Source organism: Populus alba, chromosome 19 (assembly GCF_005239225.2).
Source record: "Populus alba chromosome 19, ASM523922v2, whole genome shotgun sequence".
Lineage (NCBI taxonomy): Eukaryota > Viridiplantae > Streptophyta > Magnoliopsida > Malpighiales > Salicaceae > Populus > Populus alba.
In genome coordinates, this window is record NC_133302.1 from 1,911,290 (window position 1) to 1,967,862 (window position 56,573).

A 56,573-nucleotide genomic window follows, 5' to 3' on the forward strand; every position below is an offset into this window, starting at 1 on the left:
GGATGTGGCTTCGAGTGCACACTGTCTTAATCACTCCTTTAATATTTCAATGGAAGAAATTAAAGACAAAAGTAGTCTATGGGGGAAGAATCTCTAATACATAGTCTGTTTATATCATCATATCTCTATTTAATCCTTGTTGGTGGGAGAAACCACTGGTGGTGGCTTTGAAACACTCAGAGGGGATAAAACAAAAAGTTTTATTACAAGAACAAGAAGCTTACAAATACAACAAAAGCTTACAATACACACACCCTCTCTCTCTCTAGTGTTTCTCTCTATTCTCTCCACACAAATTAACATAAGCTGGGCACTCTATTTATACACGAATTCAAAACAAGAATTTTCAACCTTCAAGTGTGAAGGCGGCTGGCGGCCAATGGTGTGAAGGCGGCTGGCGGCTGCGGCTGGTGGTGGGTGGTTGCCTTCCTTGACCTTCTAGATTGAGTTTAGGTTCAACAAATCTCCCATTTAAACTTAATCGAGGATGTCATGCCAAGCATGAACTTTAATCGGATAAATACTTCTCTCTTCAATGGCTTTTCTCTGTTTGTAGCCTTTAGCCACTAATCTTGCTTTGTATCTTTGCACTTCTCCTTTTGGATTCTTCTTCGTCTTGTAGACCTTTTGACACCTATTGCTTTCTTATTTTCTGGTAGATAAGTCAGCTTCCTGGTATCATTCTTCTCAATGGCATGTATTTCTTCATCCATTGCTTTTATCCATTTCTCTTCTGTGACAGCTTCATTGAAGCTTAATGGGTCATTATCTACAAAGAAACAAAACAAAGTTGTATCTTCCATGACTTGAGTGGCATCATACAGCTCTTCAAGATTTCTCATCCTTCTTGGTCCTTCTGATGAGGATGCTGATGGTGGTGTTGACGTGCTTCTAGTGTGTTCCTCTTGTTGAATACAGGGAATCTCTGTATCGGACTTTGTGGTTCAGCTGCTGGCACAATCGGTTCTTCGACAAGTACTGTTGGTACTTCTTCACCTTCAAGGATCAAATCAGTGTTGATCCATTTGACTGCTTCTTGATCATCATTTCATTCCCAAGATTTATCTTCTTCAAAGATAACATCTCTACTCATAATTACTTTCTTCGTGATGGATTATACAGCTTGTATCCCATCCTTCTTTCACCATATCCGACAAAGATGCATTTCTCGCTTTTATCATCGAGCTTTGTACTTCTTGCATCTAGGATCTTTGCATATGCCACACAACCAAAGACTCGTAGATGAGTAACACTTGGTTTGTGACCACTCCATACTTCTTCTGGAATGACACCTTGCAAACTTCTGGTTGGGCAGCGATTCAGTAGATACACTGCACATGATACAGCTTCAGCCCAGTATTGCTTGGGCAACTTCTTTGCTTTGAGCAGACTTCTTGCCATGTCAAGAATCGTGCGATTCTTCCTTTCTGCTACACCATTCAGCTGTGGTGTATAAGTTGGTGTTGTCTGATGTCTGATGCCTTGTTGTGTACAAAAGGCTTCAAAGTCATTTACTGTATATTCTCCACCTTGATCAGATCTTACGGTTCTGATCATGTAGCCACTTTGCTTCTCCACAATTGCTTTAAAATCTTTAAAACAATTGAATACTTCTGACTTCCTCTTCAGAAAGTATATCCACGTCTTTCTACTAAAATCATCAATAAAAGTGAGGAAGTACCTATTTTGTCCAGTCGATATAGGCGTTATTGGGCCACACACATCTGTGTGCACTAACTCTAGTGGGCTCTTTGCTTTCCAGTTGACTTCTTTGAAAAAACTGGATCTGTGATGTTTGTTGAGGACACAACTCTCACAGACTTCATCTGGATGATCAATGTGAGGCAAACCTTTGACCATCTTCTTGCTTGCTAGCATCTTCAGACTTGTGAAATTCAGATGTCCAAGCCTCAGGTGCCAAAGCCATTCTTCACTGTTGGTGATGGCACTCAAACACCTTGTTGCATCATACTAGATGTTCAAAGGAAACATCCTATTCTTGGACATTTTCATATAGGCAATTAATCTCCAATTGTTGTCTCTAATTGTCAGATGACAATTCTTCGAGTAAAAAGTATAACCTCTCTCCATAAGTTGACCTAAGCTGATCAGGTTCTGCTTTATGGCTGGGACATAATAAACATCGGCGATGTAGCTGTGATCGTCGTTCTTCAACTTGATTGGAATTTTTCATTTACCTTTGAATGGAACCTTTGAGGTATCTTCAAAAGTAACTAGACCGTGTTTGGTCTCATCTAGATCACTAAATAACTCTCGGTAGCCGCACATGTGATTGCTGGCTCCAGTATCTATATACCATATATTCTCTTGTTTCTCACCAAGTCCTTGTTGGACAAGTAATGCAGCTGCTTCTCTGTTATCCTTCTCTACATAGTTGGCTTGCTCACGTATCTCTAACGGAGCTTTCCTTCGGCATTCAGTGCTATAGTGGTTCTCTGTCATCCCTCTCTTGTTATTTTAAGTTTAAATTTTGAGTCTTAATTATAAAAAAAATATTCTTTTAAATTTTGGTACTCAGGGTCTCTCATCCAGGGACCCGCAGAGACAAATCCAGTGCTGATGATGAATAGGAAACAAGGCTGGCTTGAAGTCCTAGTTTCTCAATTCATCAAACATTCAAGTGGTTATGGAGGTATAGTAACCCAGACACTAGACTTTGGAAGGATGTGGCTTCGAGTGCACACTGTCTTAATCACTCTTTTAATATTTCAATGGAAGAAATTAAAGACAAAAGTAGTCCATGGGGGAAGAATCTCTAATACATAGTCTGTTTATATCATCATATCTCTATTTAATCCTTGTTGGTGGGAGAAACCACTGGTGGTGGCTTTGAAACACTCAGAGGGGATAAAACACAAAGTTTTATTACAAGAACAAGAAGCTTACAAATACAACAAAAGCTTACAATACACACCCTCTCTCTCTCTCTAGTGTTTCTCTCTATTCTCTCCACACAAATTAACATAAACTGGGCACTCTATTTATACACGAATTCAAAACAAGAATTTTCAACCTTCAAGTGTGAAGGCGGCTGGCGGCCGATGGTGTGAAGGCGGCTGGCGGTTGGGCTGGTGGTGGGTGGTTGCCTTCCTTGACCTTCTAGTTTGAGTTTAGGTTCAACAATCCTCACTCTATTTAATAGTGTTAGATTCTCACTCGAATTGTTAAAACTTTTGATTTTAATAAACTCAGTTGCTTTACGTGGCTATGTTATATAGTATTAAAATTTTAATAACTAAAAAGCTAGAATTTAAAATTAAGTATGCAGTAATGTAGATTTATGTAAATTTAAAGTTAAAAAAAACTTTCACTCGAGAATATATATATATATATATATATATATATATATTAAAAAAATAAAATTATTTTTGAAAGTTTAAATTTTAAATTAAAATATTTCTTTGATATTCTATATATTTCATAAGCAAAATGGCCATAAAAAACCTGTGTTGTAAAAAATATAAAGAACTTTGAGATCCCATATTCACTTTCTTTGCTACTTAATTAATAATTCTTACATGATAGTCAAAATATATGAAAGAGTAAAGTTTAGATTCATATTCACCTCAACATCATTTGTGAATATATAAGCTTATAGTTCAACGTAAACCGTGTTAAAATAATTTCGAGTTCAAACCTCGTATTCGATCGCAATGGTAACCATTTGTAGAAAGTTTATTATATGCAGAGACCAAATGATTCTTTTTTCTAAATTTCACTTGATTCCAAAACTTAAAAGTCAGAACACATGCCTGCAATCGTGAATTAAGAAAATCTTGGCTATATGAAGCTCCTAGCTTGACAACAATGTTAATGAAAACAACTAAAACACATACAGAGAGTCTCTCCAGAAAAAGCTTGACATGTCCAGTAGCTTTACCATTCATAAGGGAACTTCACTTCAATGTATTGAGTAACAAACGTAGAGTCGAGGATTACAAATTCAAACTTTGAATAGATAAGGCGGGTTTCTTAGGATAACCTTCTTATTAAGCAAATTGCTAACATCTTGGACAACAGCACTTTCAAGAAAACAAGGTGGGGGGCTACATGTATATGACAAACACAAGCAGCAACGACAACGGGGAAGGGACCGGAAGTAAATGCATATTATAAACACTTATGACAACTGGGCAGCAAACTTATTAAGGACCTTTGCTGATCAATACCAAGTTTTACCAATGATCATGGAGTCATTTTTTAATCCTTCTTTGGCACCCAAACCAGAGTATCGCTATCCAGAAAGTGACAAACAGCAGGTCCTGGCTTAATTTTGAGAACTTGAAACGCCATATGGTCTGGACTCCAAGCTGATGTGTTGAGGTGGCAAACCGTTACAGCTTTCACTTTTGTGCCATCAGCACCCACTAAGGGAACCTCATAAACTTCTGTGTCTGCGATTACATGGCAATAGTGCACTGCATAGGGATATCTCATCTTGTGACACACTGCTGCTTTATGATTTCCAATCATTGTCTCTTTGGCCGAAACAGTATACTCTTGCTTCTTGCCCGCGTCAGTGGAGAGTACGCGAACATTTTGGCCAAGCCTTTCAACATTAAAATCAATTAATGACTCCAGAGATGTAGCACAGAATTTTTCTTCTCCTTCCATGTTTGGCTCCTGATCACATCCTCCAATTTCATCTCTGATAACCTGAGCCTCTTTTGAGTTGACTTGTAGTGCAAAGTAGCTCAAAATCTCTTGTATTTTGTCACTCGAAAATGGTATAGACTCCGCAACCTGACGAGGCAGGAAACTAACCTCGGTCCCACTATTAGTAAAATGAATTCTCATCATTTTACCTGGATGGAGATCGTTGTACAGGTAGAATATCGTTGAGTCGGGGAGGGCAGACTTCATGGCTGTTTTATGCTTGACAGATCGATATCCTTGTTTATAGGTTCTTTGAGAAGCTGCAGCACTTACGTTTTCATTAGCGAATTCTGTGGAGATTGAAGGATAATGACCAGGTTGTAAGATATCCTAGGGCTTTTGGCAATGGAGTGTTGGGCAACCTTGAGTAGCAATACTTCTCAGTAGGTGGAGAAATATCGCTAGGGAGGAAGGTGGCAACATCCTTTTGTAAAGGGACAGTGTCAGCGGCCGCAGCCGCAGCCACAGCCACTGTCCTGCGGCTTACACCAATATTGGTATTGTCAGCGGTGGAAAAGTTAATGTGGAGGGAGAGAGTAAGAAAGAAGAGGAGGAGCAGTGCACAAGAATTGGCTGGAGACATTGTTTGAAACAAGTGGATTGAGAGATATTGGAGGGAGCAAGTGAGACATTATAAATAGAGGGGGTGAGGGAGTGGCCTTCCATCAAATTAATCGCACTACAAAAAAGTACAAAGAAGTAGAAGTTAATTATAATTAGTTCTAAGTAGTTTACAGAAAAAATAATTTTATCAGTATTTGTGGTTTCACTATATATTAAATTTGTATATTTCTAAGTTTATTTATAATTTATTGATTTTTTCATTTCATTTTTCATTTAATTTTATGTTCTACCTTTACATTTCATTTTTCTACTTAAAGATAATTATACAATGGAATATCTTTCACTTGTATCCTTCGTGATGCTCCCATAATGGTCACAATACACGTAATTTATAATAAATATTATAAACAGAGCTAATTACATCACAAAAGAATTCGTCGAGAAATATTTTTTTTTTCATGAATGCACTAATTTGGAAGTGGATGTCGTAGAAAAAAAAAACTCTATTTATAATTTCAAAAGATAAAAAATAATTATTTTTTTAATTAGTGAACCATGCATGATGTAGGGCACAAAATGGAACAATACCTAAAATGGTACTTGATTAACTAAATACCAAGGACTCGTAATTAAGTTGCCAACTTGCAAGTTGCTTTATCTTGTATATTTTATGTAACCAATACTTATCTTATACTTTAATGCTTGGATATATATCCTATAGTTTCTTTGGAGGTTCGAATTTCACTTTATTTGAATATTATTATGTATAGGATAGAATTACTTTCTATAACAATTCCCATAAATTAAAATTTATAGAAAGAGTTATTATTGATAGAACTACGAATTAAAAATTATAAGAACTAGAAGGAAATTAAAAGTTTCTAGATTGGCATGCCTCTAAGGACTAGATAGAAATTAATAGGTCAATTTGATTTAATCATGGGCTAAATTAAAATTTAATTATGTTTAAGAATTAATTTGAATTCAATTGAAATATTTAATTAATTGCAATGACTTAATTATAATTTAAATGAGTCAAATTAATTTTATTAAGGGTTTAATTGGTGAAAAATTATGTTTGGGAGCACAATTTGTGCTTAATTGAGAAAATTAAAATTTTAGGAGATCCAATTTAATTTTTGTCAAGTCAATTGATTGAAATCAAGTGCAAAATCACCAAATAAAAGGTCGAGTTTTATGGTCATTTAGGGATTAAATTGAAAAATAAAATTAGAGTCAAGGATCAATTTGAAAAATTAGCAGAACTATAGGGACCCACTTGATTGAAATCAGGGGTGCAATTGAAAAAAATTGAAAGCTTAATGGTCAATTGAGGGTCAAATTACTTGTATTCGAAACCAAAGACTTTAATGAAAAAGGTGCATATATGAGGCTTATATTAAAGTTTTTCAAGGAAGAAATTGCATAAAATTTAGAATTTAAAGTTAATTAGAGGTGTAAAAGAGATAAATCAGAAATCAAAGGATCAAATTGAACTTTACCAAAACAGAGCCGTTTTGTTTACTGTTCATTTTTCTTTTCATTTTTCTTCTGAAAAAACTACCGAGAGGGTTACTTTATTGATGCATTTAATACATGTACTTTCTACCGAATTTGACAAAATTTGCACTAAAATAATCACCTGATATTTTAATACACCCCAGTATAGTCTGTTTTGATCGATTGATACCATAACAGTCATGGCACCGACCTACAAAGGCCAACACAAGCAGCCTTTAACTGCCAAATTTGATCGTTTATGGTATCTACTTTAAATCAACGATTGAGATCATTTTTAGCCAAACCAAGGGTCAAGATTTGACACCATTAAAGATAAAAGATCCATCTTCCACCCCTATATATAAACAGAGATGGATTTAAGCCTGAGATATGCAGCTTAACTGGTCATACCCTATGTTTGCTCCCTAGAGGCCACCAATTCGAGTGCCACAAACCTCAAGGCCAATGAAGCCTTACATGATCATTAATTTCAGGGCCTTAAAGGTTTAGTCGAATTGCGCATAAGCTGGCCCGAACACCCATAGTTATAAAAAAAAATAAAGGTGGATTTCGTGGCCTAAGCAGGGAGAAAATCAGGTCCAAAGTCGGCCCAAAATTAGTTTTCCCTAGTTATCCTTCTCAGCTAACACTCCTCTCTCTTATTTCTCTCTTTTTGCCGCCTCTCTAGCCACTTCCACCTCAGCACAACTATGAACAAGAGTGGCTCGACCTTATCCACCAACCCATCTCCTCACCGACCATAGAATAGCCACCGTGAGCTCCTCTTTCTCTCTCCTCTTCAAGTTTCTTCTCCCTTCTTCCACAACTAACACTAGCCACCATTTCTTTCTGCAATGCCTCCTGATCCACTAATTAAATATCTTGATCCACTAATTAAATCTCTTGATCACAACTGAAACTCTTTTACCAAATGAGCTTCTCCTCCTTCCATCCCTCTCTCTTCTCCCTACAACCTACAGCCATTTTGGTTGCATGCAAAACGTGAATTGTTCACGTTCTTCAATATAATTAATTAGTGGTGGTGGGATGGACTTGATTCGGCCCACCCATTTGAGCTGGGTCAGGTTCAACCCATTTGGAAAAAAAAAAGACCAAATTCATTGGGCCAATATTAGTAAAACCCTTTTGGGCCGATAGTTGGCCCAAACAGGCTGGGTTGCCTTAGCCCAATATAATAATAATTATAATATTATATTATAAAAAATTATTTTCTCGTATGTTTTTCTACTGATTTTGTATACTATTGAGTTGTATATTTACATTATAAGATTCAGATCTAGTATTATAATACCTAGTTTTCTTTAAAATGTTTCTAAAAAATTATAAAAAATCCAAAATATTTTCATTTTTTTAAATTAATTTCTTCTTTCAAAAAAAAAATATTTTGTTTATACGACCAAATCCTAAAAGTTTTCCAAGATAAAAAAATTACATCTTTCTCATGTTTTAAAAATCTGAAAAACAATGGATATCATAACAAATTTATGATTATTTGTTAGGATTCGACCAAAACATCAAAAAACCTTCACAATCATTTTGTTCATTTTATATTAGGGTTTAGGTGTAGACTTTAATATTTGAGGGTGTAAAACTACACAATAAAATATACTCTAAGGTATTAAAGATACAAAGTGAAAAATAAATGCAATATTAATTTTGAAGCTTAGAACAATTAGGATTTTAGCCCAATAAGATACCAATAAGATATAGATTTTCTCATGAAAAAAGATCTATCTTGAACCTTAGAAAAAGACCAACGAGTAGAAACTTGACTTAGAAAAACAATCAAACAACAATGTAGTTTACCTCAGGTAAGGTGCACTATGGGTGATGCGTCTTCCCCTTACACAATTAGTCCTTTACTTAAACTCTTGCAGATCATAGGTTTCTTAGTAACCTTAATATTAGGTGGCAACTTCTGAACCCTAATCTTAATTTTATTATTAAACTCAAAAACCTTTTTCCTTTTCCCAACAACTATCCTTCTCAGGGAGGCACCACATTTTAGAGTGCGTCGTTCGACATTGCCTTGTGATGGGATGGCTACTCCACTGGGGAACACCTTGTCTTGTTGGACTAAGCTTTGCTTGTTTGATTATTTGCCTATTTGTCATGATCTGTTTAATTTTAGCTCATATTTTTACTACTTATTTATGAATAAGTACATCGGATATGGGTTAATGCCCTCATGATTTTGATTTCACAAGTAGACCAAATTCTATGTTAGGTGGGAGTAGTGACTTGTCTCATGACATTCAATCGAGGTTCAAATTCATGAAACATCCAACTATGTATTGAATATTTATTTGGTAATGGCAGTCACATTGTGCCCCAACTATTTCTTTGTAAACTCCTATATTGCCTTCATGTAAGGTAGTCACTGGGCAGTTCATAGATCTTTTAAGAATAGATAGAAAGTTTAGTCATTGGGTAGTTCATAGATCTATTAAGACCAGGTAAAAAGTTTACCCTCATATAATGACCCTAAAACCTTCCCTTAGAGCATGAACTCCCTAAATATTCATTCTGCATGGGCTTTTTCCATCCATACCCAATGTGTATGTACATACTTATGCATCAGGTTAAAATATAGGTCTCAAATAGTCTACAACACCTAACTTTGACTAAGAAATATGAAACATGAAGAGCGTGCACACCGTTATGTTTATTTCTAAGAAGAGTTGGAGTATTTAAAGCAAGTGTGGCTCACCTTGCTAACTTACTTGAGCAAATACTTGGAAATGTCTTTGGTGAAGGCGATTTATTTTAAGTTAAAATTCTTTTTAGTTTTGATTCTTAACAATTTAAAAATGTGTTAAATTTTAAAATTATATTTAGATAATTGATGTTATGTTTGTACTGTATAATTTAAAGTTAATTTTTATTTTAATTTAAATTGAAATCATTTATGTTGAATTAATGTTTTGAAATTTATATATAAAATGTAAAAGTGCAAGACCTTGGAATGAAATGCCAAAATACTCCAAAACTAAAATTTATTATAACAATAAGAAAAACAAAATGCCAAACAAAACATAATTGATAACCTTGATTAGAAATCCCTATCATAGCATATATGAATATCTCTTCTTCTTTATTAACCGCTAAAGGCTCCTTTAAATCAATTAAGTCTCTGACCGCTGCAAAACCTACATCTTCTTGTTCTTATACATCTTTAATTACGAATAATTGTGGCTCATACTCCACTTTCCATTGCATTCAAAACATAGGCCTTTCCCATGTTAATTTTTGAACTGATAGACTACATTTTAGATCAACTCTAGATTGTTCTAAGAAGTGGGTTTCCTTTAAATCTTATCGGTATTAGGCTTCCAACTTCAATAAACCACCATTAGGTTTTCCTCCTACATTCAAGCTAGCCTATAGGTCATAACAAGATTATGAGGATTTATAATCCTAACCCCAATTTTGATTTTCTTTTTCAGTATTTCAAAGAAAAATAAATAAATACTAAGAATCAAATAATCCTCGAACTTTGTTTGAAATGAGTTGGAATTGGGATTTATAGTTTTCTATTGTAGTTATCTACTTTTGGTTGATAAGTGCTTCCATAGGGTCATCATAAGCAGATGTCATAAATTGAATCTGCAAAGACTTCACAAAAGATTCCCAATTGGTAATGGCTTCAATTTCTTCTATTTCTGGAAACCAAACAATGTTTTTCCTATTACAGAGTAATATAAAACTGTTTTTGAGATCTTACCTAATAGCTTAAGTTTTGGGTTGAGATGGTGATGCAATAAAAAGCTAATAAGACAACAACAACATAAAAACCACTACAATGTTAATGAAGCAAAAAGAATTGCAGGTGTGAACTCTAAATTCATAATTTGATTCTCTAAAAATTAAATATATGGTTGCTACCTTTTTAAGAGGTTTACAAAACCTTTAAATAGGCTAGGAAAACCTATCTCTACTAGGAAATAACCTAAAGTCCAAAAACATCAAGGAAATTAAAATAGAATCCAAAAATTCCTAGGAAAATAACAAAACTAGCCCTAAAGAGCAACTTTTAGGCCTTATTTTGAGAGATCCAATGATTTAATAAGCAATAAAGAAGCTTAATAAAAGAGAAATGCCTATAGAATTTTCTGGAAAATTTTGAGTCATATATAATAGTTGGATATTATATTATCTCGATTTTGAGGTGTTAACTTAGTTTGGCATGACCAAACCTCTTCCTCTTGGGTAAAGACCTGTCTATGCTAGATCATCCACAAAGTCTACTTGGATCAGATTCTCACATGGTAATATCAGATCCCCACTCGAATACTTAGAACCTTTGGTTTCAATAAGCTCGGTTGCATCATATGATTCTTTGATATGGTATTAAAGCTTTGATAATCAAATAGTCATGAGTTTAAATCTCATCACTCCCATTATAAATAATAAAATTAAACATAAGGTGGTATAAGTTTATACAAGTTTAAAGTTTAAAAAGTTTTCACTTGAAAATATATCTTAGAGAGATATAAAACTATTCTTAAAACCTTACTTGATACCTTTAATTTTAGATTGAAACAGTTCTTTAATATTTTATTTCATATCATAAACAACCTAGTTGTAAAAAATATAAAAGAAGTTTGAGATCCCATGTTCACTTTCTTTGCTACTTAAATAATTCTTACATGATTGTAAAAAATATATGAAAGAGTAAAGTTTAGATTCAAAATCTCCCCAGCATCATTTGTCAATAAGCTTATAGTTCAACGTAAATAGTGGTTAAAATAATTTCGAGTTCAAACTCATATTCGCAATGGTAAGTAATTGTAGACAGTTTATTATAATGCAAAGACCAAATGATTCTTTTTTCTAAATTTCACTTGATTGCAAAACTTAAAAACTTGAACACATGCCTGAAATGCGATCCAAATTGATTTTTAAACCACACAATAAGCTCCTCCATATTAGAAGCTTGAGTTGTTCTGCAACAATATAAATTCACCGGACAGTAGGTACTCAGGGTCTCTCTTCCAGGGAACCGCAGACACAAACCTAGTCCCGATGAACGTGAACCAAGGCCAGCTTTATGTCCTGTTTTCTCGTCTCAAATCATACAAAAGTTAAATTACATACAAGAAGAGCACACATCGACCAGATGCCCCTTCTCTTGGCCTTTTGGTTTACTTTACAGCAAATAAAGCTAACAGGCACCGATGTGTGATAATGCAGCATCGGGCAAAACGGCCAAAACATCCCACAATGATGACATCCAACTTTTCTAAAAAATTGTAATAACTAATTATACAAGTTTGGCCGGCACAGATGAGGATAAACATGAGCTGCCAGTAGATTAACATAAACATAAAGGAGAGCAATAGTCATTAATCAATTACAATCCCATATCCTAAACAAAATAAACTTCTATAACCAAGTAGCCGGTAAAAAGGAATCCACTCCAAGGTGTCCAACTTCATCTATATCCCAAGAACAGTTAAGCGGGATCCCTACAATTAGCATCTCATATATAAGATATGTTTCATGTAAGCTGGTTCATTTGGTGGTCAAAAGGTCAGATGCCGGTCCTATTGCTTTGGATGATTTGGAATCAGCAAGAGCTCTTGTTTTAGCTTGTAAAGCCTGTACAGTATCTAAATATCTAATCCTGCTACTCTATGGGTAACTGGGTTTCTTCAAAATAGAACAAAAGATCACTAACATCCTATCTTTTCTATCTTCATGTCAAGGCTTCAGGAGAGGTATTACTTTGATGCCTGTAAAGTATTGACAGCATTGGAAATCTCAAGCATCTGTTGCTCCATCTTCTTTCTCCATTTTCCGAAGTCCTTGAACATTTCCTGCAAAGACAGTATATGAACCGTGTGTTTAATTGAGCTCATACACCATGATAGGAGATAGCACGCAATTTATTTTGCACTGGCTATTATCAAACGTCACCTGAAAAAATAAATTGTCAAGTTCTGTCTTGGAATTGGCTGTGGCAGATGAATCTGAGGTCATATTAGCTTTATCTTCCTCCATCCTATTGGGTACCACCCCCTGCATATCTCTGTTTATACCACAGAAGGGCACAACAAACCTCAGATCATTAATAAAGATCCTTTTTCCTTTGTGGAGGGAGGGGTGTTTTGATAGATTAGTTCAAACACAAAGCCTTCTGTACCTTTTCTCAAAATTATGCATTGAAATTTTATGTTCTCTACTTACAAAAATAAATAAATAAAGAAGAAGACAAAAATTATCACCTTTTCATTTTGGCCATTTCTTCCTTGAGAAGCTCCAGCTCTGTTGCACAAACAGGCTCCTGAGAGGGGCTATCACAGGGTTTCAACCACAGTTGAGAGGCATTGTAGGGTTCTTTCAATGAGGCATTATACCCAACATTAACCAAATCCATGTTCTCTAGCCATGGTGCAAAGTCTTCCCCTTGAATATTATCCAAGTTGGTGCTCTCCAACCAGTCCTCCCATCTTTCAGAAACTGGACTCAGGGTATTGCATTGCTTTGATGATTGCAAGCTACTTAGTGAATTTGAGATTTCCTTGACTTGTTGTTCAATCTTCGACTTCCATGCCATCATCTCCTTATACTTTCCCTGTCCAAAGGAAAATTCAAGGGCAATTGATTGAGGTACACTGACAGGTGCAAATAGTACATCAGAAGTTGAAGAAAGAATAAACAGAAGATAAGGTATTCCTGTGGTACCTGCAAACCACCCAAAGAACTTGAAATCTCCATCAGGCGCTGGTCTGTCTTACCTCTCCATTCCACAAATTCCTTGTAAATATCCTGTTGAAAGGACAAAGACTTCAAATGGAGCCCTATAAAGCAATCCTAATAATTATGTTCATTTACTCCAGATTGTAACTCAATATTTACCCCAACATGGTTAGCTTGATGTTGCTCTTGATTCTTGGATACCAGCTCCTCCATATCCCTATAAGAGGAAGACTTGATTATTCAAGGAAGATAGCACACCTAAGCTTAAATGATTAAGATTTTTATTCTAGTACTGTCTTTATTTACCTCGTCATTTTTGCCACTTCCTTTCTAAGCAGAGTCAATTCTTCAGCAGAAACAGAATCCAGTGGCGCAACACTACCAGGCCTCAACCAGGATGGAGGAACATAGTTTGGATCTGGCACTCCAGCCTCCTGCTTAATTTTAACCAGGTCAGCACTCTCCAGCCAATACTCCATTTTCCCTTGAGTGTTATAACACCGACAGAACCGCTCAGTGCCACCTGGTGCCACCTTACCATCAATGTGCTTCAGTAGATGGTCTAAGAGTCCAGTGTCACCAATGTGTTTACGAGCTACCATTCGCAGTGCTGACCGGGAAATGGGTTTCTCAAACACTGCCCCCTCAGCCTTCATGACCTCCAACATACTTTTCTCTGCCTGATTATACCTTCAAAACAGAAACACCATTCACTTCAAAAGGCACCATATGAAGTGTCAACCCAACTGATAGGAAGAAAAAGAATAATAGTTTACCATGTACCTGTCTACTGACCATCTATCCATGACATTCTCCTTTTTTACTGATATGGGATTCTCACGCTTTATTTGCTTACATTTATAAACAAGGCTAGTTTCCTTTGCTTTAGAAGATCTCACAGCTCGTGCTTCTCTGGGTTCCCGAAGGGCATGATGCTTCCTCTTCTTAGCTTCTGGCAACACAAGAGACTCAGTTGTCCTAGCTTCATCATCTTTTACTTCTTCTTTGACAATGGCAGATGGAAATTGAGGGTTATTCCCATGCCCGGTGATGGCAGATGGAATTTGAGGGTTCTTCTGTCCATGCTTGATAATGGGAGGTGGAAGTTGAGGGTTATTTTCCCCTGGAGGTGGATTGTTGTCAATGAACTCAATATGCCTGCTGATTCCCCATTGTACCATTCCAGTGCGTTTTATCTCCAACGAACACGTCCCTTTCCTTGTACTTTCTTCTCCACTGCCACAACTTTCAGGCGATTCTGAAGCACCTGCAGAAAATGAAGCACAATGAAAACCTCAAAAACACAACTGACTCCATGCACATGATCCCGATGTCCAACAGAAAAGGGTTTTTAATTTCCACTACCTTTGTATGACTGCGACATCAAAAAGCACATGATCCCATAGTCCAGAAGCACACGTTATAGTTAAAGCTTCCCTTCAAACTACCTACAAAACACAAGAAAAAAATACAGTATAAGCACTTTTACCCCTCCCAATGAATGAAAAACACAGCCATGAAAATCTTTGTTAGATTAAAAATCAACTACTCTTCATATAGATGCACAAGCACGCACACAATGCCCCCCATCAAAAACTTTGAAAACAAACATGATTACGCTGTTTCCTACAATAAATAATGCAGCATACACCATGCATCAATAATGAAATCTTGCGAGTTTTCACCATGCAGAAGCCATCAGGTTCAATCATATGTCATAGAAATGGTAAACATACCTCAAACAAAAAGAGAAAAGCAGCAATCAAAACATTAAAATATGTTGCACTTCGTAAGTATGCATTGAGCAAGGGAACCCAAAGGAAAGAAAAACGAACAATAAACACATTAGTAATTGCGTTCAAAACTTTTCAGTGTCGACATTCTTCGACAAAACAGTTTCTTCCAAACTTATATACAGATATACACACGAGTGTACATATATACTGATAAAAAAAGACAATTAAATGCATCACAAAACAACACACAGAACACGAAATCCAAAACAAAAAGCAAATGCTTTTAAGTCCAACGATAACATCACTTAACAAATCGAACTAAGATTCATTCAAGTTCCCAACCAGTGCAAACTAATAAAACAGCTTTCCAAAACACCTTGCCATCAGCATTTTTAAAATCATTCACATACTTCCATAAGCATCATGATCCCACCCTCCAACAAACTCTCCTTCAAAAAACTATAAAAACAAGAACCACCGTCTATTTTTCTTTACCTTTTTATTTCTTAGAAAAAAAAATCATGATCTCCACACCCATTCCCCTGTACTTTCCTCTTTTCCTCACAACCAAGCCACCAGAAACCCCATGCCCTTATCCCCATCACGCCGTCTCAGAAACCAAAGCACGAAGCAGCCACAAACAAAATCAGGGTTTAGGGTTTTACCTCAAAATTAAATGGTTTCTTCCTTAAACATTCATCAAGACATTGTTATAAGAAATCCTAAAAAGAACACGAAAAGGAGGGAGGAAAAATCGCAGAAAAAAAAAACGAAAAAAAAAAAGATCATAGAAAGAAACGGTTAGGGTTTGCTTACCTTAGTGTGTTGTTGAGAATTTGGTGTCTGTTCGATGGGTTCATGGAGATTTCGAAGAGAGTCTGGAAGGTGTTTGTTTGTTTGTGTTAGGGCCGACACTGTAGCCTTAACGAAAAATGTTTTTTCAAGAAAAATAAATATAGAAATATCGAAATAATAAAATAATACTAAAACCCTAGCCAAACCAACCGCCAATTTCTCCTCCTCTAACCCCCCCCCCAACCCGTAAAACAAATCTGAGTTTATTATTTTGGCCTTTTAAAATAATAAATTAATTTTTTATGTGCATGTAAGTCAGTCTTGTTAGTTTTAAAAATCACATGTTTTTCTTTATTATTAAATTCAATTCGGCCTAGTGATTAATTGATTATTTTGCTTAACCATAGGGACTAAGAACAGTTAACTCAAAATATTTCAATTTTTTCCTTTTTCCTTTTTCCAATTTATTACTGCAACATTATCTTCTTCTTCCTTTCACAATCATCTTTTTATTGCTGATGTTGAGATTGAAATTTAATTTGATTGTGACTGCCAATTTGGTTGTCCTCAACAAATTTGTTCAATTGTTTGAAGATAGGTTAAGATTAAGATAATTGTTTTTTAGATTAAGAGTATTTGAAATTTAGTATTAAATTTTATTTTTTAAAAATATATTAAAATATATATTTTTTTATTTTTAAAAATTATTTTTAATATAGAATTTATAAACATAAAAAAAATTATTTTTAAATTTAAATTTTTTTAAAAATTTTTTTTTTCCAAAACAAACATGAAAAAACTAAGTAGATTTATATTAATTAGCTGATAAATTAGGGACTATAATAGTTTAGTCATACTACACTTTTATTCAACCTATACAAGATTCAATTTTTTTTTTGTTATTGGGTTATGCTCTGTCTTTTACTTTATTTACTTCGATGTCAAGCAGGAAAAAAGTAAGCGGATGCAGAAAAATGCGGATATGCAGAAAGCCTGTAGGAGAGAGACGTTTTGACGGCAATTTTTGGGTAGGAGAAATTTGTAGGCTTTTACTGGCTTCTTCTCATTGTCCAAGCTTCACGAGCCGTTAAATTAGATATATACTTAGTTCCCAATCCAATTTATACATTTTTCTAATAAAATTGAATTGTGCTATTTTTCAATTACAGTTTGAAATTCTATTCAACAGTTTAAAAAAACGTTAATTTGATTTTTTTTTTATTAGTGAAAAACATAGTTTTTAACAGCTTAGCTAAACACTCATGAAAAGTGTGTTTTGGTAATATAATATATAATGTTTTTGTAAAATTATTTTTTTATTAAAAATATATCAAAATAATTTTTTTTATTTTTTTCATCAATACAATAAAATCATAATAAATAAATAAATAAATAAAAACCTCCAAAGCATCAATTTTATACTTTTTGAGGAAAAAAAACAGCATCCCGATTAATACCATTCCTAACAACACAACCCAAGGATTGTATTATTTGTTTTTTTCAAAAAAAAAACCTAATTGAGCTAATTTGCTAAATATTTTTTTTTTTACCAAGAAAAAATATTCTGCAGATTACAAGCACCAATGATCGTCATCAGGCATCAAACGCCCATAAGCATCTTTTCTTTAAAATATCTTTACAATTGCAAATATGTTTAAGGAAGTACAGGAATTAAATATTTGAAGAAAGAAGAAAGCAGCAGTCTCCATATCAAATCAACTTGTACGAATGCAAACATAGTTTGAAGTTCGAAATTACGAAACAGTGCACAGACTCTCACCTTCTATTCCACGCCTCCTTACCCTGTATCATGTTTTGCTCAAGCGGCAAAAATCAAGGAAAAAAGCTTCATCCTTGTCCATGGTAAAATTGGGTCATCATCAGACAAAATTCCCACCATGTAATCAAAATTAATGGGATATATATATTTGTTACATATCATCTTGATTCTCCTATCCATGCTATTCTCTAAATCCAGTGACTTGTATACCAGTTCAGGTTCAGGGTTCAGACATGTTTCTTCTTCTCTACGTTAGCCACAGCCAATCGTTGACGTTTCTTCCAAGCTGGAATCCTACCAGGGAAAGCCCATTTCAGCAGCCTCTCCCATGTATAGCAGCTCAGAAACATGAGAACAGCCCAGATCAAAAGCTTGTTCCTCAATTCTGGTGGCAAGGGCACCAATTTCAACCAGTCATTCAAGTTCCTGAATAGATCAGAGGTGATCACCGTGAAGAAACCTGAAGCAGCCAAGAGGGCGTATAGGAACGGTTTGCTTTCTGTGATGCTCTGGTTGAAAGGATGACCGATATAGTTCACAGCAAAAGTGGCTAGCTGAAGCATCATGCTCACCATGTATGAAACAGTGTTGACAAGATTCGGATGAAAATTAGAGTCAGGCTCGATGCATTCATCAGGCATGTATTTCTCAGCACTTTTCACAGATGACATCAAGAAAAACAGGTGGATAGCAAACTGTCCCATGAGAGAAAGGAAGACGTAGAAGCAGAAAATATTAGGGTGGGGTCTTTCAGCTGAAAGTGTGGGAAGGGGCCGTGCTTGGGAGATGAAAAGGAAAAAGGCAGCAGTGAAGACGCCACTGATTGTGGCCTGCACATCACCAAGCTTGACGCCATCCAGATACATGACGCTCAACACATATGCTGTAGCAAGGCAGTTAAGACCAAGTATTTTAAACATCTGGAGGGTAGTCACTAAAGTACTTCGACCCTGACGAATTATGTCTGTCGTGGGGGCAACCGATGCATGCTTTGCTGTGAAGGGGGAAGCCATTGAGGCATCTCCGAGCTTGACAATGGGGGCTGAGCGACCATCACCCTCCTCGTTCATCTCTTCCATTAGCTTCTTCAACCTCTGTCGTTGCATTTCTGCTGGTGTCAGATGACGGTTACCAGCTGATTGACTAGGAGAATCTGATCTTGATACAGCTTTACCTCTAGAAGAGCTTTCTCCATTTAAATTACTATCTTCAGGCTTCGGTTTTTTTGACTTTGCAAGCTTGGGAGTTCCATCTTTAGGTGTTTCTGATGACTTGTTTCCACTTTGTGTTGGAGGCACTGCATTCAACAATGCAACTCCTACGTGGGCCTGAAAAAAATATATCAAATATTTATATTTCTCCTGCAATTTCTGGTTTTGGTACTGTGAAAACAGTTATAATGCTTTATTGCTGTTTCCTTATAAAGACTAAACGAGTTTTAGATGCCAAACTTCTTGTTTTATCTTCCCAATTGTATATGCATCCCTAAAGGAGGTCTACCCTACCTGAGCTGAAATAATGAATTTCAATTGATCCAAAAATTAAAATCGTAATTAAGAAGGAAAAAGGAAGAACCCTGGTTTCGTGGACTACAGGGATGACCATCCAAGAATATGATCAGTAAGAATTAAAAGGTGTTTTACGAAACTTATTCATTCACAAATAATTGGCAAATGTGTTTGCATTTATTATCATCGAACTTCAAACCAAAGATCAGTTAATAATTTGCTATGAACTTCTTATCCACACATCCAGAAACAATACGTGCATGATAAAATTGGATAGATTATTTACTCAAAAAATGAAAGTGGTGTACTTACCTGCTTTAGAGCACCAACATCATTGGTTCCATCCCCGCACATCAGAGTGATCCTCCCAACTGTTTTAAAAGTGGTCAAGATAAGTTCCTTTTGCTCTGGAGCAACTCTTGCAAAAACCTGAAACCATAATAATGGACATGCATCATCAAGATGAAACCATCATGGAAAATGATACCCAGATAAAAATGTGATTTAAAACCTTGACATAAGGGATGACTCGTAGAACAGCAGAACTCTGTTGCAACATTTCAATGCAGTCACCTCCAATACAGAGATCATGGGTCTCTGACAATTCTTCAGCCTCTTTGTCACTGACATTAATTGCATTTTGTTTTTCTCAGACTAAAGAATAAAAATTACAATTGATAGAAAGAGCAAGCAGGCTATCAGTATGTAGCATAAAGCATCAAAATAGACTACCCCCCCTTTTCAAGAGATAATAAGTTTACCCATAACTAATTTTCTCCATTTCATCAGGCGATATCCACTCATATCCCTGTCCACTCCTTGATGGACAAAGAATTAATGCTGGTTTTGATATGATATGCACTTGGCTAGCAACATGGCAAGCTGTCAAAGCTTGGTCACCAGTGATCATCACCTGACAATAGAGAAACAACATCATGTGAGCGCTATTTTCAACCAAATAAGGAATGTTTCAAAATTGCAGATACTCAAATTCCATTTATTGAGTACTGAAATATTGTGCTTAATCCACTAGGCTAATCCCTTAAACCCACAAGGGATGCTTCTTGAATCCATTAAAAAGAAGTTTAACATCTAACAAAAGATAGGTTAAAGCAACTTAAGCATACATGCAAATCCAGACAAAGTAAGCCCCATGCCTCATCACAAGAACAAATGAATGACGTGCATTTCACACTAAACTGCAACTTATTGCTGTAATTATTCCTACAAGACATAAAAATCTCTAAATAATAACAAAATATTAACATTAATAATTTAACAAAACAATTGGTGGAAGTATTTTATAATGCATCAAGCAACCATGAACTAACATGTATGAATAAACAAATTGTTCCAATCATGTTTAGATTCAGCCAACTTAAAATAGTAAGAAGTTGCCACTTACCAAGTCATGAGACGAATTCTTTAATTCAGACAAAACAGCAGCTGAATCCGCTCTTATAGGGCAGTTAAATACCTGTTATTACCAGCATGTAAGATGACAAGAGTACAGAAAGTAACTACTAATAAGTGAATAATTAAACAAGAGCCTTTTTTTTTTGGTCTAGAGTGGGGTATGATATAACTACTGCAAGAAAATAGAAGGATTTGTTGCTTACAGCAAAGCCAGCAAATGTAAGACCAGTCTCCACTACATCTCTATCCAAGCTTCTAGCTTCACCAACCTTCATGAAAAAGAAAAAAAAAAAAACAAAAAAACAAGATAGGATATAACAACTTAACGTGAATACACATTAAACAATTTATATAATGAGAAAATCCAAATAAAGCAAGCCCCATGCTTCATCACAGGAACAAATATGTAATGTGCGTTTCACACTAGACTACAACTTAGCACAGTAACTATTACTCCAAAAATGACAAATTCATTTTAACTACCTGGGACAATTTGCTGCTTGAATTAACCAGGGTAAAAGCAAAAGTTTCAAAATTGGCATTATAGAGAATTAAATTGATGCAATAAAGAGAAGAGATAACTAAAAAGAAGACAACAAATATGTAAATTTCACATTCCTAAATCTCCAGGGATGCACAAGCCATGTAATTCAATGTGACCTTCCAAAGAAAACAAACACGAGTGGAAATAGATGTGATACTTTCACATGAACGATAGTACAGTTTTATCCCATAATTGTATTTACCAGTTAAGACTCAATGTACCCTCAACATCTAGCATTATGAATAACAAAACAATAACATTGGGAATCCAATAGTCATATTAGATGTGCAGGCAGCAAGACATAATAATTTCTTTCATGAAGAGTAGGTTCTAACAACCCTTTTCGTGGGTAGGTCAGAAAACCAAGTATCAAGTACATAAAACAGCCAAAATCAAAATGGAAGATACTCACTATTTAAGTAAACATCAAGGAGAGAAGAAAGCAAAAGGTATCAGAAACTTACTGTCATGTCCGGAAGGTTCTTGAAAGCAAGGGCCAGAACCCGAGACCCTTGACGTGTGTATTTTTTATATGTATCAACATATGATGATGGCAGATCAACAAGTCTATCCTGGATTGTTTCAGGAGCACCCTAAAAACACCCAAAAACATCATGATATTACCTTAAGGACAGTAAGATAAAGCCTGCTATAAAATCTGCTACTGTATTTCTCATATTATTGTATTTGCAAGACAAGGAAATAAAAAAAATGATCAATAGTCAAGCAACAAATAAGAATGTTGGGATGGCAAAGAATTTGCAAAATGTTTGTCATCATGTGGCAGTTGATACCTAGGACCATAATTAGATTAGCTTTCAATACGCTCCTTTGTGAAAAAAATAAAAATAAATAAATGATAGTAGTCCAACTAAGTGATTGAAATAATTAAAAACAAAATAAATATTTGCAGACTCGTTTGCGCAAACAAACAGGTCAATAAACCTAAATCTGCACATTGCTAGTCAAATTCGCTCAAGCACATCAACTCATACAAAAACCATAAGCAACCAACTGACCTTCACGAATGCCAAGAATTCCTCCTGTATGCGAACAACAACTGCCATTCGTTTCAAATGAGATGCAAAGTGGTGTCTCTGGACAATCTGAACAGCATTACCACCTCCTCTGCAATTAATAAGAATGGTAAATAATTGCATTGAACTTGATAATGAAAAAACCCTCAAGCATAAGAATGATTTGTAGTATGTTTTGATCTGTTTTTAATGTCCTTTCATTTTCTCCATTTCATGTCCTCAATAGTACATACTTCATGTCTACATGGTTTACCTCCATATAGCATTTTCAATACATTTATCACTTGTCAAAATATAATTTTTCAGAGGAAAACTGCAAATTTCATGCACTCAGAAAAATAAATAAACCAATATATCTAACACATTGAAACTCCCTCCTTATAGACCTCTTAGAGTAGATGGTAGCCTGGTACACTGACTCATTGGATTACGATCCACAGTTTGTTACAAAAAAAGACTCTCATGAAACCATTTGTCTTCCCCACTAGCTACCAGCTAGTTGTTTCACAGACTTGCTCATCTGAGCAATCCCAATAGACATGATAGTTTGTCTGTTTATATGAGAATTGAAAACCAGTTTGAAACTTATTAGTTGAGTGATCTTCTCCGATTAGCTAGTTTGGACCATAATTAGAAAATTTAGAATGTTCCAAACAAAAAGCAATACATGAAAATGAACTCAAACTATAGTGCAAACTCGTCATTGCCTGCAATCAAGTTCCCTTCTTTCTTTTTTTTCTTTTTTTTCATGACTTGTTTCCCTTCAATTCATTTTCTTATAATAGCAATAGAATATATAAATTTTTTTAACAGATCAGGAGCATAGAAGATCTCAACCAAAATATATTATAGTCAGAGATTAAGCAGACAAGAAAAGGACATTACATAAATACAAATGAATCCATAGAGCACTCTGACCAACTTACTTCTTGGGCATGGCCTTTTCATCAGATTTATAACTCCAGTCTATTCCCTTCAGCGCAGCCTTCTCAAGTGGATCACCAACCTGCAAGCAATTATGAAAGTGTAATATTATCAAGGGACAATAAACATATTGAGAGGGTTTTAGCCCATTTCACATAAATGCTAATATCAGAAAACAATTTGCTCATGCTAACTGGAAAACATTACAAGCAGGGCACTTCACGATGCATCAAGGACAATGAATAGCATGCAATTTGGCTTTTCTAGTGGGAGAAAATAGAGAAGAACGCTGAATTATGTGGTGCTTTCAGTAAAATCTAGCAGCTAATTTCCAAAGACCTCAATGAGACTAATTCCAAGCAGTATCATTTCATGTTTCATTCTCTCAAAGATGTGTTCAGCAGAAACAGCTCACACACTGCATAACGGGAGGAAAGCTTGGAAGCTAATAAAACAAAATGATAAGATGATAATGGATACAAACCTAATAACCTGATGCACCAAAATTCTTACAGGGCTGTGTAACAGCCTAGCATTGATGACTGACCATAACCTCCTTTTTACTTTTACATTTTCCATCCATTTAAAATCCAGAATTAGTATGAAAATGTGAAATAATAAATCTGATCGAACTCCTTCCTTGGCTTCTAAATGATTCTCAAAAAGGTTAGGAGCCAGAAGGTATCTATATAGAGATCTTCAAAGTTGATTCTGAGTCCAGTTACTAGTTGTGACAATCAAAGGAGGATCAAGAAGAGGATGATTCAAATCTCATTCAAACTTCAATTTCCTTCAGAAAAAAAGAAGCAAACACCTCTTTAAAAGTGTTAATTTCATGCAAGCCTTAAAGTCTTAGACGCAAAAAAAAAAAAGCCAACCAAGTTCATTATTTATCAAATGACTACATAAATTACACAGCGGAGCCAGCTCAAATTCTGATTATAAGAAAATGAAACCTTATTAACTGTGAAGTTTAGAGTGTATTAAAATAAACTTTATCTGAGCCCTAATTTTTGCATCCATACATCGATAGAGGCATTTTTTTCTCTATCAGGTGGCAGAGTACAGTGGGGGAATAGGCCGCAGGTGATACACTCATTATGGGAATACAGGCCTTTGTAAAATGTGCACATCTTCATAGATGAAAATTACAACATAAGGAGATTCAACTATACCATAAGTTTGTTTATATGCTGTAATCTTATGTATTTCAACTAAATTTCTTTCATCCAAGGAAAAACAAACTTAAAGGTGAACTGATGGAAAGTGGCTCACAACCAAAAATTCAGGGATTCTAGGAACAGTATGCCAAAAATTATGTAAGCATACCAGCTTGTTGTCCACAAACACCAATGCGTGACAAGAGGCCAAAATCTCAGCTGTACAGGCAGGCACTTTGGTCATATCAGTTTCTAAATCTGTACTCTCTGTCTGCCCAACAACACCACAGAACTCCTGCAAACCAACAGGAAGAAAGCAATTTGAATAAGGAATTTAATATCAATAAACTGATGCGCATAACATCACATTATGTGAGAACCGTACCATGTCATCTGATGTGAGTGTTCCAGTTTTATCAAAACAACATATATCAACCTGCAGACAAAAATGATGATAGCAATTAATATAAGATAAAATATAGGAGCATAAACACTAACATTCACTGTGCCCCTGATCACCATTAAGGAAACAGCTTCAACATACAAACAAGAAAAAGTGTTTGTCATAACAAGTACTGTACAAGTCTATGAGTTGATATTTATAGGCACGTGTTCAGTTTTTTAATAGGCTGCAGTTTCTTGTTAAGATACACCAACTCTAAAACCTTTATCATATCTTGAAAGCGAAAGAAGAATAGCAACCCAACTAAAACAGGCATGGCAACCAATTCATTCAGAAAAGTAAACAACATTGCTGATTTAATGAGAAAAGTAGTGATTGAAGGACTGACAAGTGAGAGAAAGAAAGGATGACCATCTGACTGAGTTAACTTACCTTTCCTGCAAAAGGGATGCGAAAAGGTTCGGTACAAAATATTCCACGCCGAGCCAATGCAATAAGAGATGTATTAACTGCTATTGATAATTCCATTGGCAGCTCAGGTGGAATCACAGATGTTATGATAAGTGAACAACTTAGGAAAAGCTTGTACTTGCTCCTTGTGGGATCCTCTAATCCCTGCATTAAGGAAATCCCATTAGCATAGGGCAACTTGTACAGTATGCTTAATAGTACCTCGAAAAAAAAAACATCACTTGCCTTTTTAAGTACATAACCAGCAGCAATGATTGCAAACACAAGTAGAAATAGTATGAACAAACCACTTTCCCAACTGTTGGCAGTAACCTTCAGCAAGTACAATAAAAAGATAATTAGAGGACCAGAATCAAAACGTTTCAAGAAAGTTTCAGCAAACCTTACTCAACTAAGAATTAAATTAAGTACCCTTTCTGTGGAAAACAAAATGGTCCTCATCAGTTTCCCTTGACTCGTTTCAAACCCAGTTCGTAGAACAACAGCTAGACAGCCGCCATCGGGAGCCCTTAGGGGAAAGGTCTAAGTCCATGAAGAATTAAGGGTATCAGTTGAAACTGTAAATACACTAAAAAAAAACTGGAAAACAAGTGCTCAAGAATTCAATAAGCAATGTTGCTAATTAACACGACCAACCTTATCTGGAGTATGCTGCAATATTTTAGTCCCGCCAAATAAAACGTGGTTCTTATCACGTTTGGCTGATAACTTCTCCTCAGTTCCCCTACCCATGATTGAAACCTAAAAAAAAAAAATTCCGCTGTCGGAAGTTCTAAGAAGCAAGGGATTTAAACAAATACCAAATATAAAAACCCAGCAGCCTAGGAGATAATTGCTAGCATAAAAAAGACTTTTCTTTATCCTTTTGTTAGACAAAACATAAAAGAGCATCATGTCAGTCTAACAAAGCTGCAGACAAAATATTATTCAATTGCAGTAACCATTTTTATATGAAAAAATTTAGGCTTCATATTAGAACATTGTAATCACAAGCATTAATAAATGAACACAAATCTCACAAATGGCCTGTCACATTTTTTTTAAGAAGGGCTAGTAACAATAAAATAGCCTATTTGTCAAAGCACAACAACCCAAACATAAAACCTCCATCCAGATCCTCGCCCACATGCCAAATCTAGTGTCAGATAATCACATTTCAAAAGCTCTTAAAACAACATTTATTAGAAAACAGAAAAGAGACTACCTTCCATTGGGGAGTAGACTCGCCTGTGAGAATGGCTTCATTCACAATGGCACTTCCAGCCAATAGAAGCATGTCAGCTGGTACAGACTTGTCTTCCCCATTCTGACCAGAGGAGCGTCCAATGGAGACAACATCCCCAGGTAAAAGGTCAGTTCCAGAGAGTTTCACCCACCTAAAATCATGTTGATGGCATGATTCCACATATCAACCATAATTATGATTTACAAAAGCACTCAAATCACATAAAAAATACATACTTCCCACATCGATGCACCATTACAGTCTGGGTGTCCACTCTAACACGTCTTAGCTCGCTTAGAGTCTTCAACCGACTCTTTGCCATTGTTGACTCAAACATGAACAGCATAAAGAGGGTGAACAAGCTGTAGTACCAAAATTCATCCAAGCACCAAAGTCCCACACAGAATACCTATACAGATACACATTGCAAAAGCCAGAGGAGAATGTCAGAATGAAAAGATAAAAAGGGTAAAGCATAAAAAAATAATACAAGTTGAAATAGAGTCCTAATAATAGAGAAAAAGAGAAAAAGGATGAGGATTAAGGATAACACCTGAAATACAAAAAAAGGCTCCATGCACTGCTCTTTCAATAATTTTTGGAATGTGGGTTGTGGATATTCAAATCTATAAAATCATAAACAATCCCCATCAAGAAGTGGAACAAAATAAAAACACAGATAAACAATGCTTCAAATGTTCAGGCATGATGAAAAATTCATGATATTATTCCAGGGACAAGAAAGAGCTATGTCGAATCTTTATTTAATACATAGAAAATCTAATAGACAAACAATTCAAGACATCAAAAGTCCAGCAATTAAGTTCCATATACAAGGGATTAAATTAAATGCATTTGATGTAGTAGTTTTAAATGAGAATGTGGAGAAAAAAAAAAGTTAGATCAGGATTTGATAGAACATAGAATCTAATATTGTCATTCCAAATGATAAAATCCCTCAAAAGTTAATTTGGTTTTGCTATCCTTAACAAGCATCAACCAAAAGTTAGTCCCACTGTTCATTTATTGCCATTAATACTGCAAGGTTATTAGAAATGAAAATCCAGAAAAATAGCAGGATCAAAGGAACTGGTACAGAGACACTGGAAGCAAGAAACAAACTGACAACCAACAAGGAAAGAACCAGTTAACAATGAAATGGAAGGACACTTGGGAGACCTTTTCCCATGACAAGATTAATATACTGTGGTATCCTTAATTTTATAGATCACAAATATTGGACATACAAATGAATGAAACAGAAAGATAGAAAAACTCACACATTCCGTCCCCATTTCTCAGCAGCAGCAGCTACCTTAGCCTCAGAGCCATGGCCAGTGCTTTTAAGATAGTGGCCAAATGTTTCCTTGGTAGGGTAAGGAAGCTTGCAAAATGTCCCATTCTCCTTTGAATAGATGAAACACTGCTTTCTGAAATCAAAGTAGAATTCTTCCAGATCCCCTGGAGTTGAGGATGCTGCTGACTATGAATGCAAGTAAAGGAAATTTTCAGGGAAAAACAAAGAGTAGGTGATAAAGCGAAGTTATACCCATATAAACTAGAAAACTCAGTATTGATTAATCTTATGTAGTTAATATAATTACTCTCAACTCCTGATGCTGCCTATGGATTTAGATTTGACTTTGGGTGCATATTCAAGCAAGGGATAAAAGGAGATATTCAGCCAAGCTTAAATTCAGTGAGATAAAAGCTTAAACAATTGGTTATGCAAGTTGGTTTTAAGTTTTTTCAAGCTATTTTCACAGATGTTGTTTCTAGTTAGTATGGTCAAGGGCAATTCTATAAATTCCTGGACCACAGGAAATTTAGTGGTATGGTCAGACATTTATTTTCCTGCTTTATTTCTTTTCTTAGTCATTAAATAAGTGACTTGTTTATGTTTCTTAGATAGGAATCCTCATGCTTTACTACATAGGAATCCAACTGGTTAGCAATAACACAAGCCGATATAAATATGCTTCTGGTATTTCAATGGAATATGACCAAATTATTATGAATAATGTTCTGCCTTTTACTTTGAGAGTGCGATGCTTTCCTCATCAGGGAGTGTGATTCCTTAAAACCCCAGTGTGATGTTTCGGTTCTTATTCTAGAAGTGATTCCTTAAAACCCCAGTGTGATGTTTCGGTTCTTATTCTAGAAGTGATTCCTTAAAACCCCAGTGTGATGTTCCGGTTCTTATTCTTGAAGTGATTCCTTGGATCTATTAGTGTTAGTAGTTTTGTTTCTTTTTTCTTAAATTTATATACTCTCAGACTTGGGTTTTCAATTTCTAAAGCCCTAAAACATTATAATCTGCAACTCCAGCAGTAAAGCAAATCAACTACAAACTTCCACAGGATCACCAAATGTAAGTTGTAACTTTTGCAGTCGAATCTAGGTCAACCATCCAGTGCAAAACTCATTTTTTAAATCATGCAATACTTTTGAAAAAGTCATATGACATTAGAAACAAGCATATTTGCAAAATGATGATAATGGCATTTTTAAACATGACATAAAAAGGTTAACAGAAGTTTATTAATTTAAACTTTTTGATTAGGACATTGTCCTGATTTAATTCAACTTGAGACACTATGTCGACCAATCAATGTAGACCAACCCTCCACTACCAAAGTTCAGAAAAATCACAAGATCCCATCGATAAAAACTCCAGCCAGATGACCCAATTCCTCACCATGAAATTTCAGAAAATGATTTTTGCCCTTTTGAGCATTTGTTCCCATTCAAAATATATGATATTAAATGAAAAATATTCCACCATACCAGCACATGCATTGCATTCAATTCTATCCTTAACTCCCTTGAAAAAACAATTCGTGAAGTGAATCCATTTTTAGCTTTCATCCAACCTTCATCCTCACCACCTCAAAAATCATCAAACTTTCATCAAATCCACTTACAACAAACTACATTTCCCTAGCAGTTCAAATACCATCACCACCATGAGCATACAATTCTTCTATCATTCTATAGCTGATATCATTTTTCACTCCCCCGAAAAAACAATCTGCAAAATGAATCCATTATTATCCTACATCAACTAAGAACATCCAATTATCAGTCCAATCTACCAACATAGAGAAAAAAAAAACCATTGCCACTTAAATAAAAAAAAAACCCTTACTTGTTGACGAATATGCAATGGCACAACTTCTTTAGAACCAGAAAACTTCGCCGGCGTAACTTTACATGAATCCGCAGCATAAATATCATTAACCTAAACACAAAACCCCCAAATCAAAAAACAAAACCCTAACCAAAGCCCCAAAATCCAGAACCAAACATACGCAAACAGCCATATTACCTTACTATACTGAACAAAGCACTTGAAATCAACAGACCAGGCAGTGAAAAGCAAAGCCAGAACATGAATCGAAACGAGTCCACCAAGAACAATTAAAGCATCAACAATGTCAATGCTCGGCACAATAGTGACCATCCAAATCGCATACAGAATTGCAAATGGCAAAATATCTAATCTCCATGGCCATTTCTTCTTCCTTATCAAATCCACTCTCTCCACTACTTTCCCTCCTACATTAAACCTCAACACCATCGCTGTCCAGGATCGGATTAAACCCTGAACAGTCCAAAAAACTAGAATTAGAACCAGAAAGCGCAAGGCATGGTGGTAATTGGGCTGAGAGAGCGGTGCCTGAGAGGAGATCGGAATCGGTTGCGACTCAGAGTGTTGAGTTGTGATTCAGTCGGGTTAGTGGAGGAAACTCCCTAAAGCGTAAAGTATTGATAGCAGTAACGAATTTGAGACAATATAAATAAAGCACCCAAAGTTTGAGGCTTAAAGCAATTATATTATAGTCCTTATAGTTTGTACACATTATTAATTAATCCTTATAGTATAATAAATAGCTAATTAGTCCTTATCATATAAGAGATTATAAAAGCAATGATTGGCCAATGACCAATGGTGACCATCTTCAATTTAATATCATTATTGTTTCTCAAAATCTCATCTAAATTTCAAATCTTCTATTTATTTTTATTTTTCTAATTTCTCAAGAAATAAATAAAGAAAACATATAGAATTGATGAAAGAACTAAATATCAACGATTTAAAGGGAGACATGATTGTTTAATTCATACGTGATGATGATAATTTTTTATAAAAATTAAAATATTATTTATAAAAATGAAAGTATAAATAATTTGTTAATAACTTAATATTATAAAAAAATTTATAAGGTTACGAGTTAATTTTTATTTTTAATTGGATTAAACTGGATTAATTTAAATCTAATCTTAGTTAAATCTCTAATTAACTCACAGACTAATTTAAATTTTATAATTATACCTCAAGAACACTAGGAAGGTGAGATGAGATAAATAATGTAGCTAGCAAGGTTTTGGAATTTTACATACTTTATGAGCATATATAAGTGCAAAATTGAAAATAACATTTGTTATTAATTAATTGAGTTTGGGTGCCCAATTCCTCTGATTTATTTCATTATGATTACAAAATCAAATTAAATCACATGATCTTTATACTTTATTGTATTTATAGGCATAAATGCATCATGGATTGGTACAACGCATTCAAAGTGTAATCATAAGAATATAATTCAGTCTTAATTTTTATTTTTATTATATTTTGATAAAAAAAGAGAGAGAGAGAGAATGGGAGTGATGTTTTGGACCCGCCATATTCCAGTGATAAAAACATTAGTTTCAGCGTTGATGAGTATTCAATGAAAATGATTTAAATCTCTAATAATTTCTGAAAAAATTAATTAAGATTCGAAAAATATTTTTTTTACTTGATTTGATTTTTAGTTTTTATATTTGTTAGAGGGTATTTGTATCTTTAACTGTGTCTAAAATATATAGTTCTCTTTAATTTTTTTCACTTGGTTTAATTTTATTTTTAAATTAACGTGAATGTCCGAACCAGTTTATCTCGACTAATCTTACAGATCATAAAGTTAATGACCATATAAATTTCAAATTGTATTAAAATTTATAAAATTTAAATTAATGATATTTAGAAAGTAGACTCGAGGCCTGACCAATTAAGCGCTATACCCTTTAAGTTAACTTATAAATTTTTTAAACTTATTAAAGAGTGTTTGTATATGTAAGTAATTATGTGTGGGAAAATATTGGTTGAGTCATTGATAACAATATCTCATTATTAAAGGGATCGTAAGCAACTTCCAATCATGGGCAAACAACATTACTGGAAACTAACCCTGTCTTCTAGACCTGACAGAGATTCATTCCATTGTCTAGTCTCAGAACAACATGCATGCATGCATGGAGAATATATACTCTCTTTTTTTATTATTGCTTTAACCCTCAATCGACATTCATATTCTCCAGGAATTAAGCTCTCTCTGATGAAAACTTTGCTCATAAGAAAATTGCTCATAGGTGCTGGAGGGATCGGATCACAAGGGATTTGCGCAGGTGAGCTGTTAGTGAGAGACCGCAAACAAGATAAAGTGTACTGATAAAGCTACAAAAAGGAATAAGGTGGAACACAGCACTGCTTCCTTTTGCTTGTGCTCATACATTTTCAGATGAGCTTTTTCAAAGATCGAACACTGGGTGGGTCCACAAGTTAGCTCAATAATTGGCTTCTCCTTCTTTTGTTGAAGTTTTTAGTTATATGCAGCACTAATCAAAATAAATTAATTAAATTAAATTAAAAAGAACTATGAACTACCAGTAAAGTTGTTCCTTCCTTCCTTCCTACCTTCCTTCCTAGCAACTTCTTTCTTGTCAAACAACACAACTATTTTCCTTTCCACGTCTCATCACAATGAACTAGCTTAACCTATACTCTTCTCTGATCTGTGCTTCTTCTTCTTCTTCTTCTTCTTCTTCTTCTTCTTCTGAATACTGCCTCAGCAAACCAGCACTTGAAGAACATCGATCAATATCTGAATCCAGGTATATTACTTTTTGTTCTTCACATGTTATTATTGTTTCGATCTTTTAAGTGCCAAAACAAGTTGTAGAAATTTTATTCAGAAACTTTGGAGTTAGGATCATATTCTATAGTTCCCAAAACAAATTAAATTTGTCTTTCTCAGTTTCTATAATCCTTAAATTCATTGTTTTTTCTTTTTAATTTCTCTACTGTTTTTAACTTGTTATTTCAGTTTCAACCTTCCCTTTTACAATTAATGTAACCTCCATTAATTTATATTCAATATTTTGACCCTGATCGATCCATTTTGGCATCATGTTGACAGATCCTTTTCTTTTCTACAGAGCCACTGATCAAAATGCTTCGACGGGATGGTCCAGTTTTGCATCGTGTTGACACATCTTTTTGGGAATATGTTGAAAAGATGGATGATCGTAGCATGAGGTGTAAGTTTTGTGGGCATTTTTTTGCCAAAGGCACTCCCATTACGAGGATCAGATTCCATTTAGCAGGAGTTACAGGCCGTGGTGTTAAAATTTGTGGACAAGTGCCTCAACATGTCCAGGATGCAGCCCTTGCAGCAAGTGAAGGCCCTCCAGCAAAAAAACGCAAAACTGTAGCAGGCTCAAGCAATAACGAGGTCACTAATGCAATTTCAGCTTCAGCACAACAACAGAACAATGAAATGATGATGGCACACCAACGAGAAGATCTTTCGCTCGAAGACGTGGAGCTTCAGGAGAGAGGTGCAACAGAAAGATTAGTGCAGCCTGGCGTAGGTGGAAGCTCTGTTAGGTATGTTGCCATTATTGTGGTAACTACCTCCCCCACTACAAGTGGGAGCATGAATTGTGCCACAATTCATGCCATAATTCAAGGCAGTATTGGCCCCTCAACTTTGACCATAATTTGCCTATAAAAGAGGCATGAGAGCAAACGTGAGAATGTGTGTGAGAATTGTATAGAGTGGAAAAGAAAGAGAAGAGAAAGGGCAGCAGCCTTGCAGCTGCAAGAGCAGCAGAGATGTGAGTTGAGTGGATGATCCTCCTCCATGTATTTATTGTATTCTTTCTCTACTCTAATAAAATGGACTCTCTCCCGTGGATGTAGGCGGTTTTGCCGAACCACGTAAAAAATTGTGTCTCAGTGTGCTTACCCCTCCGATGAGCAAAGATCAGTTCATCACCGGTCACCGGATTCCGCGCCCAACAATTGGTATCAGAGCATATGGTTAAAGTGGTGTTTGATTTTTTCTCAAAAATAAAAGTTGTCAAAATGGTGTTTTGACCATACCACTGTGTAGAGAAGGCCGAGACGAAGCCACTGGTGAAAACGGCGTCAAAATCGGACGTCGGACATGGCCACACTCTCCATCACTCTCCGGCAAGACGTCTGCCCACGCGCGCAGACGCGCCCCACGCATGCCACGCGTCTTCTTCACCCGGATGAGTTGACCCGACCCATATGAACAGTGTCATTATGAACAGTAGACATGAACAGTGACGGTAACATGACATCAGCATGATGCAAGGATGCCATCATCATACACAATCAGCAAAGCAATTGACTAGTCAACATGTCAGCATAGGGGCCCACCTGCCATGTCATCAGTCGCGAGCCGAGTTGAGCCGAGCCGAGTTGGAGCTGAGCCGAGCCGCGAGCCGAGGTATAGGATCCAGTGTAGCTGATCCTACGTGCAACCGGATCTGAGATTGAATCTGAGCCGTTGTTCAGGCCAGAATTGTGTTGATCAAATCTTAGCCGTCTGAAGTGCGATTTGGACGATTCCAGACATGTTTCCAGCTAATTTGATCATTCCGGATGCAATGGTACGGTCCGATCGTTGAGATTCGAGACCAAAAATGGCGGTGGTGAATTATTAAAGAGAGATTGCCCGATCAGGAGGCATCTGAAGGTCATCATGGTGGTCGATGAAGATGATGAAGAAGAAGGTGCACATGTTTGCCCAATTACATGTGCTGAACTATTAAGAGGGGGAAATTTAATGCCTTGAAGGAAGGAAAATTGGGATACTCTAGACACCCGGTTATGTGGACAATTAGAGGTGAAGAGTGAAAATTGACGAAGACCAATCTTGACGAATCTAAGCACTAGTAGTCTCGCTAGATGTTGAGAAATCATGTATTAAACCTGTATAGTCCAGATCACTTGTAAAGGAAAGCTGCAACAAAGCTAGCAAATGGTTGTATATACGGAGAGACAGTACAATGGATAGATATAGCCTAAGAAGTTCTGTCTAGGAGATTGGGTTTTAAGCGGGACCGTTGTGACCCCTCCAATCTTTCCTGGGAACTTGCTTAGTGGAAGGATTATCCATACGGTACTATTTTCGTATATGTGACAGTTTGTTATGAAACTGTTGAAGACTAGCAAGATGACGGCACAAGGGGAACAGTTGGGTTCCACATGATCAAGGATCTGATGGAGTGGTGATTTCTCCAAAGAAGTTAGAATCGGTGACTGTGATTTCTCGAGGGGAAAATTGATGAAGACCTTGATAATGGAAGAGAAATACAGCAAGGAATGAAGATTGGCACCCTATTTTGACTTGGACAGGTGTTGTGACGGGATGAGCTGCTGTCAAACATAAGCAAGGAATAGGGAGACAAATCTGGAGAACAGATATTGCACGAGGGCACACGGAGATTGTGCAGGAGTACCCGAAGGATCCTAACGAGGTACTGTAATGAGACAACAGGTGCAAGGAGAAGAAGTGTTTCCAGAAGAAGCTCAAAGCAGAGACTGTTAAAGTTTGTACAACAAGAAGTCTCCTGTGCTCTTAATGAAGACAACAGGCGAGGACCTTTCCAATGCATGCAAGGATGGAAAGATGAGCTGTTGTAGAGGCACCTAATTGAGGGGGTGCAAACGCCTGTGATAAAAGACGACCGCCTATGATGAAAGGCGAAGACACCAAAGAGAGTGGTGTAGGTGGAGCTGTCAAGCAGAAAGGTGTAGAAGCTCCAAACATAGAAATCGAGGTGGAGGATTGCGAGGAATATACCGCAAGTTTCTCTTTCTATGTAGTCAGTGGCAGTAATCTCTCCCAAGTCCACATGGTGGTAGAGAATCTTGGAGCCACTGGAGTCATCCCGATGAAGGAGGATGAGACCGCTCCACGACGAGCGGAGACACCTTGGATGAAAGGTGTGAGGGCCACGATATGAGCCCAGTTCAAACCGCTGCATGACGACGAGCGGAGACACCTCATGAGAAGGTGTGAGGGCCAGGATAGGAGCCCAAGTTCAGAACACCCCAGAGCCGATGTGATGGCTAGATATAAGTGGACAGATGGATAGCCAATGAAGTGGCTATAATGAGTATGAAGACAAATGCAGGATTGACTTTCATGGATATTGCCCCCATGCTAAAGATCAATGAGCTAGAAGACATTTGCCTTGGACAATAAGTGTGTGACTTGTGGAGCGTTAAGACGCGGCTGCTATGAAGGAGCAGAGGGCATGCGCAGGTTCTGGGAATGAGTTGACTCTTGTCAAGGTGGTGAGCTCGGTAATGGCATTGTAATACTCAGAGTATGGAGATAGATATGGATCAACCTTTAATGGGCTGCCCCCATGGTTAAAAGTGGAGAGCTACCTGGACTCTTACGACTAAGAGCGAGAGACTCATGGAGAAGTAAGGCGTGGTTCCTATGGTGGAATAGAGGGCAGGCGCAACTCCTGGATGAGTAGACTCTTGGAAGAGTGGTGGGCTTGTGATCATATTAAGATACTCAAATAATGACTGTCGCACTTGGAATATCCGTTTGAGGGGGTGTTGTAAGCCTTGGTGTGAGGCTTGGTGAATCATTCCGGACCGAGCATGGTTGATACGCTCGAAGGGGAATGTTGTGTCCCAGAGACAAGCGTTAACACTCTTCAGATGTGATGTGTGAGACCATCTGGTTGAAGTGATCCTTTGGTGTAAGCAAGGGTGTGCTTTGGTGACTCTGGTGATTGAAAGGTTTGGCGAGTACCTGTAAACTTGGCCACAGACGCTCTCGGAATGGTAAGCTTGGAAGAGCTGCAGGATGCAAGCTTGTGCTGAAGAAGCAAGAGGACAATTGCCCACATGAATGACAAAGGGGGTGATTGTTAGGTATGTTGCCATTATTGTGGTAACTACCTACCCCACTACAAGTGGGAGCATGAATTGTGCCACAATTCATGCCATAATTCAAGGCAGTATTGGCCCCTCAACTTTGACCATAATTTGCCTATAAAAGAGGCATGAGAGCAAACGTGAGAGTGTGTGTGAGAATTGTATAGAGTGGAAAAGAAAGAGAAGAGAAAGGGCTGCTGCCATGCAGCTGCAAGAGCAGCAGAGATGTGAGTTGAGTGGATGATCCTCCTTCATGTATTTATTGTATTCTTTCTCTACTCTAATAAAATGGACTCTCTCCCGTGGATGTAGGCGGTTTTGCCGAACCACGTAAAAAATTGTGTCTCAGTGTGCTTACCCCTCCGATGAGCAAAAATCAGTTCATCACCGGTCACCGGATTCCGCGCCCAACAAGCTCTTCTAGAGGCAATGTGAATCATAATGCCATTTCAACCAGTCCACAAGAACAAAACAATGAAGTTGACAATTTGTCAGGAGATGCAACAAGGATACAAGCACCAGATATGATTGGCAAAAGCTGGGAGGAGATGCTTAATTTGTTAATGGATGATGATACAGAAAATGTGATCGGAGGAGTAGCACAGCCTGGCGCAGGAGCTAGCTCTTCTGGAGTCCTTAAATACAACACAAGTGAGACTAGAGGAGATCCATTATCTTGTGCAATTTCAGCTTCTGCTCAAGAACATAACAATAAGGTGATACATGTAGAAATGGCACAAGGAGAACCTTTTTTCACTGGGGAAATTGCATGTGATTTGTTTAGAGGAAGGACTGAACTTGTGCATAATGCACCAGAGACTAGACCACTAACTGAGCAAGCTAGTCCAGAGACTGAGCTTCCATGGGGTCGTAATTCCCCTGAAGAGCTTCCGCATGATGCATTTGAGACTATACCGAGAACAGAGCAAGCGCCGCTTCTGGAGAGAGGTAGCTCTCATGACAGGCAATCAATTAATCAGGTCGATGAGCCTCGAGAAGATTCATCCCAACCAGCAGATCTATTATGTCTTGGCCATGCAAGATATGATGATCAACTCTGTTCTCCAGCAGTAAACAATGATGCCATTATGAATGATGTGCAGAACATGGATAGAATGAGGAAAGAACCAGTGGAGGAGGAGGATATGGAGAACAATAGTGGAAGATCAGTGCAGCCTGGTGCAGGAGCTAGCTCTTCTGTAGGGCCTAAACACGACACAAGTGAGACTAAAGGAGCTCCTTTACCTACGGGCTCTACAAAGCTAGTGGGTCGAGCATTCAAAGAGAATTGGAATGTGATATGGTCTTGGTTGATGGATGATAAAGTCTCAACCATTGGCATTTACGGGATGGGGGGAGCCGGTAAAACCACAATGCTGAAACATATCTATAACAAGCTTCTACAAAGTGCAGATATTTCTCATCATGTTTACTGGGTGACCGTGTCTCGAGATTTCAGCATTTATAGATTGCAAAATTTTATTGCTAAATGTCTTTATTTAAATCTTTCAAACGATGCATGACTTGAATAGTAAAAACAATGTCAGAGTGAATCCTCTCTTTGATGAAGAAGCTTGGACTTTGATCACGGAGATACTTGGACATGACACACGACTTTCTCCAGAAGTGGAACAAATTGCAAAATCTATAACAAGGGAGTGTGATGGTTTGCCACTGGGAATTAAAACAATTGCCGGAACCATGAAGGGGGTAGATGACATCCACGAATGGAGCGATGCTTTGGAGGACCTCAGACAATCAAGAGTTATTGAAGATAAAGTGGAAAAGGAGGTCTTTCAGATATTGAGATTTAGTTACACCCACCTAAGTGATAGAGCTCTGCAACTATGTTTCTTGTATTGTGCATTATTTCCAGAAGACTTTCAGATCCGTAGAGAGAATCTGATAGCTTATTTGATTGACGAGGGAGTGGTAAAAGGGCAGAAGAGTAGGGGGGCAGAAATTAACAAAGGCCACACAATGCTTAATAGACTTGAAAATGTTTGCCTATTGGAAAGATTATATGGTGGTACATTTGTCAAGATGCATGACTTGATTAGGGATATGGCCATCCAAATACTAGAAGAGAACTCTCACGCCATTGTTAAAGCCGGTGCACAATTGGAAGAATTGTCGGATGCAGAGGAGTGGACTGAGAACCTTACGACTGTTTCACTAATGCACAACCAAATTGAAGAGATTTATTCCAGCCATTCAGTGAGGTGTCCAAATCTGTCAACCTTATTGTTATGTAATAATGATAGGTTGCGATTCATTGCGGGTTCATTTTTCGAGCAAATACATGGGCTCAAGGTCCTTGATCTGTCTAACACGGCTATTGAATGTTTGCCACATTCTGTCTCTGATTTGGTGGGCCTCACTTCATTGTTGCTCGAAGATTGTGGGAGGTTAAGCCGTGTACCATCATTGAAAAAGCTCAGGGCTCTGAAGAGGTTAGATCTCTCTCACGCTCCACTTGAAAAAATTCCTCATGGCATGGAATGTCTATCCAGCCTGAGGTATCTAAGAATGAATGGATGTGGTGAAAAGAAGTTTCCTAGTGGGATATTACCTAAACATCCCACTACCTAAACTCTCTCAGCTGAAAGTCTTGATACTAGACGAATTTATTTTTAACAATGGTAGATTGTTTAAACATATATATGCTCCAGTAACAGTTGAAGGAAAGGAAGTAGGATGCTTGAGAAAGTTGGAAAGTTTGCAATGCCATTTTGAAGATCACTCTAACTACGTGGAGTATCTCAAATCTCAGGATGAGACCCAATCACTAAGCACATACAAAATTGCTATAGGACAGTTCAGGGAAGACGAACTTGGGGAATTTAAGTACAGCGATCCCAGAAGTAAAATGTTTTTTTTAGGTAATTTGAATATCAATATTCCCAGAAGTACGGAATTGCAGTATCACAAAAATCTTGGTTCCATCTTCTTGGATTTGCCTTGTAAACCTAGAAGAGATTTTTGTTGAAGGATGTGAGAAAATGGAGGAGATAATAAATGGAGCAAGATCGGATAAAGAAGGGGATATGGGTGAAGAAAGCAGTATCAGAAACACCGATCTCAAACTCCTAAAGTTAAGATACCTGACATTGATTGATTTACCAGAACTAAAAAGCATTTGTAGTGCAAAACTGATTTGTGATTCTCTTGAAGTAATTAAAGTAAGGAATTGCAGTATCAGAGAAATCTTGGTTCCATCTTCTTGGATTCACCTTGTAAACCTAGAAGAGATTATTGTTGAAAGATGTGAGAAAATGGAGGCGATAATAGGTGGAGCAAGATCGGATGAAAAAGGGGATATGGGGGAAGAAAGCAGCATCAGAAACACCGAATTCAAACTCCCAAAGTTGACAAAACTGCGCTTGAAAAATTTACCAGAACTAAAAAGCATTTGTAGTGCAAAACTGATTTGCGATTCTCTCCGAGTAATTAAAGTAAAGAATTGCAGTATCACAGAAATCTTGGTTCCATCTTCTTGGATTCGCCTTGTAAACCTAGAAAAGATTATTGTTAAAGGATGTGAGAAAATGGAGGAGATAATAGGTGGAGTAAGATCGGATGAAGAAGGGGATATGGTTGAAGAAAGCAGCATCAGAAACACCAAATTCAAACTCCCAAAGTTGACAAAACTGTGCTTGAAAAATTTACCAGAACTAAAAAGCATTTGTAGTGCAAAACTGATTTGCGATTCTCTCGAAGTAATTGAAGTAAGAAATTGCAATATCATAGAAATCTTGGTTCCATCTTCTTGGATTCGCCTTGTAAACCTAAAAGAGATTATTGTTGAAGGATGTGAGAAAATGGAGAAGATAATAGGTGGAGCAAGATCGGATGAAGAAGGGGATATGGGTGAAGAAAGCAGCAGCAGCACTGAACTGAAATTCCCACAGTTAAGAACTCTGGTATGGATTAGTTTACCAAAACTCAGAAGCATTTGTAGTGCAAAACTGATTTGCGATTCTCTCCAATACATTCAAGTAACAAAATGTGAGAAGCTGAAGAGGATGGGAATTTATCTTTCGTTGCTTGAAAATGGCCAGCCATCTCCTCCTCCTCTTAAAGAAATAAATATAGATTCAGAAGAATGGTGGGAGTCAGTAGTTGAGTGGGAGCATCCTAATGCTAAGGATGTCCTTCGTCCCTTTGTAGAGTTTGGATAAGATGGGTAAGCATCGGAACCCTCTCTTCCTCCACACACAACAACGATCGTTTGCAAAGCTGGCGTGCTGTCCACCACACGAGGAGACTATCATCAGCCACCGCATACCCCCACGCCTTCACTAGAGCACCCCTCGCCGGATCCGCTTCCTGGAAGACCAACAACATGTCCATATGACACTCTGATAACTAACTCACCTTACCGGAAATTTCAGAGATTCCACCATCTCCACCACAACCACCTCCACCAACTCCAGCAAATCCAGATCCGTAACTTAGCCCCACCAGCACCTCCAGCCCCCCTCCACAAAATCCAGATCTGTCACTTAGCCCAGGTCGGTGAAACATATTTCTTTCACAGAGAAGAGACAACGAGCAGAGGCGCAAGGCAGCACGGGGGACAGAGAGAAGATCGAAATCACAGGGAGAGGAGCGTCAGAGAGCAGAGGAGTAAGGAAGCACGGGTGAAAACAGAGAAGGCTTGGATCCAACCAACCAGCAGCACCAGGACCCTTCGTCCAGAGCAGGGGATCTCGAAAGCAAGATAGGAGCTTCACCCTCCAACAGACCAGTCAAGCGGCTTTTGATTCTTCTATCGTTGCAATCCTCTGAATGGGATTCTTGTTTCTTCTGGTATCCCATCTCATCATTAAAAAATGTTTCCTGCCGTGAGAAGGATTAAGGTCTTCTGGGTGGAGGTTTTTGGTGATGACAGTTGATGATCTGAGGTTGTCTTCGTTTTTCTATCTTTGCTCAACTTGCTTTAGATCTTCAAATCACAACAGTGTCAACGATGAACAACAACAAATCAGTAAACCAGACCAGCTTCCCTTTCACAAACAAGACTCACCGTTTCCCCCTCCCCTAAGAACATCACTCATTTTCCTTCTCTTTCCCACAACCCAATCATCATCACACAGCCCTCATTTCTTCTTCTCTGATCTCCCCCACTCAACAGCCTAATAGTCAGCAACTTTACCCATTTCTAAAATACTAAATTCAACTGTCTTGTATTCTCATCCAGACCAGATATACAATTGCAATATCTCAAAATATGCCGCCTGAATCCTCTGCACCCCCCACCAAAAGCCACCCCAAAATGCCCGTCCTTACACATCTTCAGACCCTACCTCAACCACCCACAATAACATCTCCTCACCTAAATCCATCAGATTATCCTGTCATTTTTCCTTCAAACAAGGTTGCCTCCCCTGTCTTTCCATCTGCACCCCCCACAAAAACTTTTAGCCCGGCATCTCATGTTAATTCCCCTCCTGGTACTGACCATCTAAAGTTGTTTTTTGAGAGATTCCCCGCGTGGGTGGAATATCAAGACCTGAAAAAGACTTTCGGCAAGTTTGGCCGGGTTATCAAACTATTTCTGTCCAAACGAAAAACAGTTCTTGGCCGACGCTTTGGTTTTGTGGACATACTATCTCCACTGCCTGTATTTGATATTTGTGACCAAGCTAGTAAAATTTGGTTCGATTCCTATAAATTGAGGGTGAACCCAGCTAAGCTTCAATCCTCTAATCCCATACCCAAACATGCATCACCTACTAAACCCCTACCCAAACATGCATCACCTCATAAACCCCAACTTATGTTCAGAGATAATAGATCCTTTGCTGAGGTACTCACATCTCAACCACAACATATGGGCACAACGACGAGGAGAATGATACAATACAACTCCACGGTTGAGGATCAGGAATGGTTGCATAGGAGCTTAGTGGGAAATATCTTGCCAAATGTGGATTTAGCAACACTGGAGGCAACAGTTTTAAAATCAAGTGTCAAAGCTATGAGCTTTCGTTTTTTGGGAGCTAGTCAGGTGATTATTACCTATGTGGATTAGTCATCCTCAATGCAAGAACAAATGAATAAAGTATATGTTCTACATTCACTATTCAGCAATCTCAGACAGTGGGAAACAAGGACTAGAGCATATGACATATTTGCTTGGATCTCCATATTTGGTTTGCCAATGGAAGGGTGGAACAGAAACTGTATCAATATTTTGCTTCAGAGATGGGGAAATATTGTAGGTTATGACACTTCCTGTGTTAGTCAGGGGTCCATATCAGGTATTAGGGTTCTTATTCGAACCACAACGCTGGAACCTTTACATGATCAAGTATTGCTTCAGCTCGATGGAGTGCAGGTTGAGGTCAGTTTGAAGGAAATCAAAGGTGAGTTTATCCCCTCTCTCATAACAATCAAACACTCTATGGATGTATCATTGTGTTCAACATCTGTGCTATCCGAAGACGACGAAGATGATTTTTGTGAGGAAACTAATAGAGCAGCAACGACTCACATAGAGACAAATCAAAAACCCGAATTTGAATATGAATTCACCGGATTATTGGGCTCCCAAACTCAGATTGCTAGCACACTCACCTGGTCTGCAGTTTCACCGATGTACCTCTACCCAGAAATTTCTGAATTTTGTAGTCATACAGGTTTATCTTATGAGAGTACGTCCGAAGTTGATAATCGATTAGCCTTGGTCCCCTTTGTATGTGTCGAGGTGGATTCAGTTGCATGCAGAGAGGTAGTTGTGCAACAAGTTTCTTGCTTTCCTGTTAAGGATGGGCTGGATCAAAATATCATTTATGACAGTGGACTCCTACAGAATATGGGCCGTAAGAAACAACAGAAATCTTCAAGCATAGGATCGGAAAACAATCGTGATTCAACAAGCATTGGGCCATATTTTTCAACCTTCATCACTCCTATTGCTGATCCATATGAGCTTACGGCTCTGGAAGTAGGAAACAAGAAATCCCATAGAAAACACGCAAAAAAGCTCACACGCAGAACAAAATCTCTTAGGAGGAGGAAATCACGTCATATGGGAAAACACAACGGTATGCAATCAGAGACTGTAATTGTTGAATATTCAGTTTCTGATAATGGGATAAAGAATAGAAATGCTATTATCAAATCTGGTAAGGAATTGATTAGTGAGGATGAGGCAAGTAGTTCAAGATACAGACCCGACATCAATGCTGGTGATGAAGCATATGAGCCTGCACATTCTGATAACTGGGCCGAAGCCACTGCTTGCTGGGAAGTTGGAAAAGCTATTCTTTAAGGGCATGACGATAGCACACTCATGACTCAGACTCTGCAGGGATTCCTAGATCAAGAACAGGAAGAGTGGATCCTAAGGAAAAAGACGTGATTTGCTTCTGTATATAGTCTGAAGGTATGGTCTCTGAAATCACTTCTATGGGTAGTATAATTGTATGGAATGTTTGTGGATTAGGGGGCAGAGAAAAAAAGAGATGTTTGAGGAATCTCGGTAGAAAATTTAATCCTCATATCCTGGGTATTTTGGAAACAAAATTGGAAACTTTGAATGATTTCACTATTACTGCTATATGGGGTCGTCATCCTAAGGCTTGGTATGTAGTTCCCTCATTGGGCCTTTCAGGGGGGATATTATGTATTTGGAATCCGAATCTATTTTGTGTCTCTAGTTGTTCTGTTGCTATGAATGGTCGTGTTTTGCATATCGAAGGCACCTTCACTCGATCCAATCTAGATTGTCTAGTCTCTTTTGTATATGCTCCGAATATTGGGATCCTGAAGAATGAGCTATGGACTTATCTTGTTACATTCAGGGACAGTGTTAGCAAGCCGTGGTGTCTTGCGGGTGATTTTAATGAAACCTTATTTCCATCAGATAGGAAAGGAAGCTCACAAATCACATCTTCCATGTCAAGATTTAAAAATTGCATTGATGTTTGTAATCTTATAGAGCTCCCCTTAAATGGAAGAAAATTTACATGGTCTCGAGGTAATGCGGCAAGCCGGATTGATAGAATATTTCTCTCGGGGGATTGGTTGCAGGCTTTCCCATCCTCCACTTTATTTGGTCTCTCAAAATATTCATCCGATCATAGGCCTTTGCATCTGTTGCTAGATCATACAAATTGGGGCCCGAAACCTTTTCGCTTCATGAATTGCTGGTGGCTTGCGTCTGATTTCAGGATTATGATTCAGAGCTTCTGGAGCTCAATCACGGTTTCCAAATCTGGTACAAGGAAAATGGTCCCAGCTCTAAAGATGTTGAAAGAGAGATGTCGACAATGGAGTAAAGCTTCTGTGGGAAACATGAATGATAGAATTGAAGAACTGGAACTTGAAGCTGACTTAATGGATCGTCAAAATGAGTGCAGGGTCTTGAATTCTGATGAACTAATTAGAAGTAAATCCATTGCCTCCCAGCTCAAAATCCTGTATAGAGCTCAAGAGTCTGCCTGGCATCAGAAGTCAAGAATTCAGTGGTGTAAGCTTGGAGATAAAAATACCCGATTCTTTCATTTAGCTGCAACAACAAGACAGAAAAAGAATCAGCTTGCATGCTTGGAGGTTAATGGAAAGATCTTATCTAAACCAAATGAGGTGAAGCTAGCTGTCTTTCACTTTTTCCGCAACTTATACTCCCACCAGAACAGACCTAGAGCGTCATGTACAAACCTAGAATTCTCAAGGCTGAAGTCTTCCTCCTCGGCTGCTCTTGAATTTCCATTTTCTGCAGAAGAGATTAAAGCAGCTGTGTGGGATTGTGATGGAAATAAAGCTCCAGGTCCTGATGGTTTTAACTTTCTTTTCATCAAGAAAGCATGGAACATTATAGGTGAGGACATTATCCAGATGGTTGATGAATTCTATCAGACTAATCTCCTCCCTTCAGGTATCAATAGCACCTTCGTTACTCTTATTCCAAAGATTAAAAGTGCTAACAAGCTATCGGATTTCAGACCTATTAGTTTGGTGGGCAGCCTATACAAGATTTTCTCAAAGATTCTTGCAACTAGGTTGAAACATGTTATGCCAGAGGTCATCTCTCATCATCAAAATGCTTTCATCAAAGGGAGGCAAATTTTAGACAGCGTCTTGATTGCAAATGAGGTCCTTTCTTTCATCAAGAAGACAAAGGGTAAAGCTTATCTTTTCAAACTAGATTTTCATAAAGCCTTTGATTCGGTGTTATGGGAATATATTAATGAAATCATGGCTAGTATGGGCTTCAGTAGTAGATGGAGAGGGTGGATAATGCAATGCATATCAACGGAAAAAATGTCTGTGCTTGTTAATGGGTCTCCCACGGAGGAATTCTGCTTAGCTAAAGGCCTACGCCAAGGAGACCCTCTCTCTCCGTTTCTCTTCAACATTGCAGTCCAGGGTTTGAGTTGTATGTTGCAGCGTGGCTGTGATTTAGGTTTGATTTCGGGTATAAACATTGCCAATTCAGGGCTTGTCATATCTCACCTTCAGTTTGCGGATGACACCCTTATGTTCAGCTCAGACTCTCTTCATAGCATGCAGAACATTAAACGTATCCTATTATGCTTTGAACTTGTCTCAGGGCTGAAGGTCAATTTTCATAAAAGCAGTATTGTGGGTGTGGGTGTAGCAGCTCATACATGTACCTTCACAGCTCAGCTTCTCAGATGCAAGCAGGATCAGTTGCCTCTCATGTATCTTGGGCTCCCGATCGGTGGAAACTTGGGCAGAGCTACAATGTGGAACCCTATTTTGCGCAATATCAGTTATCGGTTGGCTTCGTGGAAAGGCAGATTCTTATCTATTGGGGGTCGTTTGTGCTTGATTAAATCTGTGCTCAGCAATCTCCCCATCTACTACCTATCTATGTTCCCCATGCCTACTTCGGTAGCCTCCAAAATTGATCAGAAACTTCGATCCTTCCTCTGGTCTGGAAATGCAGAAAGGCACAAAATATGCAATGTTAGCTGGGCAACTGTTACTCTTCCAAAACATGCGGGTGGTCTTGGGATTGGTTCTTTAAGGGATAAAAATACAGCTCTGCTCTTTAAATGGTTATGGAGGTTTAGGTTGGAGGAATCAAGTATGTGGAAGGGTGTGATCAAAAGCATCCACAACACCAATTGCTCTAATCTGCTGCTGCAAGCTCCTATTCCAGGAACTGCAACTACATGGTCCCGGATTGTCAATCATTGTGTGAGAAATAATAAGTTGCAGGATATTGTGAATGAGCAATCTTTGGTCCTTATCGGAAATGGCAAGAAAACTTTGTTTTGGCTTGATTGCTGGCTTAATAACCACTGTTTAGCAGATCACTTCCCTACTCTTTTCCAATTATCCAATGACAAAGATGCCACCATTGCTAAGATGGGAATGTGGGAAGGGTATGAGTGGATTTGGTTTTTTTCATGGATACGTCCACTACGGGGGCGCAACATTGGCTTGCTTGATCAACTATATGCAATCCTATCACTAGTTCTCATTGACAAAGATGGAGAGGATAGACTAATTTGGAAGGACAATAATTCAGGAAGATTTTCAGTGAAATCTCTTTGCGGATTGTTGAGTCCAAAGCCTTCCACAATCAATGCATTCTCATTTGCTGGATTTTGGAAAGGTATTGTCCCTCCTAAGGTAGAGATCTTTTGCTGGATGGCTATCATTAACAGACTCAACACCCGATGTATGTTGGTTCGAAGAGGTATCTTGAGTAGCTCAGAATCAAATTGCCCTATCTGCCTTGTTGAAGCAGAATCGGTGGACCATATTCTGCTTCACTGCCATAAGCATTGGCTCATTTAGTCCAAAATCATTAAGTGGTGGGGTTTAGTTTGGTGTTGCCCAAAGAGCTTCTCAGATATGCGGTCTCAATGGTCTTCCATGGTGCATGGTAATTTTCAAAGGAAGGCATGGTTGATGTTGTTCTTCTCAGTGGCATTGGTCTCTTTGGCTCCTTCGAAATGATATCTCATTTTCCAACAGAAGACACCTGATTATGACTCAATTTTTTTTTCTTAATTATCACCGTCTATGTCTTTGGCTAAAAGCTATCCATTCAGATTTTCCATACTCCCCTACAGATCTGATCAGATCGGCAGATGGCTTGCTTCGGTGGTCCAATGCTCACTCTTTCAGGATTAAAAATATATGGTCTCCTCCTATGATTAATATCCTCAAATGGAATGTGGACGGCTCTTCTTTTGGTAAGCCAGGCCCCTCTGGAATAGGTGGTGTGCTGCGAAATCATCATGGCCATGTGCTCGGTATGTTCTCTGCTCCAGTTGGTATTTTAGACTCTAATATTGCTGAGTTAAGGGCTATTGTGAAAGCCATTGATCTATCAACATCTAATTGCCGTTTACAGCATCAACATCTCATCATCGAATCTGACTCTGTCAATGTTATTCGCTGGATGAATAATCCTCTCAGTCGTCCCTGGAAGCATCATAATTTGTTCTCCTATGTTAATAGACTGAAAGCATATTTTGGTTCAATCACCTTCTCTCATATCTTTCGTGAAAGTAATTGCATGGCAGATGGCTTGGCTAAACAAGGAGTGCGGAGATCAAGTGAATTTGTTGCCTGGCTTTGAATCCACCATTTTTCTATGGGCTTGCTATTGTTTCTTCTCTCATTATGTCTGAGTATTTTCTGTTTTGTTTTGTTGAGGATTATTTAGCTTCAGCTCATTTGGATGGATTTTGTATGGTTTTCTTTGCTTTGGTTTATCTTAAGCTGCGCTTTATCCTTCATATGACTTTATGCCATATTAAGATATTGTGTAGCTTTTGTACTATTCCCGTCAAACTTTGACGCTTATATAATATACACATCTTTCAAAAAAAAGATGGGTAAGCATCGTTATTTCTCAATCTCTCAATTTGCTTTTAATTTAAGGTTAATGAATTAGAATCTATTGAATGGTTCCTAAGCCACACGATGTCGTATTTTGTGAGAAGCACAAGTAAATCATAGAATGCCATCTTTTCTCTTGTTGATTCTCGTCATCTCAACTAACTTGATTAACGTTGATGCAGGTGGCTTTGCGGTTTCTTAGCAGGCGTGGATGAGTGCAGGCTTGCTCACGTCAAACTGGAATAATAATTTAAAATATTAATAATAGAAAATTTATTTATTGGCAGGCCCAAAAGATACTGTTTTAGTCTAATTTGATTATTTTCCCTATATATTTTTTGGAAATTATTGTTTATTTTTGAATTCTCTGTTTCCTAGCCTATAAAAAACATGTAAGACCTTTTTCAAATTCCGCCATCATCAAACATCCAGACTGGTTCAAATGAAATATTCTTTATTTATATTGTCAGTTTATAATGAGCACAAATAAATTTTTTCATTTTTTTTTTGGTAATTAAAATTTAACATTATATATCCATCCTATCAAATTTCTCCACGATGAACATCTAAAAAAACATTATATTGATTGATCATTAAAGTAACCTAATAAAAGAATAGATCTATTCTGCAAGTCACCTTAAATCATTAACTAGTAATAAATTATTTTTTCAAAGTAGAATACAAATATAAAGGGGAAAATAAAGGAAAGATATTCCTGTATTCTTAGTACATGCTCCAGTTATAATTATAGGAAAAGGAGAAGCTTGCCTGAGGAAGTCAGAAACTTTGAAATGCCATTTTTAACAAGTCTCTGACCTCGCAGCGTCTCTCAAATCTCAAGCACTGGGCATCTACAAAATTTTTGTCCGATTGTGTTAATGAATATGAATATAGGATAATGAATACAAATTTTCACACAAGTAAAACACTCGGGTTTGAATGACTTCAGAGTCAGCAGAAGAGATTTTCAGGTATATGCGATGTTTCATCATTGAAGTATGCAAGGGAACTGGAGGTCATGATTAAGGACTGTGATAGCATGGTCTTGTTGAGCTTCATCACTATTGCCATCTAGTGGCATGATTTCTGGCCTTGTTATCGATGTACACGCATGGAGAAGGTGTTCCCTCTTATGTTGCTGCCAAATGTCATAAACCTGGAAGAAATTAAAGCATACTCCTGCGACAAAATGATGAAGAAGGGATTATGGGAGAAGAAGCTGTTCCATCACAAAGTTCAGTCTCCCAAAGTTAAGGATTCTGAGATTGGTATATTTACCTGAACTTGCAAACATTTGTAATGCAAAACTGATTTGCCATACTCTCCAACATATTAAAGCATCTAATTTTTCTTCAGCTGTTTGACAATGACTAGCCATCTCCTCCTCCTCCTCTGGAAAAAATCCATCTAAAACCAAAAGAATGGTGGGAGTCAGTGGAAGAATCCGAATGCTGATGGATGTCCTTGATGGAATTAATTTGAATGTTTTCCCCGTCCCTGTCATTCATTTGAAAGCTGATATAAATACATGACAGTGGAGAGTCTAGGTGGCGCATAATAGATTTATTTACATATTCTAATACACCCCCGTAGTCGAAACTGGAGGTGATCGAATGTTGAGACTATTTCTAAAATCATCAAATAGTTGCAGCGGAAGTCCCTTAGTGAAGATGTCAGCAATCTAATAACGTGAAGGGACGTGGAGAACTCGAACTTGACCACGAGCGACTTTCTCTCTTACAAAATGTATATCCATCTCAATATGCTTAGTGCGTTGATGTTGAACTGGGTTACCAGACAAATACACCGCACTGACATTATCACAATATACTAAAGTGGCTTTCGGAATAGGACAATGTAGCTCCAAGAGTAAGTTTCGAATCCAACAAGATTCAGACACTACATTAGCTACCCCACGATACTCAGCCTCAGCGCTAGACCTGGACAAGGTCGGTTGTCTTTTTGCAGACCAAGAGATTAAGTTGTCCCCAAGATAGACACAATAACTTGAAGTCGACCGTCTGGTGTCTGGACAACCACCCCAGTCGGCGTCGGTGTAGGAAATGAGTTTATGAACTGAAGAGAGATAAAGGTGGAGACCAAATTCGATAGTGCCCTTAATGTAGCGAATGATACGCTTCAAAGCAGACATGTGTTGAGTTCTGGGGTCATGCATAAACAAACAAATTTGCTGAACAACATAAGAAATATCCGGTCTTGTAAATGTCAGGTATTGTAAGGCGCCAGCAAGACTACGATACTCAGTTGGATCATGATAAGGATTTCCTGAAGAGATACTGAGTTTGGCTTTCGTGTCCACCGGTGTAGGAGATGGGTTAGAAGAAGACATACCGGCCCGCTCAATGATTTCCTCGGCATATTTCTTTTGGGAAAGAAAGAGACCTCCTGAATGTCTGGTAACAGAAATGCCAAAAAAATAACTTAGGGGACCCAAATCCTTCATAGCAAACTCAGAATCAAGCTTAGACATGATGGATTGGCGAAGAGCAGCTGAAGATGCAGTAAGAATAATGTCATCCACGTAAAGAAGAATATATGCCATATCGTTGCCCTGACGATAAATAAATAAAGAATGATCTGAAATACTGTGAGAGAAACCCAATGTAGTCACATAATCCGTAAAACGTTGGTACCAAGCACGAGGGGCTTGCTTAAGCCCATAAAGGAACTTCTTAAGCAAGCAAACATAATCTGGGTGTTCTGAACTTCAGAAGCCAGGAGGTTGATGCATATAAACTGTTTCCTCGAGATTCCCATGCAAAAAAGCATTCTTTACATCCAATTGATGAAGACACCAAGATTTAGATAAAGCAATACTGAGTACCGTTCAAATAGTGGCCGGTTTGACCACCGGACTAAAGGTCTCACCACAATCGATACCCGTTTGCTGACCTGCACCATCACCAACAAGACGGGCTTTATACCGCTCAAAAGAACCATCAGATTTCTTCTTATGCCTGAAAATCCACAAACTTCGAATGATATTAGCATTAACTGGACGGGGTACCAAGTCCCACGTCTTATTTTCAATAAGAGCATCATATTCGTCTTTCATGGCCATTTTCCAATTATGATCATGGAATGCATTACGGGGATTTGTGGGCAATGGAGAAATGGAGTTATCAGATGAGGTATGGAGATTAAGGAATTTGCGGGGCTTAAAAATACCATGTTGGGATCGTGTTGTCATTTGTGGAGAGTGAGGTGGACGGTCAAGTGGAATGGCTTGGGTTGTGTCCATTGAAGGAGGTGGACTGTGTGAATTTGGTTGATCGGTGGGAGAAGGAGATATGGGCCGTGGTGAGGAGTTGGATGGGCTGGGCAGCGTCCGATTAGGGGAAGCGGATTGGTGCGGGGAGAGGTCCCTAACTAGAGAAGTAAGAATTGGGGTGATGAGTGGTGTTTGTTGGGCCTGTAGAGGAGGTGTAGGTTGGGCCGGTGGATCAACGAGTGGGGTGGGATAGACTTGGGCTTCAAATGGATTTGGTTGATTAGGTGAGTGAAAGAGAGGTGTAATTCCTGCATCCAAAAAATCATAAGTAGGAGATTGAGGAGCATGTAATTTAGAAAAAGGGAATGTATGTTCATCAAAAGTCACATGCCGTGAAATAAGTATTTTACGACTCGATAACTCATAACACTTATAACCTCTATGATTAGATGGATACCCTAAAAAAACACATGGTGTTGACCGAGCTTGCAATTTATTTCTAGAGGTAGATGGAAGAAGAGGATAGCATAAACACCCAAAAACTCGAAGGTGAGAGTAGGACGGGTCTTTTTGATAGAGAATTTTTGTGGGTGGTTGGAAAGCAAGCTTTTTGTTGGGGAGTATGTTAAGAAGATAGGTGGCCATTTGAAGTGCATGATGCCAAAAGGAGGATGGGAGAGAGGCATGAGCGAGGAGAGTGCGGATGATATTATTGATGGTACGAATTTTTCTCTCGGCTTTTCCATTTTGAGGAGATGTATGAGGGCAAGAGAATCGAAAGGTCATTCCATTTAATTGACAAAATTTATGAAATGGTCCATTATCATACTCCCCGCCATTGTCACATTGGAAACATTTGATTTCCCTTTCAAATTGTGCCTTAACATGAGTACGAAATGATAGAAAAATGGAGTGCACTTGAGATTTAGTGGCAATTGGAGAGGTCCATAGAAAATTCGTGAAATCATCAAGAAACAAAACATAATAGCGATGACCACCCGAGCTAAGAGTAGGGGATGACCAAATATCACTATGCACAATATCAAAAGGCAAAGAGGTATATGAGAGAGAGTCATAAAAAGGTAATTTAACTTGCTTCCCAAGAGGACATGAATGACAAACAAAATTATCTTGGAATTCATTGCAAACAATTAAATTGTTTTTACGAAGAGAGCTTAAAACAGGAGCTCCTGGGTGTCCTAAACGACTATGCCATAATTCAGGAGACAAAACGGTAAAAGTTGATGGTGGTGAGATTCCAATGGGTGGTGTTGTGGTAACTGGATATAGGTCACCTGTGCTGTTACATCTCAATAAAGGCATCCCTGTTTGAAAATCCTTCACAGAAAAACCGAAAGGATCAAATTCAACAGAAGCATCATTGTCAATGGTAAATTTTCTCACAGAGACAAGATTTTTAATCAATTTTGGGGCATGCAAGACATTATTCAAAGAGAAAGAAGGGTTGGGGTTAAGTAGTAATGCGTTTCCACAACCAATAATTGGAATAGTATGACCACTACCAACAATAATATTACGATTGTTGCTCATATTGAAATAAGACGTAAGATTACCTCCGTTTGCGGTCATATGAGATGTGGCTCCGGTGTCCATGTACCATTGATTGTTAGGAGGAGTAATTGAGAGTGTATGCATAGCTGCTTGAATGTCGGTTGGAGCATAAGATGATGGGGCCTGCTGTGTAGAGGCTGCCATGTGGGCATGTTGTGGCCTTGGCCCAAGAAGGCCTGTCTGACGTTGAGAACTAGGCTGGTGAGACAAGTGGCTTGCTGTTGGGTATGGGCATGGGGGTGTAGCCCAAGGTTGCCACGGCCCAGCCCAAGGAGGAAAAGACCATTGCTGCTGCTGTGAGGACATTGGCTGCCAGGGTGTAGTGTACTGTTGCTGGTGCAACTGGCCTCCACGGCCACCACCCCTTCCTCTGCCTTTGCTACTACGGGCACCACTGCCACCTCCTCTGCTATTACGGGTGGAGGAGCTTCGGTTGGAAGTGTGATTGGAGCGGTGGTGGAATGGATTTCCAGCTGTATGGCCACTGGAATGGGCGACTGGAGAGACAAAGAAGGCAGAGTTGGAAGAGGTCTGGGCAGCCTTTTTCATCCTTGCGGTCTCCTCCAAAACCAGCATAGATCGTGCTTTGTAAAAGGGAGGAAGAGAATCACCATGACGAATCTGGGAACCAACACTGGCATAAGCATCAGTTAAACCCGAAACAAGTTGAAGAACCAACCTTTCATTTGTTACAGGTGATCCAACATTTGACAGCTGATCCGAGAGGGACTTAAGATGTTGACAGTAGGATGAGGCATCTGTAAAATGCTCCATTTGAACTTTTGAAAATTCTTGTTCTAGATAAAGAGCCCTAGAGTTTTTATTGTCCGAGAAAATGTCCCTCAATCTGTTCCATGCAAGTGCAGCGGTGGAGTCACGTTCAAGGATGGTGTTTAGAAGATCTTCAGAGATAGTGCCGTAAATCCATTGTAGAACAATGGCATCAACACGGGACCAGAGGTCAGGGTCCGTGTCTTGAAGAGATGTGTCCTGCTTCATCTCTGCTGCTGAGGAAGGAATGATATGATCAAGAACTTGATAAGCCCTAGCATGGATTTTAAATAGCTCCGACCACGTAATGTATTGGCCCCTTTCAATGTCTAAGGTGACTTTGATGAAGGTGTTGATGTTGGATACTGCAAGAGCAGGATGAGAGGGATGAGGTCTGGGAGGTTGTCTAGGAGGAGGAGGAGAAGGGGGGGAGTGTGCTGGGTCGGATGTGTGCTCTGTCATGGTGTTTGTGGGGAGGCAGGTTTGAGGCAGCCTAGACGCTGGGACCGAAGGAGAAGAAGAGGGAAAGCTACGGGGGGAGACGGGAGCTCAACTCTTAGCTGGCCAGAAGAAGGGAAAAAAAAAAATTATGAAGGGGGAAGGAGATAGAAATGACGAAGGCTGGGTCAGTCAGCTTCAGAAATGGAGTGTGCGGGTGGCTGGTCTTGCATGGAAACGGTTCATGGTGAGCTGGCGGCTGGAAAAGGGAGCAGCTGAGAGGGAGAGAAGGAAGGCTGCACTGGTTCGATGTCAAAGAGTGGGGGAACAGCAGAGAGGATGGGGGAAACGGTTAGCAGCTCTTTTGAGCCAAGGGAGAAGGAAGGGAAAGGGAAAGGTGGAAATAGCTGGGGAGGTGTGTGTAGAGAAGATTTATTTACAGAGAACAAAATTCCTTGGCGGCGGCTTGGTACGAAGAAGATGGATTTAGGGTTGCTCTGATACCATGATAGAATTAATTTGAATGTTTTCCCCGACCCGTGTTCATTTGCAAAGTCACATCACATATTAGAAACAAGTTTATTTGCAAAATGACAATAATGGCATTACTAAACATGACATAACAAAGGTTAACGGAAGTTCATTAGTTTCAGTTGTTTTGATTGGGACATTGCCCTGTTTTAATTCAACTTGAGACACCAAGTCGACCAATCCATGTAGACAAACCCTCCACTCCCTAAGTTCAGAAAAATCACAAGATCCCATCGATAAGAACTCCAGCATTTGTTCCCCTTCAAAGTATGTGAAATGAAAAATATTCCACCTCACCAGCATATGCATTCAATTCTATCTCCAACAACATTTTTCACTTCTCCAGATAAAAATAACACAAAATGCATCCATTTTCAGCCTCCATCCAACCTTCATCCTCACCACCTCCAAAATCAACAAACTCTCGTCCAATCCACTTAAAACAAACTGCATTTCCCTAGCAGCTCAAATACCAACACCGGCATGAGCATACAGTTCTATCATTCTATACTCAACATCATTTTTAACTCCCCCGGAAAAAGAATTCGTAAAGTGAATCCAGTTTTAGCCAGTATTCAACCTTCATCCTCCCACCTCCAAAATTACCCAACTCTCATCCAACAACAAACTCTATTACCCTAGCAGCTCAAATACAATCAACAGCATGAACATGCAATTCATCTATCATTCTATATCTGACATCATTTTTCACTCTCCTGAAAAAACAATTCAAGAAAAGCATCCATTTTTATCCTACATCAACTAAGAACATCCAATTATCAATCCAATCTACTAACAAAGAGAACAAAAAAGCATTTCCACTAAAAAAAAAAAAGCTTACTTGTTGACGAATATGCAATGGCACAATTTCCTTAGAGCCAGAAAACTTCGCCGGCGTAACTTTACACGAATCCGCAGCGTAAATATCATTAGCCTAAACACAAAACCCCCAAATCTGAAAAAAAAAACAGCTAAAGCCTCAAAATCCTAAACCAAACACACAAAAACAGATACATTACCTTACTATATTGAACAAAGCAGTGAAAAGCAAAGCTAGAACATGAGTCGAAACGAGTCCACCAAGAACAATTAAAGCATCAACAATGTCAATGCTCGGCACAATCGTGATCATCCAAATCGCATACAAAATTGCAAATGGAAAAATATCTAATCCCCATGGCCATTTCTTCTTCTTTATCAAATCCACTCTCTCCACTACTTTCCCTCCTACATTAAACCGCAACACCATCGCTGTCCAGGATCGTATTAAACCCTAATCAGCCCAAAAAACTCAAATTAGAACCCTAAAGCGACATGTTTCTGTTAAAAGCTGCATCTCCGTCTTTCATACATACGCCATCGATCTATCCTTTAGACTAACTAATGTAAATGATTTTTTTAGCTGGACAGCATCAGCTTCACTAAAACTAGATATTTTGATTACCTTATGGCATAGGTGGAAAGAATTAGCTATATGGGCTGGAGGTAATAATCAAGATGTGAGGTTAATTACGGCAGCCTGATATTCTCAATCAAGTCCAATAATTTTGGCTTCTCCTTCTTTTGTTGAAGTTCTTAATTATATGAAAAGCAACTTGCTATATCTTATAATATAATGTTTGGTAGGTAAACTTGTTGCTTCCTTCCTTCCTTCCTAGAAACTTCTTTCTAGTCAAACAATACAACCATTCT

The 56,573-nt window shown here is 38.0% G+C and overlaps 2 protein-coding genes and 1 pseudogene across 3 annotated transcripts; all 3 read right to left on the reverse strand.

Moving 5' to 3' along the window:
* Positions 1-3,867: 3,867 nt before the first annotated feature.
* LOC118063383 (BURP domain-containing protein 6-like) lies at positions 3,868-5,288 on the reverse strand (annotated as a pseudogene).
* A 6,759-nt stretch (positions 5,289-12,047) lies between these two features.
* Positions 12,048-16,205, reverse strand: LOC118063387 (uncharacterized). 2 transcript variants are annotated; one of them, XM_035077402.2, is made up of 9 exons: positions 16,017-16,205; positions 14,830-14,912; positions 14,248-14,731; positions 13,771-14,154; positions 13,624-13,681; positions 13,450-13,533; positions 12,990-13,339; positions 12,682-12,793; positions 12,048-12,581 (listed from the first exon to the last, which is right to left on the reverse strand). In XM_035077402.2, exons 2-9 carry the CDS (start codon positions 14,858-14,860, stop codon positions 12,486-12,488), a joined length of 1,599 nt encoding a protein of 532 aa, XP_034933293.1. In that variant the 5' UTR covers positions 14,861-14,912; positions 16,017-16,205; the 3' UTR covers positions 12,048-12,485. The 2 variants fall into 2 exon arrangements, with proteins under 2 accessions (XP_034933293.1, XP_073262799.1); XM_073406698.1 differs by lacking the exon at positions 16,017-16,205 and adding an exon at positions 15,696-16,005.
* Positions 16,206-17,673: 1,468 nt separating this feature from the next.
* LOC118063388 (probable manganese-transporting ATPase PDR2) lies at positions 17,674-30,240 on the reverse strand. Its single transcript, XM_035077404.2, has 21 exons — positions 29,792-30,240; positions 29,612-29,704; positions 27,744-27,946; positions 27,017-27,089; positions 26,700-26,872; positions 26,443-26,614; positions 25,875-25,979; positions 25,650-25,760; positions 25,464-25,550; positions 25,200-25,382; positions 24,750-24,800; positions 24,534-24,659; positions 23,207-23,286; positions 22,263-22,371; positions 21,708-21,836; positions 20,903-20,968; positions 20,689-20,760; positions 20,045-20,196; positions 19,795-19,906; positions 19,596-19,712; positions 17,674-19,103 (listed from the first exon to the last, which is right to left on the reverse strand). Exons 1-21 carry the CDS (start codon positions 30,041-30,043, stop codon positions 18,003-18,005), a joined length of 3,567 nt encoding a protein of 1,188 aa, XP_034933295.1. The 5' UTR covers positions 30,044-30,240; the 3' UTR covers positions 17,674-18,002.
* Between the last annotated feature and the right edge of the window lie 26,333 nt (positions 30,241-56,573).

Excerpts from the sequence above, each read along its gene's own strand:
- LOC118063387 (XM_035077402.2), bottom strand. The coding sequence starts at position 14,860 with ATGTGCTTTTTGATGTCGCAGTCATACAAAG. Across the intron at positions 14,155-14,247 it reads GATAGATGGTCAGTAGACAG|GTATAATCAGGCAGAGAAAA; the intron begins GTACATGGTAAA and ends TCTGTTTTGAAG. Across the intron at positions 12,794-12,989 it reads GAAATGGCCAAAATGAAAAG|AGATATGCAGGGGGTGGTAC; the intron begins GTGATAATTTTT and ends TGGTATAAACAG.
- LOC118063388 (XM_035077404.2), bottom strand. The coding sequence starts at position 30,043 with ATGGTGTTGAGGTTTAATGTAGGAGGGAAAGTAGTGGAGAGAGTGGAT. Across the intron at positions 27,947-29,611 it reads CATTGCATATTCGTCAACAA|TCAGCAGCATCCTCAACTCC; the intron begins GTAAGGGTTTTT and ends TTGCATTCATAG. Across the intron at positions 24,801-25,199 it reads GCATCCCTTTTGCAGGAAAG|GTTGATATATGTTGTTTTGA; the intron begins GTAAGTTAACTC and ends TTTTGTCTGCAG.